Genomic DNA, 72,089 nt, shown 5'->3' on the forward strand with positions numbered 1-72,089 from the left:
TGTCTTTTCCAAGTTTTAATTTTCACTCTCAGCCCCCCTACTGTAGCCTACTAATAAAAATTAAACGTCCTCGTGTTTTTAAGCTTCCTTTATTGACGTTAAGACATATTGAGGAAGGATAATGCGCGTTCTTTCTCGAACAGGAGATGATCAGCTGGGCGAACAGTCTAGGGAATGAGTGCTGAAATAAAATGCCCCTTCGGAGGCCCCCTCGAACAAATAAAAAAGAATTCCTCGTTCCTTTGATGAACGCACAATTCCGGTCTGCCTTCCGGACAATATTCCTCCTTCGAGACAGTTGTCCTCGCCGCTCCTTGAGAATCGCTGACGTCCGGCCAACCTACAAAAGTAGAGAGATAATAATATTGTTAGATTAAATGATATACAGGCACAAGACTATTTACAAAACAAATTTATACAATATACGCTGCGCTAAGGATGATTTAGTCCCGCTTGTACAGGAGCGCTTCGTCGTATTTGCTTTCTGTAGCAGTCAAGTCAAGTCTGCAACTGTCGTGTATAGCCTTAACCCTGTGTTATTAAAGGTAAATTTCGAGAGGACTGTGGTATGGCTTGAGCCGCGGAACGCGGGCGACATTATTGCAATTAAGGCGGTAAAGAAAGTGTCATTTCAGCGAGCGGATGCACCACAAGGTCAGGACCGTTGTAAAGACGTATGATTCTAAGTATGATATTATAGTGTGATTGCTGTTCGCACTATACGAGTTTTCGTACGCTTATTTTGTAGAAAGACGGGCAGACATTCACCAAAATGTTTTTATGGTACCGTAAGCAACCATGAAGCATGCGTAATAGTGCAGTAATTATGGGAAATAAATCGTACTACATGAAATAAAATGTAATATAGAAAGCACGAACAGGGAAGTTGAACATTACAAAAATGAATACGAGAGAGAGGCAGGAACAAAAATCTATCAAAAATATGTGTGGAGAGGAATACGATAGTGACAACAGCGAAGTATTACGATTACTAGAAACAACACCAATTGATATACTTATAGACAATCGTTATCATGTATTACGAATCAAATAATAAGGAATGGTGGCAGAAAATTATACACGAGCAAAAGCGCATGGAGTTAGAGAATTCACACAATGAATTCGGAGGTCTTAGGTGCCAAAACAATGAATTTCGAAAAACGCCTTCCTATATATATTCGCAACTATATTGTTGAAAAGAAGGCATTGATACAGGGCGCTCAGGAAGGCGTTAGTTATTGCCGGACATTTGAATGGTTTCCTCTGGATTGCATTTACCACAAAAGGCATGCCTTTGAACATGACTCAAAGTAGTAATTATCACTCAAGTGTTATTGAAGTTAGACTACTTAACTTGTTACCCAAAACACAATTGAGATTTCGTCCAATGGCAGACTTGAAGCGTGACCCCCGTGGAGCTTGTAACTATTCTCAAGACTATTCCCCTTTCTCTCTTCTCTCATCAATACCATTACGCCGCTAACTTTTACAGCTTAAGTAACGTCACTCATGAGCGTCTGTTGTGGGAGTGATAGCTGCGCTCTTCGACTGTTCAGTTTTATTTTACTGCGTTAAATATGCCACAATTGAATAAAGTTGTAAAATCTAGCAATGTCAACTTTTTGGAATCCCGCAACCGCTAATGAACGCATTGAATAGCGTGCTTCAAGTCTTCAATTGAGTCAATTAATTGATTATTTTTGAGGTTTTACGTGCCAAAACCGCGACTTGGTTACGAGGCACGCCGTAGCGGGCACGGCGGATTATTGACCACCCGGTGTCTTTAACGGGCTCCCAGTGGATACGGGCATTTCTCCGTTTCCTGCACCTTCTCAATACAGCCGCCGCGGCCGGGATTTCATCCTTAGACGTCGTGCTTAGCTGCGCAACACCATAGCCGCTAAGCCACCGCGGCGGGTAGAATGCACGCAATACTGCTCGATACAATGTCTACAAAGAATAAATAAATAAACCCTAGAAATGTAATGAAACTTTAGCAGATATTATGCACCTCTATGAAGCAACTACATTTAGTACCAGTTGTTAAGCGCAATTCCATCTTTGACTCCCAAAATCTGCCGCCCCGGTACCTGTCACGAACGTAAGGCACAGCTGGGCCGCTCTGGCGCTGACTTCTTGCCTCGCAGCTTCTACGATGTCACTTGTTTTCGATAGCAGCCACCCCAGAAAATCATCCCACACAACATAGGTAGCTAGAAGAATTGTTTGACCACAGTAACGCACGATGATTTCTATAAACGCGTACAGAAGAATAGAAGGATGAGACGCGCATGGCTATGCGTGGTCCCCATCATTTCTGTCCACGATTATTAGGCTCAGCAGGCGCCTGATCATACCGCATAACGTATACGGCTATAGTTTTGGTAGAGCAAAATGAAGTTAAGAAGAAGCCAATACTATCCCAGATGCACTACGAAAAATTCGGCCGAAGTCACGTATCATGTCAGGCTTCGTCGTACTCTTTTATGAAGCAAATCAGAGCCGCTGCTACGAAAGCTGCTTGCTCTATGTGACTGACATCATCTTCAAAGCGACTTGTCCTTGAGGAAGTCGGTGCGGTGTGCCGGACATTTTTTTTTTATTTTATTTTTTATTTATCAATACTGCAACCTTGAAAGGCTCGTACAGGAGTGGACATACGAACAGCACAAGCGTAGCGCTTTGTCATCCGGGGGTTTGCAGCAAACTCAAACAAAACGGCTATGGTTACAATCGACGCGCCATGTAAGCAAGAAGTAAATACAAGGAAACAAAAACAAACTATATAGTGCGTACGCCATGTAAAGTGTGAGAAGCGGTTATTACTGAAACAAATGCACATTGGGTGTGCCGTGTAATGTACAAACAGTATCAAGTGTAATGTATATTAACATAGCAAGTGCAGAAGTGTACGAAAGAGCATACGGACACCAGCGCATGTGGCAGAAGTTGGGGCAGGGCAATACGTCATTGATAAATTTTTGAGGAACGCTCAGCCAAGACGACCACAATGCGTTCATCATTCCGATAATGACTGGAGGTGCAATTCGAGTGCCGACACGAATGAGTGCACAGATTGGGAACAGGTAACGGCCTTCGGGATGGAATTCCACAGATCTACTGTTGAAGGAAAAAAGAGTATTCTAGTGAGTTGCAATGTGAAAAGAATTGTCTAATACATTTGTCATGTTTAGCTCGACTGGACTGACGTCCGCGGGGTGCCACGCAGTCGGATTTTGTTAAGTTTATCAGGTAATGGTAAAGAAGATTTGGCCTAAATAGTTTTTTTATTTAATAGTAAATACTCTAGAAGCAACTTTTTGAGAAAATCCCTGAGGTGTTTTTGTGTTGTTTCTAATTATCAAAAGAAGTTTTGTACAGGGTGATTATTTTTAGTCTTCTGTAATTTTTTTAAATCACCTGCTGAAGATACCATAATTCTAATCCTTGAGCTTGACTGTTCAGAGAGGCGGACATTACTTACATGAAAAATAGAAATACCTACTCAACTAATTACCGGGATTTCACTAATGACATTCCTAATTAATGACTTTTGCGGCGTATATTTCAATTTGCGAAGTGTAGCCGCTGACGTTGTCAGGCGTATCGACTTGGCATGCATTTCCAGAATGGCACCAATTTGGAGATATGCGCCTTTAAGGTCTCCGTAGAAGTGCGCTGCTGGTCGACCTACACCCTTCGTAAAACGATATTTTATGCAGTGAAGCACAAATGTAACTAGAACGCCCATGTATTTCGTCGCACACTTCGGAAAATAATATCTCGAAACTACTCTAATCATGGAAACCCATTTAAGATGGATGCGTCTTGCCAACTCACAGGCTACAGCTCGTTAATTGCAATATGTGCCGTATTGTAATGAGGAAGATAATTAGTGAATTTTCGCTAATTATTTGAATGTGCGCTTAGATTTCGCATGCTAGTAATGTCCGCCTCTTCGAATAACCGAGCTCGGCGACAAGAGATATGCTATCTGCCGGACCTGATTTTTTAACATTCCGTAAAACTTAAAAATGATCACCCTGTTTAATATCCAAATAAACGACGTGACCACCTGCTGGTTAGTAGACTTATGGAAATCCCAGAACATGGCAACTGTGGTTTGCAGCGTGCCACCGGTGCCATCTGGTCTCGGAGGCTATATATGCCCGAGTACCCAGCTTGTAGTCAACGTATCGGGTATTTGCGTCAGGTCCAGCGAGCAGTAACGGCCGTGCTTTCTTGAATTACGGTGTCAACAACGGTAGTTTTGCGAGCTTTTTCTGACGCATCCGTTCGCATTTAAACATAAAAAATTTTGTCGGAGGCGCTGCTGCATTATTACAATGTATGAAATAACATTTTTACGCCGTTCAGATTAATGCGACGCACATTTCACCTATTTGCCTCATAGTTCAAAGAAATATGTTTTCAAGAAAGCGTATCGCCTGACCCATTTACTATCGTAAGCATACCTGTAGCTATAACGAGGTACGTGGCTAGTGACACGTGACCTCACTGAACTTGTCTGTTCAATGAACGTGTGCGATCTGCCTCGTTTAGGTTAGTGTGGGTTATGATAGGCTAGGCTTTGGTTAGGTTAGGTTTATTTGAGTCAGGTTTAGGTTAGGCTAGAATCTACCCAAGGAGGAACATTTACATGATCAGACATAATAAAATCTGAGCAGCTGAGGGGGTGAAACGGCTAGCACGATGCTACGGCTTTTGCAGTGGACACCTCCGTTACTGGGTTAATCCGGTCCGATTCAATGCAAATTTTTATTACACGCCGATGTGTTCTGTCGGCGCAATTACACAGACAATATTTTTCTTTCTTGCCGAATTGATGCCAGCACACAGCATACTTATTGATTTCACTAAATGATAAAGCATGCATTATTGAGTGCTACGAATCAGCGTAGTTCGCGCTGAAATGTTCTGTAAAGCTGCCTAAGTCATTCAAAATGCCTTACGTTTAAGAAAAATGTCAGTTTGCGTAATTACCACTTACCCTAGCGCTCTGGTCCCTCTGGTTCCGCGCTATCCTTACCACCGGGCAATTGGCTGCCTGCAAGTTGAAGATCGCTAGTCTAGCATAACATTGTTGTCAGGCTTGCCACCGTCACAACTGCGGAAGTATTTTGGGCCGCTACAAGAACACATGCAGCTGATACGCCGCTATGCATGTACCAACAAAGGAAGCAAGAAACAGCGTATACGTTCGTGTTTAGCTTACGAGGCAGAAAATTTCACGAAAGTAGTGTAAACAAAAGAACACAGAATATGAAAAGTTATTGAGTTTCTGAAAACTTCAACCGCATCCTGGCAGGTTGCTGCATTTGCGTATCGCCACTATAGCGTACTACAACGACCGCGAAATTATTATCCAGTGCGTACAATATGTGTCCATCCGCTTCCCTTAAATTGATAACACTTTTTCTTTCTAAATATTATTGGCTCAGAATGTTCACTTACTATTCTTGTTACGATTCCACCGGCGTCCCCTAAAAGTTTTCTTCGGGTTGAATGTACATATCGCTTTACATGAAGCTATCAATGTGGGGGGCTGCAGCTTCGTGAAGCTGTCGCTATGAACAGTTTCTGCCTCTAGACTCCAACATTATGTACTATACCGTGTTGTCAGCAATGTCTAATAACGTTTACAATTTTTTATTCTATTTGTTATTATTCGCGAGTTTGTTCATGCTGAATCCATATTCAATACACGTGGTGGTACGATGACAGAAAAGACGCAAGAACACAAGACTTCAGTGCCAACTATATTTGCCATCGTAAAAAAAAAAAAAAACGTTGAGGCGTAGTTTGCTGCATGAAAAAAGAAACAAAGTTTGGCAGAGCAGTGTCACCTAAGCTATCTAAACAATAGTTGACATTTTCTGCATAAGCACTCGGAGCTGCATTGTCCCCAAGAGCGCATGACGCGCCGCCGGATCGTACGCTTGCTGTTTTCGATACGATTTTAAATGGCTGGTGATTTTCTCAAATAAACTTAGTTGTCGGTCAGCGCTAGTTCTGCTGCGCATGTTTTATGCCGTCGCCCCCTCTAGGTGCTTCAAGATGCCTTCTTCCGTGGCGATAATTTGAACCTATAGGTCCAAATAAAAAGTAAGGGTAATAAATGTTATATGCTGTAGCGTTGGCGACAAGGTCCACCGGAAGAATAGCCGAATATCAAGGACATTGGTTTCACATAGGTTCTACTGAGTAAGTGAAACACGCTTGCAAATCCATTCGCCTTGGCGAAACATACGTGGAACGAGACTGAGAACGTACCCGTAGGGTGACGTTTATCGGCTACTGCATCCGCCGTCACACGGCTCGAACACTGCACATCGACGCTAGTCAATTAAAAGGAATAAGGTGTGTACCTTTGAGCATGATGAGGTAGATGACCAAGCCGATGATGGCACACATGCAGATGAGAAAGACGCAGAGAAAAACCAAGATGCCCTTGGGAGAGAGCCAGGGCCGCGAAGGTCCCCCTGCTGCTCCACCTTCCACGCCGCTCTGCATGCCGCTCTGCATGCCACTGGCCTCCACCCCGCTCATCATGCTCCTGCGAACGCAGACGAGAGAAGTGTGCAAGCTTGTGCCGGCATGAAAGCACACCTTTTCTCGTCCCACAGTTGCATTCGCCCAGCAACACTCTTTAAGATTGCCCACACAGGTTTGTATCGAACACCAACGTTGTCCTGATGCGCACATGCTGGCGCAGAAACTGACGCGTGACACGAGTTATGGTGCACACCGAATACTACTGTCTTACCGGTGCTGTGTTTTCTTATTTCTTTTTTTTTCTTTGCGTTCGCAGTCCTTCAATAGCACTTTGGGATGCTGAGGAATCCTTGAAAGTTTCGTGGATCATTATAACTGTGTTACGTATAAAACCGAGAAAATCGGTAACTATAGCTCAAACCAGCGCTGACATTTCTGCTTTCTAGCGCTTTACTGTGGAGTAGTCTTAGTTAAGCTCATGCTCGCAAAGTTTGCACAGATACGAGAGTTAACTTCTACGTAGTTACTGTCTAAAGCGCTGGCGTACAGAAACGCGGTGCTGGTACAAGCTAGATAACGATTTCACTTGCTACACATGACGCGAAATGTGAACCGTGTGAAACGTTTGTTGGCAGCCGAAACTCATAGACAAGTCGTGCGGCGCTCATCGCGTGGATTCACTATCGCGTAGCGAACTAATTTGCGCACCATCATACTTGATATAGCTCAAATGCATTACTATTCTGATATCAAGCTATATGTGCTGACTAGCGTGACCGCTACCAACAGATTATAGGTAGAGCTAATTTTACATGCAAATTTTAGAATATTACAGCTCGATAGGATTTTAGAAACGTTCACAGCAGCACCCACTTGCGCGGCGATTTGTGCACTGCATCATCAAGAGTGTCCTGGTGCTATACATGTGCCTCACTGCGACACGGCGATTATCCTTCCGACCCGCATATGCACTCTGTAAATACGAGAGGCGGCCAGAACCTCTCCTATCAAACCCCGTCAAGGCTTCCATGAGCCTTTTTTACAGCAGAAGCGCAATATGTAAAACCTGCCCCCCCCCCCCCCCCCCCCCCACATTCGCTGGCGTAGCTACGACTAATGCGGCGGTGGCATCTTTGCTGAAATCAGAAGGCGCCAAATTAGGACAAATCTCCAGCTGATGAGAGCATGCAAATTGGTACTGATGGGAGCCAAAATTAGTACTTTGTTCTGCTTCATACTGGATATTGTAGGCATTAAGGGCTGTCGCTGTCACATTCTTTCTTTGCCGAGGTAACGGCGCAGACACTGAATCATATGTTCTGCGGTGCAAACCAAAGTCTTCAACTATAGCCGCGAACCAAGCGAAATCTCCACATTATCGCATTGTCATCACTGTGTCGTATCTCCACTAGGTCTTCGCTTTCGAGAAGACTTCTTGCGCGTCCTCGTTTTGCATTGGCAGCTTAAACTACGGAAAATCCACCCGATTAGCAAGGTAGAAGGAAGACGTGGACTTACTCTTCCGCCATGGCTGTGGCTTGAGGAACGCCTTACTTCCTGCGACAGGACGTGAATATACAAAATTAGAGGGCCAGTCACCTCCGAGGTTTTATTGATCTTGCACAAAAAGCAGGGTGAAGAGCCTTGATTAGATATGACGCAAGTGCGTGCAACTGGCTCTACGTTTCTGCCGCACTTATAGATAAGAATGTGTTCTGCTAGATGTACGATCTTTAAGAAGCCGTCTCTGACAAGCATGTGAAATACCTTCGTTAAGGGTACTATTGGAAAAGGTTAGGTGCCTGTACATATAGCTGTTGAAAGCGCTATCAAAGACAGATTGTTCTTGGCACATGAAAAAGGACGGCCAAACGAAGGTCACATTCACTTGATCAACCGTCGGTTCTCACGCGAACATCACTACTGCTTCATTGCTTCATTCAAGAAATCATGCCTCTGGTTTATAATTCACGTGCAATATGCGTAGGCAGCAAAGAATCTTGCCGCCCTGAGTGCTCGTTCCCCATGTTCGCGTGAACACCTGACAGTGCAGCGTCAGATGGCCGTAAACTGCCGCGCCACACTAGAGTTCGTAGAAGGTAAGGTAAGTATTCCCATTTGATATAGAACGTGGGACCATAATCATTATCATCATCAGCCTGGCTACGCCCACTGCAGGGAAAAGGCCTCTCCTATACTTTGACTATCCCGGTCATGAGCTAATTGTGGACATTTTGTCCCCGGAAACTTCTTAATCTCATCCGGCCACCTAACTTTCTCCCGCCCCTGTTAAGCTTCCTTTATCTTGGAATCCAGCCCGTAACCCTTAGTGATCATCGGTTATCTTCCCTCCTCATCACATGCCCTGCCCATACCCATCTCGTTTTCTTGATTTCAACTAAGGTGTCATTAACTCGCGTTTGTTCCCTCACCCAATCTTCTCTCTTCTTATCCCTTAACTTTACACCCATCATTCTTTCCATAGCTCGTTGTGTCGTCCTCAGTTCAAGTAGAACCCTTTTCTTAAGCGTCCAGGTTTCTGCCCCGTTGGTGAGTACTGGTAAGCCACAGCTGTTGTACACTTTTCTCTTGAGGGCTAATGGCAACCTGCTGTTCATGATATGAGAACGCCTGCCAAACGCACCTCAGCCCAATCTTATTCTGCTGATTATTTCAGTCTCATGATCCTGATCCGCGGTCACTGTCTGACCTAAGTAAATGTATTCCCTTACCATCTACTTAGGGCAGATAGTGAGCAGAAAGTGGGGCAGTGCAACGTAAAGATTGCTTTCGCTTTTCTGATTCGTTCCTTATTTTCCAACGCTCACGACCATCCGATATTTGCAATTTAAGGCATGGACACTGCGCTACGCGCACCTCTGAATAACCCTGAAAGGAAAAAAGCAACAAATGGAATATAAAAAAAAGCGTTACGTTGTCAAGGCTGCACATGAAAGTGTTTCAGGCTTGAAACCACTTACATTATCATTCATCAAATGCGAATGTAAGAGAACACTCAAAATCACGTAACAGGTTGCTTGTGGCCAAATGAAAAATCACCGTACAAGCACTCAGTACAAGGTGGTTAACCAGCAGAGCCGTAACGTGCGTCGCCGGTGTTTATCATTGCGTTAATGCCAACAGTTCATTAAACGTGGGCTTGTCAGGCTGCCGGATCCTCGGTACGCAGTTGCTGCTTGCGCTCGGCTGCACGAGCATGTTCTTTTGCCCTGGCTGCAGCATCGGCACGGCGTAGACGAGCTCGTTTCCGTTTCTGCTCGCGGTGCTGCTGATAGAAAGCAGCCTGCTCCTCAGGAGTACGTATTACGCGTCGCCTGCCCATTTCGGAGCAGGAGAGAAACTGCCGCGCGCGCTCGGCTGCAACGGAGACCAACGACGTCAATACTGGCGCCGCCAATCGCGCGCCTCTCTTCTTTTTTTTCGCGCATGCACATGGGGTTGCGCCGGAGGAGTTTCCGGCGTACAGGCGACAGAGAGACGGACGGATGGACGAATTGGCTAGCAATTTAGAGCTTTGCTATAGAAAGAATCGCAAAAAGAAACATCGCAGGATCGCACAACGTCCTGACCTGCCAACAGTTTCGAAAGGCGACGAAATTTTGGCCTTGGACGTTGCATTATATAAACGTTATACTCGCGTTGTTGAAACATATTAGCCGGGCATAGTCCACACTGTAGCGGGGGCAGCAAGGGCAGTGACCTGTCTGACGCAGGCGGAAGGCAGCAAGTGGATGGGGCAACAAACCCGTTAGATGGAACTCTTCGGTATGTGCGCCGACTACGTAGGAAAGAGGAGGCGACAGCCACCTCGAAAGCTTTCGCGGCGATGCCGATGCCGGCCCCTCCTGCTCTCCCCGCCCTAATTTGTAATTGCCTGGTTTCTGTCGCCCACATATGAGTCTCTTTTTTTCAATGTTGTTGCTAACTTTTCGCTTAACATCCTTTTTATTGACTAAAAGCGTGTTAATTTATTTGTCGAACAGGCGTGCTCCTTTTTATGTCACATATTTTATCCAGATTTCTGCGAATGCTCGTAATCGAGGTAAAATCGCAGTAAAGAGGAACTTAGCGCCTTAATCTTAATTTATGATTGTATACGGGCAGCTTCTACCTGGATAATCACTATTTTGGCAAATGCTCACATTGTGTACAACATGGCTCTGGAATTTTTCAGAGTCATGGAAATTGTTAGACTAGAAGCTCTCGAAAACTTTATATGCTTGTTACAGTGACGCCTTGAAGAACTAGATATTTCACGGGTTTTGTGTTCGTCCTACAGTAGACATAAAGATAGGGTGCTGCTGATGATGATCGCAGCTAAAGAGGTTCTGATAAGCGAGTTGGTAATTAATCACTCAATTTTATAATAGCGCACTTGAAAACAACACGGACACAGAGAATGAGGACACCCAACAAGCGCTGAATTTTTTTCAGTGCTTTATATTTTTGTCTCTGTTTTTAAAACTATGCTGCCCATATAACTAAACTATATATAGATGGAATGCGGTAATACACAGAGAAATTTTCAAGTGTGTTGGCTAATTAATGACTAACTAAACCATCGCTTTTTTTTTTGCTGTATAGGGGTGTTGTTCAAGAAGCTCACAAAGGTTCCCCACCATCCTGAAAAAAGCAAAGGTGACGGTGATTTATATTTGCACAGAATGGGTGCCATGTTATCGGTGACGTGCGTTGAAAGCCTCAGAAGCGTATTTTACGAACCGCGCAAGGAGTTTGCCCGATGTCGCCAAAAAGCTCAACGTGCCACAATGTTGAAATTCTTAGGCAGTAGGGGGCATATTATGCGTGATGCACAGAAAATTTCCAACGAGCATAAAGTGGTTGCATCCTTCGCGAAAAATTCCTCAATCGAAAGCTTTATAAGGTAACTATCGGTTACTTCCCAGTGTCGCGCGCTAATTCTACATCACGCCGACTTTACATTTCCTGCAGAACAGAGGCTCATGTTATGGGCAATATGTAGCTAAACTTAGCGTTCCTGGCTTCATTACTAGTTTTGCACAAAGAAACCATTCCTTTTCTTTCTTTTTTTATGCGTTACACAAGTGTCGGTGTATTAATTCAGATACTTTATTTACATTCCGTGCAGATAAGGGGAATGTTAAGACAATGTGTAGGCGAAGTACAAAACTGAGAACAAGCTAAGCGCATCTGGAAGCTTTCGCGTCTCGAGCTTGTCATTCCTTCATCAAAATTCATTGAACAATACTCGAACGCATTACACGGCTGTAATACGTTGTTTCCCAATGTCCCGACAGGACTCCACGTCACAACATGTTCACATTTGTTGAAACTCGTGGGCGTGTCACGTGCAATGTCTAAAGAAGCGTTAGCGTTTTTAAATTTTTCAGCAGCTTTGTGACTAATTACGGAACCGTCGTTTTCTCCTTGTTTTCATGCGTTATGTAAGACGCCTGTGGTGTCCTAGATGAATGAACGAGTCTCCTCGTTTTTCTTCTGTGGATATAGAGGGGAACGTTATGGGTGATCTGGCGGCTAAGTTCAAAGTCTGTAGTTCAATTACAGCGTATAATTTACCCCCGCCGTCCTGGAAGAAGTAAATTTGGTGGATGGGGGAACATCGTGAGCTATAGTCATGCGAAGGTAAAAGCACGCGGGTGAAGTGCAGCCTTAGCTGAAAATTTTCTTAACAAAAGTACAGAGCTCTGGGCGAGATGCTACAATAACACGATGAAACAGCTCTAATAAGAACGCGAAAATAAATAAATATTATGTCAGCTTCAGAAAGCGTTACAGTCTACGGAAAACAGTGCCAACGCATGAGTCCTATGCAGACAATGTTTTACAATGTGTGATTTTTGACGAGAAAGTGAAATTTGTAATGCGAGTGCTCGAAAGAAACAGCATCACTGGCAATCAGCCCGTCATTCCGCAAGGCTGCAGAAGTCTGCTACATTTTTTACTTGTGGAAAGATTAACCTGGAGACGTTAGTGATTCCTAAGGCGAAGTCGTTTACAACGTTTAAATAGACGTGAAAAACATGTGGCTTAACATTGTTACTTCTTCTCCGAGTAGTCCTTGCTAACGGCTCACGAAGTAAGTGTTCAATTATTTACATTGATCAATAACGATAGCCTCGCCGCTTGCATACAGAAGCGAATGCGAGTTATGTGGCCTGTTTTATGCTTCCCGCCGGGGACATTACGTGCGCGAACAACTCCACTCACCAAGCACGTGATTACCTAAATTTTACTAATAAAGATCGCAATAGCCGTTTTTGCATCTGCAATGCAAAATAGAAGCTGTCTGTACGTAAATCTTACCAATTTGCTGGAAATTTCATGCTTTGCATCCCTTTCGAAACATGTGGCCTAAAATCTAAGGCGTATTGGATTGGTGTTCTGTTGAACATTTATTGTGAATGTATTTTGCTACAGCCTCGATAGCGCTGAATATTATTGCAGCTACAACATATCTAAAGTTTTCAGTGTGCAGAAAAGACGGTAGTTGCTGTGTAAACGCGACCTGTTCCGCAGCCTGCATATAATTTCACTGTCTTTTTCAAGCCATGCTTTACTTTTTTTTCATTAAAACATATGCGCAGCACAAGAAGTCCAGAGAAACAATTGATATTAATCGCTGTAATGTACCGAACAACAGGCTGACACAACAGATAAATATATATATATAAAGAAAGAGAGAGCCACAAAAAGGAAGGGCACTTCGCCGGCCCTCCGCCCTCTTTCCCGCCCTTCACCCCGGCAATATGAAAACTCTCCGCCCATGTTATCTACTTCGGTATTTGCGCAGTTCAACGAAAATATTCTGGCAAACGGTCCTGAACTGCGGATACAAATCAAACATGGAAAGCTTCAACAACTTCCCGCATTGTCCCTGTTAAGACGTACATGTGTGCGCTTATCCCCGTATCTTTCGTACGTTTCGCGCTGCTTCGAAAAAAGAAAGGTAGACCTTACGGAATGACTGATGCCTATAGAGTAGAAAGGCAGACCACCTAATTACAGCATATACGGGTTGCGAAGGTCACTTGCCTGGTGAAAGCTACGCCGCTGACTCCCTTAAGGCTGCGAAGCCGTCGTCAGAGCACGCGAAAGGTTCGCGTGCTTACAGAGCGGCTCACAGGTGCAGCGCGGTTGTCTCGACGGTGCCGTCGTTCCCCGGATGTACCTGAAGATTCAGCAGCCTTGGTCCTGCTAGCTCCTTGGCAGGATACAAGGCTCTCGCTTTGAAAAAGGGGGAGCGAAACGAAGACGAAGTAGACCGCGCTCGTCCTCTTCTTTGAATACGAATAATATTGGCAAAACGTTTTTGACTGAAACAGGGTACTAGCGGCAAGTGACCTCTGAAGACGAAGCAAGACAACTTTTCCACGTTACCGCCATCACAGCATCGCGCTCAGTTTTCGTCCATGATAGGCCTTTGTCGACACTTCATGTAGTTGTTGTTGTTGTTGTCCTGAGTGGCCGTGGCACATACCCACAGTGGGGGATTGGCCAAGAATCGGGCGGTTTAATTAGGTGCCTAAAATAATAATGATAACAAGGGAGTTAACAATGTGGGCGTGTGAGCTTAAAAGTAAACGTTTTGTGTCTGGAGAAAAAAAATAGATAATCAGATGAAAACCGGGTATAAGAAAATAATAATAATAATAACAATAATAATTATTAATAGATAAGAAATAAAAGAAAGCTATGGTAGGGAGGGAGAACGATCAATCTAACATGGAAATCGATTGGTTTCAATTAGGTAATTTTGCATCGCCAAGCAAACATTTCTGTGGCTGAACCCAACAATGGAGGCTCCAAAAGATAGGATCACAGGCACTGATAAAGTTAGACCAATAGAGCGAAGCGGGATTTCGAGTAGTCGTTTTCTTCTAATAGAAAAACGTCTGCAAGACAACAAGAAATGGTCGATTGTCTCCGCTTCGCCACAGAATGAGCATAATGGTGAGCGGACCAGACCAGACCTGTGGAGGTAGAAGTTCAATGCAGGTATACGGCAGCGGAGCTTCGTGATGGACACTTCAATTTTCCGTGTTCGGCAAAAATCTCTGTTCCAAGGGTGCAGGAGATGTCCGTAATCCTCAGAGTTAGTAATTGCGGAGCCTGATACTGACTGTATAATGATACTCCTGCGAAATCTAGCTGCAGTAACATAAGCAGTCAAAGGGCAGCAGGGAAGAATCGGGCCACTTATCGATGCCTTGGCTAGAGAGTCTGCAATTTCATTAATGATTAGTCCTTTATGGCCAGGCACCCAAATCAAACGCACGCTTCTCAAGTAACCAGGTACCAATGATTGAAATGTCCTCATCACGCGAGAATCACTAGAAGCAGTAAGGGATGAGCACAATGATAAAGAATCAGTGACTATCACGGCTGACGTAATTGATGGTCCTAATTTGCGTAATGCCAGCACCACGGCCATGAATTCGGCTAAAAAAATCGGCATGAAATCTGGCAGCCGAAGAGAAAATGTCCAATCGAGAATCTGGGAAAATATTCCTACACCTGACTTTTCTTCACATTGTGAAGCATCTGTAGCAATTACAACGTTTGTTTGAAGGTATTTCAGGTGATCTTGTAGTATACCGTCTAGAATACGGTGTGGAAGTAATTTTGCATTATTAGGAAAGATGTCATCAAATTGAATATCCGTGGCAACAGCTCTGTCGGTAATAGGAAGTACATCGGATATGCGCACGCCCAAAGAGTCAAGTAATTGTTGCACGAATATAATTTGCGGTTTATGCAGTCGCGGCCAGATGACAGCGAAAAACAACGCAGGTTGTGAAATAAAGATTATTTGGGGATGACGCAGTGGTGATTCGTAAATCCTTAAGAACGTCTGCACCGTCAAAAGCCGGAACCTGCACGAAAGTGGCGGAACACGGGATTCTAGATAAAGATTAGAATTTGCAACAAATTTAGGAAGACCTAAACACAGACGTAATGCTTCTCTTTCTAAGAGGATTAGAGGACGGGACATGTAGGCTGGAGCTCCAGAGAAGAGCACGCAACCAAATTCTAATACAGGGCGAACGTACATACGATATATCATTAGGAGTGTATCTCTTCTCAATCCTATTCGACGACTGCGCAGCCTACGCAATATGCCAATTGCACGGGTACCTTTCCCAGTCAACAGATCTATGTGTGAGCGCCAGTTGAGAGAGGCGTTATAAATAATTCCGAGGTATTTAACAGATTCCACCTGTGGTATGTCTTGAAGGTGGTAAGACAATGAAATCTGCACTATGTCACGTATCGGAAAAACGAGAACAGCACATTTGCTGGCATTGAGTGTGAAGTGACTAGCATCTAACCACCTCTCCAGATCATAAAGGTAAGTTTGCAGTCGTTGGTATAGCGTGTGGATGTCGTTTGCAGATGCAAAAAACGCAATATCGTCTGCATAAACATAAGTAGTTATTTCTTGATGACAAGGTAGTGTGCTCATGAGAATATTAAAAAGTTCCGGGGAAAGCACTGAGCCTTGCGGTACGCCTCTCGTTTGTTTGTGTTTAGAAGAAGAAACGCCGCTTTCGTAGCAATAGAATTCTCTTTCACCTAAGAATGACTGAATCCACGCTACTATATACCCAGGAACATCACAGGAAGTTAACCGATTGATCAATATAGTGTGCTCCACAGTGTCGTATGCTTTAGCGATATCGAGCGTCACTAAGGCAGCGTATTGCTTATGACGTCGAGCGAGTTGTATTCGGCTTTCTAAGTCGACGTGGGCATGCCAGATGGAGCAGCCGGCCCTGAAACCAATCTGACAGGGACTAAGAATGAAATTATCATTAATAAATTTCATGATGCGATGGTGAAGAAGCCTCTCAATGAACTTTACTACGTTTGATGTAAGCGCAATGGGCCTAATGTTCTCCAGTACATACCTTCCTTCTTGTTTCTTAAGCATCAATATTACTTTGGCGAGCTTCCATTGAAACGGAATCCAAGCATATTTAATTCAATAATTCACCAGGTCTAAAAGAACGTTAGGTGATTCCTGTAACAATATTTTTAACATTGCATTTGTGACGCCATCAGGGCCAGGGGCTGAATTCGGTAAACATAGTGCAGTCTCATTTAGTTCAGCTAAGGAAATTGGAGTAAAGCCATCCCAAGGACCTAATGTAGAATGAATAGCCGGAAGCCTGGCCGTAAATCGATTTTCTAAGCCTTCGGCAATCTCTTCTAGGGAGGCGCTCAGTTCCTGCGGGGTCAAAACAATTGAATCTAATGTTAAGGGTGTTGGTAGCACCTTCCTAGCACGAAGGAATGCAAATAAAGCACGCTTATTTTTTGAATTAGATAGATAATCGTAATGTCTAATATCGGATTCCTCTTTGGCTCTATTAACAGTACGCTTAAATACACCAGCATGAAACTGATAATTTTTCCAATTTGTCGGGCACTGATTATGCAGAAGCATTTTCCAAGCGGCCTTTCTTTTTCTATAGTCCCGCGTACACTCATTATTCCACCAACGACAAGCGGTGCCTTTAGTCGAAGGCATGACAAATTCAGCTTGCTTCCGGGAATCCTCTAGAATTGAGCAAATGGTTGAAGCGATTTCCTTATCATTGGCATTGGCAAGTTTCGAAACGGCAGAACGTAAGAAAGTCTTAAATTTCGTATGGTCCATAAATGTGCATGCCTGGTATTCTAAAGATGTTATTGGACAATTGATTTCAAATGACACAGGAAGATGATCACTGTTGGTTGCTGATTCAACCGCTACCCACGACAAAACCTTGATGCCAGCGCTACAAAATATCAAATCTAACACTGAACGGAAGGGTCCTCTAACAAACGTTACTTGTCCTGTGTTCTGACATGAAAGGTGACTATCAATCGTCCACTCCCATAGTCGCTTACCGCACGCATCTGTTTTTGCCCCCACGACACGTGATGCGAATTAAAATCCCCTACAAACAAAATTTCTTTTCTACAGGCAGCCACAGCCCTATCAAGTTGACCTGTACTTTGCACGCCGCTGGGGAAATAAGCATTTATAATTGAAAATGGATGGTATCCTGGGAGGCATAAATCTATGGCCAAAATTTCACAGTCGCAGTCCATGATTTGAAAAGAAATTTTTGCCTTGTGACAAATTTTACTGGAAACAAGTATCATTAATCCTCCACCTCGCGAGTCTCTATCTAATCGGAAGGACCAAAAACCTTTTAAATGAAAATTTTTCTCTGGTGAAAGCCACGTTTCTTAAAGAAGTAAGATACCTGGATTGAATTGAATAGATAGGCAAGATAAATCTGTTGAAGCTGAAAATATAGAACGACAGTTCCACTGCAGCACTTTCAACTGTCCAATGGTGTAGAACGCACAGCAGCGGCAACTGCCGCCTTTAGAATACTTTCTGTAAGCACAGGAGTTGGTTGACTCTTTTTTGATTTTGGTTTCATAGTTTTTGAAATTGGGGACCCCATACGTTTGGGAGCTCGAGTGTCAAGTTTCATGTCTGTGACAATAACAGTGTCTGAATAAGAGGGCTCATCCTCGCGTGTTTGGACTACTGAAGTAGTGTCTGTGGAATATTCTGCAACTGTGGAAGGCGTCTCTACCTCATTGCTAGGCGTTCGAGGTGTGGCGTTAGATACTGGGCACTGCATTGGTGTCTTATTGGGCTGCAATATTTGCATCATGTGGCTGGAAATTATTTGAGCTAAGCAATCAGAGAGACTGGATATCAATTTGTCCATAGCTTTAGCCATTGCTTTTTCCACAGCAGAGTCAATTGCTTCTGAGAGGTTAAGATCCATGCTTGGAGTGTTGCGTGCTGTAACACCAGAGTATGTGAAGGCCCTGTCTTTGATAACTGAAATTGCATCTCTTCGGGAGCAATGACGGCGGTCGATTATTTCAAGAGTTTGTATTTCTTGAGCGCGAGCTGAGCAGTTCGAATAGTCTGCTGAGTGCTCTCCCCCACAGAGGCAGCACTTTTGAGATTGAGTAGAGCATTCACTTGAAGAATGACCATCCCCACAGGTGCGGCAACGCAAGCTAGACTTACATCCTCCTGCGCTGTGCCCGAATCTCCAGCAATTCTTACACTGGATTGGACGTGACGCAAGCGGCTCTACACGGAACACAAGAGGCCACACCTTTATTTCAGATGGACATGATGTGCCCACAAACGTTGCAATAACAGATTCTGTCGGAACCCTCTCGTTATTGGCCAGTCGATTGCAACGGTAGATGGCAATGACGCCTGCTGCGGATAGCTTGTCCAGGGTTTCAGTAGGACTTAATCGGGAGTCTACGCCCCGTACAAGACCCTTGGCGCACGCAAGGTGAGGCGGAATAAAAGCACTGACCGGGGTGGAAGCGAATGAAGTGCATTTCAAGAGGTCTTCTACACAGGTCTGGTCGGGTGAACGACACACTATACCTCCCCGTCCGAACGCTCGCACATAAGTGATGGTCTGGGAGTGGTTGGACGTGGCCTTAAGTGCCTTCTGGACAACCTGTGGATTCGTGATCCTGATGGAACCTCCATTGGTAGGCAGAAGCGCCACAGGAATGGTGCTGACGCCACTGCGAAAAAATCTATGGGCAATTCATTAGGTGGCAGGGATGCTGACCAGGCGGATCGCGCCTGGCCAGGAGAACTGGTCGACATCAGTTCAAGACGGCTGACGCAAGGAATGCCAATCAACCAGGAACTAAAATCTGGTTATTGAGACACCTTAAACCACCGATACTCAGCCAAAACACCACTGCAGGTCAACGAAACGGTCGCTCTGTCGAGGCCAGCAGGGACCAGGGACCATTCACTTCATGTAGCCGAGCTCACAGTGGTGGAAGTATGGACATGGTAACGCTATGATCTGTTTTGATTCAACGTAGGACGTAGTTAGTCCTGGTTGATTTCTACCCATTGATTTCTTTTATATTGATGGAAAAATATTCCAAACTCGCGAAGGATCCCCTCAGAAGGATAATAGTCGCAATTCTACGGAAACACATCACAACCGTCAGCAGCGTTCCTTCTCTTTCTTTTTTCTGTCGGGGCACTGAATAAATTAGGCTTACCTTTATGTTGTTGACAAGAAGCGTGAATTCCTATCTTCTTCAGAATTCAAACAACTTGAGGGTTGCGCCACCTCTGCACTTAATTAAACGCGGGGCTCCAGGACGGCCTAAAAATTCCTGGGCAATTTTTTGCCTTATTTCACCGCTCTCTAGGAGAAAGGAATGGATGCGAGCGACGTATTTGGGTGGCTGCTTCTCAGAGCAGTAATCGCTGTGATGCGTTAGGGAAAGGCATTGTGTGACCACATGGTGGTTACCAGTACTGTCCGGCAGCCAGTCATGCAAACAACTAACTTGTTAACCGTTTAATGGGGGAACTTGTGCCCCTAAATTACTGCAGCTCAGTAGCAGTGAAGACTACAAGCGCGCCCATAGTCACCAAATCGGCTATATTATGATTTATCTACATCAAGACTACCCTGGAGTAACTGTAAATTATATTCAGGGGTTTTGCGTTCCGAAACCACGATCTGATTACGAGGCACGCTGTAGTGAGGGACTATAGGGACTAATTTTGACAACCTGCTGTTCTTTAGCCTGCACCCAAATCTAAGTACGTGAGCGGTTTTGAATTTCGACCCAATTGAAATGCGGCCGCGGAGGCGAGAATTGAAACCGCCATCTTCACTTTGGCACAACACTCGGGGTACACAATCACTATGATAGTCTGAACGCAGCTCGCACGTCACGCCGTAATGACAGCTCGGATTAATTTTCATCACAGATCTGGAGTTCTTTAACAGGCACCCAATGCACGATGCTTGATCATTTTTGCATTGCGCCGAACGTGGCCGGATTCGAACTAAGTTTGTCACTCTGGAATGAGCGAAGTCGGTAAGGGGCGAGGAGGGGCAGCGAGTTGGTGTCGACTCCCCTGTCAGTGCCAGGAGCCGCCACCTGGTACCTGCAACAAAGCGGAATAATATTTAGTGCGTCATAACTTTCTGAGTGTTTACGCACTTTTCGGATCTATCTATCTATCTATCTATCTATCTATCTATCTATCTATCTATCTATCTATCTATCTATCTATCTATCTATCTATCTATCTATCTATCTATCTATCTATCTATCTATCTATCTATCTATCCAGTTCAGTTTTATTTCCTAACATTTCGAATTGCGAATATAAAAACGAACAGCGAAGATTATTTAAGATTGAAGATGATCAGTTGCTCGTTCTTCGAAAGCAAATGATGAAGCGATGGACACGATGTCATAGGATGGGCGGTTCCAGTCTATAGCTGCTCTAAGATTTAACGAAGCGGAAAACGTAGTAGAGTGCCATGGCTGGTGTATAACTTGAAGTGGATGACTGGTACGGTAGGATATGCGTTCGGCGGCTGTAATGTGAGGTGTTTGATTGAAAGAAGAATAAAAAAAATTGGCAATGGCTTAGGTCGGCTATGCCAGGATATACGTAGCGAAAGCTAAGGCATAGCATGGTTAGCCTTGGTTAATCTTCATTGCAAGTGCAGGTTAGTCTGGTTGCCAAGCTATGTTGCGGCGTTTAGCCAGTCGTTCGGCGCGCTGTTCGTCTGTTTCCTGGGTGATTCGTTTCCTCTTCATCTCGTTCCGATGCCGATTCCAGGCCTCCTCCTGCTTAACAGAATTGTCTCCGTCCATACTGCCGCCTCAACTGTGGTTGCGGCGCACGCGAACTCTCCTTTTCAATCCTCTGACATGTTATCAGGCATGAGACGCAGCTGGCGAAGCGAGCAGAGGCGAACGCAACGACGAGGAACGCGTTGTGACGTCATGTGCCTCTTCGGAGCACCGCCACAGCAAAATCGCAAGTTCGCGGCCAGCAAAGCTTTCGCTTTAAAAACTGACCGCCCTTTCAATACTGTGAAGAGGGTCGCAAGCGAACCTCGCGATCCGCGGCTCTTTGTTGTCGTAATGCCTCTGCTCCGCGCTCCCTAGGCGAGGACGGCACTTTGACGACGAGCCCCTTCTCGAGCGAGTTCCCGGCGGCGTTAATGAAACGCCGCCTCTTCGAATGCACGACACGTGGCTCGCTGCCGCTGCCGTTCCTTCAATGCAGCGTGTTCTTCGGCAGCACGAACCAAACGCGGTTTCTCCATCTGACTGCTGGGCCTGAACTGGCGGGTAAAGATGGGCGCGAGGCGAGTGAACACGCATCACACCCTTTCCCTCCTCCAGAGGAAGGGGACGCCTCCTACTTGCGCCTGCTTCTACTTCTCCATGAGTATAAAACAACACCTTAAAGGTCGCATATGATGAACTGACAGGGCTGAATTGGTTAGCGTGGTGGCCTCGCAATGGAGAGGTCGGTGGCTCAAAACCACAGCCCAACAAGGAATTTTTATTTTCGCGCGGCTTAAGTTTTTTCGTACGCCAACACCGACGCCGACACGAGTGAGGCAACACAAGTTTCGCTTGAAAAACTCGTGAAAATGGGCGAAGCTAGCCATGGGGCCACGACAGGAAAAGGGTAGTAGTTCGGATCGTGCTTTTAAAGAAATACTGACGCCGTATGAATATGAGGAATGGATGAATCGGTCGGCACGATTTTTTCGCTGCTAAAATGATGTTACTATTGGTACACCATGATAAATTGAAAGATATGGTGACTCCTAGATATTTATATTGCTACAGAACAGAGTTTACAATGACGAAGAGGCGAGCAGTGAGAAGACGACGACGGCGATTGGAGGCTAGCGCGGGCGGTTGCTTCTTGGCCAAGTGCGGCGTATTCCCTTGTAAATATACTTATTTTTGTAAGTATACTTATTTTGCAAATTTATTATTTTTATTTATTTAAAGGATGCTCCAGGCCTAGTGTGGGCTCTAGCAGAATGGGCAACAGTGAACCCAAAGCTATATAATAATACACAGAGCGTAAAAAATATTTACATACAGTGGATAAAGAAAGGATTAGACATTATTTCTGAATTCACATTAGCAATACAACCTGGTATATGATTGTACTAGCTCAGTCGATGTGTTAGAAATTGAATAAAGAAAACAACAGGGATTGTGACGACGAAAGACATGAATTTACATTTGGTAGAATGGAGGGACATTAGGCAATCATAACGTCAATTTACTACCCTGTTAAGATTTGTCTGAGGGCTATGTTGATCATGAGAATTAGTAAATGTGCGGTAAATGACAACATCATCAGCGGACATTAAAATCCTGCAGTAAACATGCAGAGGCACGTCGTTAATATATGTTAAGATTAGGAGCCCACCGAAGACGTTTCGTGGAACGCCTGAGACTAAGTGGGGGGGCGTTGACAGGTGGCCTTCAAGATAGACAGACTGAGAATAATTAGTTCGGAAATATTCAGTCCGTTTAGGAATATCAGGATGTAGGTTCAGCTTCAAAACATTCAATAACCGACTGGCGATGAAGAACCATGTCAAAAACTTTTGCAAAATCAAGAAAGATGGACTCAGTTTGCATATTACAGTCAAGATTACTGTGCAAGTCATGAAGGAATAGCGCTACTTCGGTTTCGAAAGAGAGGCCCTCACGAAAGCCGTGTTGTGAAGGATCAAAAAATTTGTTGGAGTCCAAGAAGGTGATAATTTGTGAGTAGATGACGTGTTACATAATTTTACAAGTCATACTAGTTCATGGAATGGGGCAGTAATTCAAGGGTGAGTCACTGTTACCTGATTTGTAGACTGGAACGACCTTGCCCGTTTTCCAGTCAACTCGCATAATTCCTCTGCAGAGTGACTATAAAAACTCAGACGCAAATATGCTGCGCAAATCGATTCGACGTTTTTCGGGAGTTTCGGATTAATAACGTCCATACCAGCTGCCTATATGAACGCTCCATATCGTGAATTGTGAATGAAATGCCTTCTTCGAAGAAGGTGACAGCCGGCATGAACGTTTCTAAGTTAAATGCTGAAGTAACTTGCGTGTCCACTCTTGCGCTAGTAACTTCAGCATGGAATACCAATTAGCCCGGTGTCACACCCTGTCTAAGTCAAAGGATTCTCACTGTGAAGACGCACCAAGCTCAGCAGTGAGGACAGATGCGAATGCGTTACCAAACATTTCTGCACAATGGAAGTCCGTAACTGCCTCGTGCGAATCGTTTGCCAGTGTAATATCGGGAAAATGCGTAGGATTTAAAACTTGCCAGGATTGCTTGCGATTCGTGGTTAGTAGGTTTAGTAAGTCGCTGTGATGAGACGAGTATGTACATTACGAACAGAAAGTAAGTATGATTTTTTGGCTTCGAAGTATTTTTCCCATGCAGGAGGTCTGTCGCATTTGGCGGCACGAAGCAATCGTTTGTTTAGTTTGCGGGTTGCTTTAAGCGCAGGGTAAATCACGGTTTATTGCACTTAGTATGAAAGGTAGCCTTCGGGATCGCTAGCCATGTTAGTGAGATGATTTCATTTGTTCGTGAAGATTAACCAGTTTTGATGAATTGAAGAAGTGTGAAGCGCGGATTCGTACTTGGAAATGAAAGGTGTTTAGATCTTCAGGCATTGCGTTATAGTTGCACTTACCATGGAGACGTATTGTATTGGCGGATGTTTGTTTGTGGGTCGATATAAATGAATATAGAGCATGTGTGACTTTGTGATCACTGATTTCAGGAAGGTAACTAGTGGATGATAGATTCTTGGGACTATTAGTTAATATGTTTGCTGATCCTCGTGAAACATGGGTTGGTTGGACGACAAATTGTTTGAGGTTAAAATTTAAATAGATATCGATGAAGTTTTTCGCTTTTGCATGATGTGCTAATGTAAAACTAGTTATGTTTTGCCAAACAATGTCCAGGTAGTTAAAATTGCCGAAAGGAAGAATGCGTACATTTGGGTAAGTGGAAACAAATTTATGAATTGTACTATTCAGATGACGTGGGAAGTCAGCATTATTTTGCGGAGGCCTATATCAAACGCAAAGCAGAGCTGTTACGGGGGATCATGCCAGATGAGCCGTAACCATTCGATACTGGATGCGCTGTTAACAACATGAATCGCAACAAGAACTAAAATGTAGTCATCCTTTTTCAATTTATGGTCATTTGATAAAAGTGCGTCTTTGGATTGTAAGAAAAGAATTTCACGGTTATGGGACGTGTTCGATCAAATGAATGATTACCGAGACGATGTGCTCTTTCCTGTCGTTAGGCTGCATGATTGCGGCAAATATCAATGACTTTTTTCTCAGACTCAGTACACATTGCATTGCTAGCGGGGTCAGGGATGCCACAGAAAATGAGGTTATTCCGTCGCGACCTGTTCTCAGAGTCATGTAGGTGAGCTTATAGCTCCGTAGTCTTTTTAGCCAGGTCGATTGTGTTAGTCCGCACTATTTCGATACCTTTCTGATGGGAAGAAGTGTTTGGTAGTGAGTGTCAAGATCGTCTACTCGCTTGTTTAGATCTGTTATGATTTTATACGTTGTGTTTAACTGGGTTTTCAAGCCCGGTATATCGGTAATCAACTGATTCTGTACAGAACTTAGCTTCTGTAGCTCAACCAGTACAGCAGTGTTCCCGTTAGAACCAGGGTTAGTTTCAACGACAACCTGCAATATCAGTAAGAAAGGAATTACACGAGCACACTCAATAGCAATAGCAAGGCAGCAGTGCGGGTTCGGAAACTGCACCAGGAAATAATTGATTTTTAGCAAAGCGGACATGCTATTTATTGATCAGCATCGAGTGCGTTAACGGGTCATTTTGAGCTGGCAGGCGCAGAGCATACAATCGCGCTAACGATTGTGTTTGCAAATAATTACATCGCTACGCGCAGCGGAAAGGTCTGAAATTTCAATCCGACGCCGTTTTTCCTTTCCCTCGCGGCGACCGCGCTCCAAGCTGGACGGTGACGTACTCGTGTCCCTGCGCTTATGTACTCGTGTCCACAGTGTGACGTAGCTCGTGGTGACAGGTGACATCGAGAATTATTCAAGGCAACATCTGTTATTTGTGTGATGTGTTGCTTGAATTGACGAATTGAAGTTTACAGAAATAGTAACGTATACAACAGGAATGTATGCGTGTTTTTTTTTTTTTTTTGTACTCCTCACCAAAGCAAGCGAGATGAACTTCCGCTTCATCTGCTTGTCCCCACGGTTCTGCAGTCACTTGCGAAGATACGGTAACTATGCCATTTTCTAACGTGTTCCAGCGCGTGATCTTGCTCCGCGATCCGCTTAAGTCTGCCTCAGTATTCATGTAGCAGTGAATTATGCAGCTAGTCATGTGTCCTTGTGCACAGCGCGCAAAATCGTGCGCTGCGCGAAACGAGACGATCACGGCCACTCACACGCAAGGCCGTCAGCAAAAGGGCGCAGCGCCGAAAAAAAAAAAAACGATGTAAAATATAACGATGTAAAAAAAAAAAAACGATGTGAAAAAAAATAAACGCGGTGCCCGCGACGTATGCGTCACGCGATCCTCGAGGTCCGGTAAGTGAGCACACGGGGAAGCAATTTCGCTTGCGGACGATAGACGGGGCGAATGGAGAGAGTGTCTCGCTTTACAGTGGAGCCCGCCTCCTGAAATAGTGGGTTCGCGGCACTGAAATATTTCTATCTTGGCCATTATTGAGCCCGATGTGAAAAATTTTTGCAGCAGATCGCTCCCTAGAGGACGCGTAACAACTGCCAGCGTGTAACCAAAATTTGCCATGGGGCCTGGTAAAGGGCCTTTTAAGTGGCTGTGTTGTGGTGTAGTCACTGAGCCACAACTTAACCCACTGAGGTGTCAGCGGCTGAAACTCTTTTATACATGACGTTTCTGTGGCCAATGGGACGTGCCAAAATCTATCTATCTATCTATCTATCTATCTATCTATCTATCTATCTATCTATCTATCTATCTATCTATCTATCTATCTATCTAGCCATTTTCCGGCCTGCCTGATTCACTGAATAGTTCGTTGTTGGATAGGTAGCACTTACGGCTGCTGTGCTGAGCTAACAGGGTTTCAATCTAACCATCGGACCAACTTGGGTCACACGGGTATGTGGCAACGGGTCATTCTTCAACGAACCTAATACAGGCCGACATGTGTCTTTGTTGACGAGGCAGTTGGGAGGCAACGTTGTTTGAAGAATCTCTTTGATGCGGACTTGTAACACTAGGTATGCGCCACCCGGTCTGTGTTGGTCTCCAACGAACCTCTATGATGCCAACTTGGATCACTGGGTATGTACCAGTAGGTGCATGCCGCACGTTAGATAATGTCTTTGAAGCCAACTTGGGTAACACTGGGAATGGGGTACCCTACACTGAAGAAAAAAAAACACTTAAATTTCTTGAATGCTGAGCGGAGTCGCACTCTCATCACAAGGGTTCCCCAAGTTCAGCAACCCGATGCATTTCCAAGCTGTGCCACAAATGCACTGTGTATCTGCCGCTTTTCAATGAATGCAGTGTACACCAACGCTTTACTGAGATGCGCCATGAATGCGCTGTGTATGTGCCGCTCTTCAATGAATGCTTCGCCATCTTCGGCCACTGAGTACGTGCCACTGAGCATGCGATAAGAGTGGGAATAAGTCTCAGCGATCTCATGTACCGGCGTACCGCGCTTCTAGTCTGGAAGGCCGCGCGCGGACCGATCGGCATCCCACCTAGATGGCGAAGCGTGTAGAGAAAGAAGCTTGAGAGACGACCCCGGTTGTCACATGACGCGTTTCTCAGCGTTCACACGCACCGGCGCGCTATGCATTTCGGACGCCATGCGCAGGCTTTAAGGCGGCACCGCTGGATGGCGCCAAGTGTTCTTAAGTAAACGTGAAAATGGAGTCCCTCTGCAGTGCACGCCTCATACATGAGTCGATTCGACTGCGGCAATACATTGTGCTGCTATACGCCCTTTCCGCGGCGATCCCGTGGGCGCTGCAATGTTTGAACGTGTGGTGAAGCGTCCTTTCCTTGCCTAGGCTGCCTCCGTTCCTTTCGTACTTAAAATAGATGTGCATGACCCGCGGTGCGGCTCAGCAAACCTCGGTTTCAAGGGATATCATAGACGGTGGCTAGGTGGGCGACGCTTTAGCCACAGCTTCAGAGGACATGCAAAAGCGCTTTCAGAGCTTTGTCCAAACGGGGGGAGCAGCGTATATGATGCTTGTTCTAAAAGCGGGGCTATAAATGTCTTCGAAGCTATCTTGACATTCCGTTTATGAATTGAATCAAGATCAGTCCTTGCCTCTTCGTCCTTTATTTAGCAAATACTCTGAAGCAGGGGCTTGTCCCGTTTTTGACTCGGCAAACTTCCTCGGTGCTCTCACGATGTCATTATTTTTTGCCCAATCATTCGCGGGTGTGCTCACTTGGTATAAGTTTGTCGCTCTTGCGCACAAGGTTTGGAACGTAACAGCTTTCTACTTTATAATAGCTTTAAAAAAGATGTGTTAGGGCTAGTAACTCGCTTACTGCCGCGTACCGCTGCAAAACATTCACCTTCGGCCATTGGTGTGCTGTCGGTGTATTCGCCGTCACAATGATTCGGCGCATAGATTCAAGTGTGCCCCCGTCCACTTATTGATACATTGGCAATAGAGAGTGCGAGTTGAGGCAGATGTGTGTAGATAACGTCCATGAAATTGGATCTGCTAGGAAGCGGACCTACTCCCTTTGTCATTGCATAACGAGCGGCACTCACCCTTGGCGACGATTCGGAGTCGAAGTACTTTCCGTCAACGTTAGCGATACAACACTGGCGGATGAGTGAAGTTTTTTCTATCGTTAAGGAATGTCGTGCATAGCGAATAACGGGCAACACAGGCAGCGGTCCGGGAACTTGTCACCCAGATTATTCCATTCCTTAACCTATTAAGGATCGATTTTTTGTGTGTGTTTCGTCGCAACAAATGTCATTTTGTATCGCATCTGCATCTTAATTAGTCACATAAAAGCTTTTCATTGTGAACGTGCTTTTAGTTTACAAAATATGGCCCGCGACTATATGGTCACGCTGGGTCCCTAGGCTACAGCAAAAAGCACAAGGCGGCAAATTTTATTTCCGGCTTTGCTACATCGTAACAAATATAATTAGAAATTTGTGGGACATTTATTTAGTATGGTATAGTTAAAAAGAATTATGGGGTTTGACGTGCCAAAACCACTTTGATTATGAGGCACGCCGTAGTGGAGGACTCTGGAAATTTCGACCACCTGGGGTTCTTTAACGTGCACCTAAATCAAAGTACACGGGTGTTTTCGCATTTCGCCCGCCATCGAAATATGGCCGCCGTAGCTGGGATTCAATCTCACGACCTCGTGCTCAGCAGCCCAATACCATAGCCACTGAGCAGGGGTATAGTTCGAAGAACGGAATGCACATGCCGATGTCATATGTAGAGCACTGTGTTCGCACTGTGCTGTTGCAATTGTCTCCAACCCACCTGCACCTTTTGCCAGGTACGGCTCCAGCAAAGTGGGTCACTTTGTCACATATTTCGCTACGATAAGCGACGTCACCAGGCTTACATCTTTTTCAACGACCAGGTCCTTTCGGCTTGTTGTCCTACCTTGTGAGATAGGTTGGGGCTATTTGCCACCGGAATTCCAGTTGAGTGATGTTGGACCCTGTGCTGCGAATAAGCGTCTCACTGCTGCTTATGACCACTTCACAAAGCCAAGTGAATATTGACAACCACCGTTTCTTACCCCGAATTGCCATCTGGTAGACGGCTATGTTTGCATCCTTCTGGCCGTGTGTATCCCATAAAGCAGTTATATTGGGCAACAGCATCTCGACCAGGCCCTGTCACCCTCCTCTTCTGCGCACACGAATATCTCTCTGCAGATGATGTAGGCTATACGCCGTGTACCGTGCTTGCAATTTTTTCAACAGAGTTGTCCATCCAGCGCTCTAGGATTATCCCGTCGTCGAAAAGCACGTGCTCTTCGTACCCACGGGGTCACTGTCGGACAATACAGGGAGCCCAAAGGGCCAGCGTGACCATATGGCAACACATAGAATAACACCCTCGTACACAAAATAGACGAACGTCATTCTCTTACAAAAATCACTGCAAGTCACGTATTGCATGATGTATATAGACAAATGGCGATGATGTGATTGCTGAAATGAATACCGCAAAAAAGCACTTAACGCCGGGAGTGCTGTATCTCGACGTGCCGAACTTAAAACCACTATTTCGCGCCTTTCTGGGGTGCTCCAAAATAAACATCGGCAACTTCTGCGATCCGGTGTCTGTAAGATGTATCCTAAGCTCTCGAAAGGCACGTCGGGGCTTTAGTACCTTTATGAGTTTTTCTTAAAAAAAGCTAAGTACCGAAAACGTTTGCGGCGGCGCCGACGCAATTTATTGCACAGCGCCCACTTCCGGCTGAGAGCTGCTTCTGTCCGCCATGTTCTTCCTGGGCCAGTCCAGCTGTTGAGCTCGACGGCGCTAGCACGCATGTTTTCTTGCTTGTGCAGTTGTGTCGGCTGCAGATTTTCAGCGAAGGTGACGTCTGCATATCTGTCACTGTTTGCTGGAAGTCAGCGTACCTTCCCGGACGCTCCTTGCTGCCTGCTGCTGCAGCAGTCGCAGCAGCCGCCGCCGCGGCCGAATGCGCGGAAGAAAAAGCACGTTAGGAAGAACATGGCGACCGACGCGAGCCGCAAGGGAAAGCGTGGTAGGAGAGGAGGAACTTGTCGCTAGATGGCAAAAGCCGACCCAGGGAAATTAGCTGGGGCAAGATGGGCGCGGTTTATGGAACCTGTATAAATTTAAAGGCTTCGTGCACATCTGCGTGGCAATATGGTCCCACTGGTACCCAATGGGTTAACCCATTGTCTATTTTCTCTATTTTCAGTCTCCAGTTTTACAGCCAACTACGCTTCACGAGTTCAATCCACGCTACACATTTTGTAGCTTGAATGGAGCACAGTGCATTAGCGCAAACAAAGTTGCATTTCCGACGACAGCTGGTCACCCAGAGTGAAGCGGTAATGGTTTCGTATTCATGCGCCTTTGCTGATGCAATCTGCGGCATGCCGCTGAAAGCGTCATCTCTTGTCTCTAGAACAAACTGCTCCGTGAAAACGTTCAGTATTTATTCAATGCTAAACGCATCACCGTCGACAGTCGTCGTGAGATGAGTTCTGTCGCAGTTTTTTTTTGATTTCCACCGTGCCGTGACATACAACAAAGGTGTAGTATAGTTGGCTGACTGACACGTACAGCTAACGAACAGAGACGCTGCGAACGGTTATTGCCTACAACACAACTAGTACCACTACAAAAGTCAAACCATTTTCATGTTTACGAGAATGTAACAAAACACAGACAAAAGAGCACGTTCAAACCAGCTGTGAGGTATTACAAAAAGATAATTTGGTCTATGTATTGCTATCCTGTAGGGAAAAAAATGCAGAACTTTGGGCACTTTGACATCTCGACTGGATCGTCACGACACAGGACATCTGCACAAACCGTCCCGAATTTGGCCGTCCCGCCAAATTCGGGACGGTTTGGCCACTCCTGTTCGACCCGTGACCTCAAACTCAAGCGCAATGCTATAGTCACTGGGCTACCGCGGTCGGCCAGCTTTCCATATCTCCTCTTGTTATCCGCATTGCTGACCAATGTTCTGGTGTCAGCCACGCGCTAAGCATTGATGGTGCGGTCAGCAGGCTTTCCTTTTCTCTGTCGACTAATATATCTCCCTCTCTCTTTCTCACGCAGACTAAGCGCAGAGATAAAGACGTAACAGTGCGTGGTGGGTTGGCTTGCTGATGCTCCCTTGTAACTTTCACGTGATCTCGTGGTATTCGAAACGCAGTTCACGGGTGCGCTTCGTCGTTTGTGGCAGCAGCAAAACGCTTCCAGGTCAAATTACTGTTGATTTTCTGCAAAGCTGACGGCCAAAGAGTAAGAACACCAGTGTTCGTAGTTCGACATGGCGTTGGATTTTGCATGCGGAATGAATATTTTGTGTACAGTCATCCTCGAGTGAACATTTAAAAAGAATTTTGAATACCCGTTGTGCAATATTAACCAAACAGGTTTTCAGGAGGTTGATGTGAGAAAACATGTGTGGCAGTATTCATTGAGGTAATTTTCTTGTATGCGAAGAACAACCATCGGCAGCTATATATGTTTTTTGGACTGAAGATGTAATCAGGCTACCATCTTTGACAAAAAGAAACAGAAGCGTTAATAAGAAAAATAAATGTACAGATATTTTTATATCATTACCTATAGGAAATCATTAATGTTTGAAGAGAAGAACCAGAAGAAAGTAATTGAAGGCGGAATGTATTCTGAGGACGAGGTGATGAAAGGTGAGACGTGGCTGGCGAGAGGATTATAGTACTACTAAGCATCACATTATGTGGTGATATAAGGCATTTATTGTAATTTCGAAAAACGACTGAAGCAAAATGTTTGCTCTTCGTCAGTGTTGTATGAAATTGGTGGGACGCGTATGATAATCATTCGACGAACGTCACGATTACAATGCGCCTGCTCATAGAAACAGTTCATCTAGCGTAATAATTTTCTCTTTTTTTGATAACGCTCCCTGAGCACGTAAAGAAGAATGTAGACAACGTCAGGTTCTTCTCTTCTGCTTCCTTTTTAGTTTGTTTGCTTATTCATTTTAAGCTCATTTAGAGCACAGAAAAAAATAAGAGAAAGGAAAAGGAAACCAAGTAAAACAGGGATAAATCGCTCTCTTCTGCCCCTGCCTAGTTGCCTGTCTCCAATATTTTGTACACTGGAGCAAGAACAGTAAGATAATGTCATCGCGGCACAAATTTGAGAAATACGATAGTGAATATTAATTTTACCTACTGAAACAAAATCAACTCAAATATCTCGACATGAAGTACACACTCCACAAACACAAAATGCCTTTAACAAAAGGTAAAAAGAGTAGTTCCAGAGACATCGCCTAAATAAACAAGATTTTATGAGCAATTAGGCAAACAACACCCACTGTATGTTTTTACGTAAGCTTAACACAGGAGTAAATGACAGCCTGGCATCAAAATAGAAGTGTAAGAGGTCGCTGCGACCAGTTTTGCATCGCCACGCCGTGGGAAAAAAATTTATAAGGTGATGATTGGCCCATGAAGACATTTGAATAAAGTAGCTTTGATGAAGTGGCACAGGACTTTGCTTGACGAATTTCATTTTCAGTACTTTTGTTATCATTTAAAAAAGTAGCGATGAAGTAATTTGGGCAGTGTCTGCCTTAATTAGCCCTTAGTTTTGGCAATCGACCTCATAAACTTCTCAGCTGAGAAATTACCCTTATCATGAAGCAAGTTTTTTTAGACTTTGGAGTACATTGTTTAATTTCCATAAACATATATGTCGCGAGGGTGCACGTGTGTAGTTTGCTTATTATTAAAAAGTAGAACAGATAATGAAAATCACACCTATGTGCCCGCTGTTTGCGCAGGATTGAACTTGAATGTTACAGTACTTATGTACCGATATCAAATAGTTACTAGTAGAAGGATAGCTGCCTGAAACTGTTATTGAAAGCGTTTCGATAAGAACACTGAGATAATAGTTAGGGAATCGACGAGAATCCTTTTAAAGCGACACAATAAGCGCAAGGAGATAGGGTTGATTCGATCTGCTTTGGAGAAGATGGTTTCGGTACAGCAGCTAACAATTAAATTAACAAGATAAAGACTGCATCACTAAGCCGTGAAAACAAAGCCTCACAAAGCGGCTCAACAAAGAACATAACAGATTCCTAAATACATCGAGCCTTCACAATGCAGCAACATGACGACGCAACGAGCAAGTAAGAGTATCCTCAAAACACGTATTGGCTTTGAAACGTCGGTTCGCATTTCCTGCTGCCACAACTATTACCGAACACGACTTCTGGTGCGCATAGGTTGAGCGCCTATGCCCTTCGCATTATTGAGGGTGCTGGATTAATGAGCCTCTAGTGCTGTAGAACTCGCATTCGCATCTGCTGATCGCTGCTTTTCTATCTTCCAGGTGTTTCGTTTGGCCTTACGGCCGTTGTACCTCAGTACCGCATTGCATTTCGGGCCCGAAACCTCCGGCCCCACGTAAAAGTCACGAATCGACTTCGTCTGCTTGCTCTTCGTCGCCTGCGTCGGCTCCGCCACATTCCCTCCCAGTGAAGCCGTCGTCTTGACCCTGGAAACAACCAAAAGGGATAGCCGAAAGCAGACATGGCTGTAGCTTATTACGACAAATTCACGCATCACTAATGCTTGAAATTTAATTAAATGACCGGTATGCACGTAATGAGCGCCACAACTTGTTCGTTTAACAAGTGCTGCCCCTTGCCTAGTTGAACTACAGGGACAGAATATTTCCAAATGACAACTAAAAACGTCCATAGCAGGGTCCAACTTTCCAAAGCGTTTCACTTTAGTGTCCAACCGAAAAATAAAGTTACGCAAAATTTATTTTACCCCTTCTGTGGTAATAACATGACTTGCTTAACAATAATGCTTCGGTAGGAGCTCTGGCCGCTTTACTTTTCTAGCCCCACATTGCCAAACGGCGCTACCTTTGAAGAGCACTAATTTAGCACGGTGGAATCGATGTCGTTGTCACAGACGAAATGCTAGACGCCAAGAACATATACCTCTGAAGTTCGCGGATGCAAACCGGATGAAAACAACAACAATAATTTGTCCAATTTTCTTAGTACGCTCTCACGGGACCGTGGTCAAGCGTCGGTCCACGCCCAGAAAGTTTATAACATCTGAACTCTTTCTCTCTCAGTACCTAACCAAACTGCTAAACACTGCATCAGTCCGATGGCATTCTTCGCATTCTATATTGCCGATGACATTCGAAAGAAATATATTTTCCCAAAGCATAACCTTCTAAAAAAAAAAGAATGCATCAGATCTTTTCCTACCATTCTATGTGAAAGTGCGCTCATACTTAATACTCAACGACTAACGGGATATGCGTTCTGTGTTTTTCCTGGTTACCGTGCCTTCTAGAAATACTTATGAACTCTACCTAAGATCCCGCGGGTTTCTACAGACGTAAGAGGAGTCGAAGGCTTGTACTTGCTGTTTGCAACAATTTATTCGATAGAAGCTGATTAACTGCAGAATCGGATTCTTCCATTCCTTCCACAGCCAGAGATCAGCCACAAATTCAAGTTTTCTTGTCAAAAAATATTCAGTTATTCAGTACACATTACAAATATGAGGTTGCGAAGAATTGTTAACAATAAAACGTCACCCGCTTGCATGTGCGCAGGCTGTTGTTCTCAATTACGTTATAGAGTGAAACCGCGCTTATAATTTTCTTTTTATTGTTTTTTCTCGCTTTCTTTTTTGTCATTGTAAAATGGGTGTTCCAAGCTGGTAGTTACGAGGGCCGGCCACACCGTCGAACTGCTTACTTAGACGTCCTTATGTGGCTGGTTGTTTTTAAATTCCGCCTTATGCGCACATCTTATTTAACGTCCTAAAATGAGAAGCAGTTGAGACGCCTGCGTATTTTTGGTGCTGTCTCCGCAAAAATGGCATTCAACGTCAGACAGTTTCCGACAAAAGGTATCGTTGTTGGCTATGGTTGACAAATAGTATCGTTGCCATTTCTCAAACAGTCCACGCACTGCTGTTGTAGAACGTTAGCGCCGCAAGTAACGGGAGAGAGAGCACGCGCAGATGCAGCGTCACGAGGAACGGGGCAGCACATGCAGCGCGAGCACCACAAGCTACGAGGGGAAGCACGCACAACGCGATTGTGCCCCGCAGGCAACGAGAGAGAGAGCGAGAGAGAGAGAGCGCACACTGCGCGATCACGCGTTGCAGAATCGAGCGTCCTTCCTTTCTTTAGATCACTATCATCGAGCGGAGCAGGCGCGCTGCAGTACAGACACCGCACAGCGGGGCGGCGACGCGACCGCGAAAATGTATTCTTAAAGGGCCTCTCACCAAGTCTGGTCATGTTGAGCTGACACGCGCAGAGCATACATTGCGCGATAACGATCGTGTCTGTAAAGTATTACATCGCTGCGCGCCACGGCAAGACCTGAAATTTGAAACCGAACGCCGTTTCTCCTTCTCCCCGCGGCCGCCGCGCTCCAAGCAGGACGACGACGTAAGCAGGAGGATGACGCCTGCGCCTACGTACTGGTGTCCGCAGTGTGACGTCGCTCGTGGTGACATGTGACCTCGAGAATTCAAGACAACATCTGCTATCTGTGCGATCTGTTGCTTGAATTCATGAATAGAAGTTTAGAAAAATAATAAAACACACAAACGGAATGTCTGCTGCGTGTTTTTGTTTTACTTCGCACCGAAGCAAGAGAGATGTACTTCCGCTTCGTCTGCTCGTTCCCATGTTCGTGCGGTCACGTGCGCAGGTACCGAAACTATGCCATTCTCTACCGTATTCTAGCGCGTGATCATGCTCTGCAATCCGCTTGTTCTGCCTCAGTATTCGTGTAGCACTGAATCATACCGGTAGTCATTTTCCTTGTTCACAGCGTGAAAAATCTTGGACTGCGCGAACGAGACAACAGCTCGCGCGCGACGCCGTCGGCGGAAGTGCGTAGCACTGAAAAAAAAACAGCGAGGAGAAAAAAAAATGAAGGCAAGCGGTATGAAGAAAAAAAAATGAAAGCGGGGCCGGTGACGTATGCGTCACACCATCCTCTAGGTCTGGTATGGAAGAACGCAGGGAAGGAATTTCGCTTGCGGAGGCTAGACGGGCCGAGTGGAGAGAGCGTCTTGCTTGGCATTGGAGCCCGGCTGCTGAAATCATGGGTTCGTGGCAAAGAAATATTTCCATCTCGGCTATTAATGACCCGATGTCAAAAATTCCTGCGGCAGAACACTGCCTAGAGTACACGTAACAACTTACAGCGTATACCCGAAATTCGCTACGGGCCCTACTGAGGGGCCGTTTAAACAATCATGCCATTTCTCAACATACGTAGCAGTACCGCTTGACCAAGGTTGCGAGATGTATCGCGAACGCAAACATATCGCGAACTCCAGTCGGATTTTCTCCGTCGTCGCAATATTCCTCATATATTCAGGAATATGTTTGCGACGTTTATATATTTTATGCTAAGTTCAATCACCAAATTTGCTCAAAGCAGATCCTTGGCCAATAATTCTTAGAATTTTCGACGATTTCTGGGAATGAGGGAAACGCATGGAACATTCTATTCACAGCGCATGTCTTTTAGCTTAAATATTCTCCGAGTACTAAACAGGGCGAAACAGTTGCAGTGCCCGAAATCTGAAAGTGATGTAATTTCACTGGCACCTCTCTTTAGGGGCAGCAAAGTGGACCCTTAGCCATGTCATTCCTTGCTTTCCTTGGCGTCATAAACATTTTAAGGGCATCAGAAATCCCAGCGAACACACGTATGTGACATTCGCGTGTTGTCGCACCCACGTATGCTTAGAACAACGTCCGAAGAGTTCAAGAGCAACGGGATATGTTGTTATTGCTATTAGCGCTCCACCGCGAGCGCATAATTGCGAATTTCAGTGCGATAGCGATTAAGTGAACATTCTTTGGGCGTTCTTGCCGTCGGCGTCGCAATCCTCGTGATGATCCGTATAAAATTCAAGGGCGATAACACCGTCACCCCGTGCCGTATGCGGTATGTGCGGGTGAAAGCACGCGCGCAGAGCTCACGATCGCGGCTCGACATGGGAGGAAAGCTGAGAGGAAGCGCGCTCTCTTCCGTCGCGTGAAAGACCGAGGGGGATGGGAGGGAGGTAAGGGGTGGCAGGGGGCGGCGTTGTTCTACGGGAGCAACTGCGTATTTCGGGACCGTGCGCAAGGGGAACCGATGTTCGCGGCTCAATCTCGTGCGCGCAAGGGAGGTAAGCGGAGAGGCTGCGCAGCAAGAAGTGGAGCAGGGCGCGTTTTACTCAGGCCGCAAGTGCGTGCTGTGCGCAGGCACGCGCGGTCGCGCGCACTCTAATATAACAGCGATCTGCAGACGGCTCGTGCCTTTGCTGTGTTCTTTCTGCTCAGTTTGTGTTCATCCGATAGAGGACGCGAAGGTCACTTCGCGCTTTACTGCGGCCGCGCTTCCTTACGCCAGCGTTCTGACAGCGTGTTCGCGGTCATAGGGTGTAATGTGTTCATGTTTGCATCTGCACACTGAAGCAGTGTTTCTTAAGCTTATACGGCCGATAAATCTGCTATCCTTACTTCGTATAACTGTCTACGAATTCGCTATCGGTGGTTCATCTTTCGGGCTAAACTGGAACATATATTGCGATAGCAATTATATAGACACTCCAGGAGCATTTCTGCCGTCGGCGTTACCGTCGCCGTCGCCGTGAGGTTCCGTATAAAGTTCAAGGATGATAAAGTCGCCGCGCGCCGTATGCTGTGTGTGCGAGTGAACGCGTGCAAGGGTGAGTTGGCGAAAACGGCTGAATTTCGCGTCTGCGAGCGACGAAGGTGGGCCAGAAGCGCGCCTTCTCTTGTCGCGTGCGAGGCAAGGGGGTGAGGCGAAGAAGGGGGGCGTTCTTCTCCGGCGGCTGCTGCTTACCGCGCGGCCGAGCAGGCACCGTGTCCTGAAAGCAATCTGCGACGTGGCCAAAATGCGCGCCCGCACTGGCCTCATCTTCAAAGCGTTTTTCGATGTTTGCAGAGTGCGCGTAGTGCCGGTAGCTTCGTATGTGCTGTGCTTTCGACGATTAGTTCGTGTTGAAGCGAGAGCTGCACGATGGTCAAGTCGATCGCTGCTGCTGCCGCGATTGCTCCCTCCAACATTCTGGCAACGAGTTTCTGCGCTCATTGAGAGAGATGTGTTCATGTTTACCTTTGTGCGCGTGACACCGTGCTTGTTAGTTTAGTTAAAACAGGTTGGCAGGCTAGTCGGTTTGAATTCATGATATAATGTTTAAGTGCTACTGATAGAGAACGTATAAAAACACGGACACGCAGACACAGCGCTGTGTGACAGTTTCTCTCTACGCCCTCGTTCAGTCGCTCTTACACATTATATCAATCTTAATTTAGTTCGTAAGTGGAGGTTTACAAGTTTATACGGCATATAAAACTACTATCTACTATCTACTAATTTGCTATCGCAATGGACGCTTCGCCTTGCGGACGGAACTGCGATTTTTTTCATTAATGTACTGCTCAGTTCTTCTGCAATCTACCGATCTGGATGTGTATCACATTACAGATCATCATCGTCATGAACATGCGGTGGGTCATCTCAACGAGCTAATTGGAGTTGGCCGAGGAGCAGCATGCGCGAGATTGTGGCCTAATAGAGAACAGAGCTCCTGTTATTTGGGCATGTGTTTCAGTAAGTGCATCGTGCACGCAATTTAGTTTTATTAGATACCCTGTGACTCAAGTCGGTTCGACAGTTGGTTTCGAACCCGATTCTCTCAGCACAACAGGCAATGCTCTGTGTATTGAACCATGGACTACATGGTTACCAAAGTTGGGAGTTACTCTGCAAGACTGCAGCACCCAGCCAGCAGCTTCGATCGGTCAGGAAAGCACCGGAAGTTTTCGCGTTAATACAGTAGACGGGCAAGATGCTCAAGTTGTGGGGACACACCCGATTTGTAGCGTGAGATCAGACGCAACAAACGCAGTATATACCGAATCCTATGCCACTCTTTCTGTATACAACTTGCTGTCGCACGGCGGCCCCATTGTCACCGTGCTCTAGAGTAGCGTGCCTGAGGATGGCTGCACGATGAAAGACATGAAGTCGCTTACTGGAAGGCGTACACGAGAGCAGCAACGTCGAGATGACTTTATATGACAGTTTCACCTACCGTAAAGCCCTGGAAATCTAGTGGTCCACGTATTTTAATCACAAAATTAAATATGCAAAAGGTTTTGACGTGTACTATGTCGATGACAAAGCGCTTACAACTTTGTATTGTTTGTTCGTGGTGTTTTTCTCAAAGAGACGAGTGGAATAGAGCCTTTAACTCTCGCTCTGGCGGCAGCATGTTTCCGACCCCGGAAAACTTCTGCTCCTGTATTTATGGCCGCCAATTTACCCAAGGAAATAATGCCTATTTTGTCCCGCGGTTTACTATGGGAACATGGTTTTCATGTGTTCAGATATAAAGAATGTGCCTTCCGCGTGGACAATATGTAAGTAGCGTTCTTATTGTATATTGCATTAAAATTCATCCGTCAAGCGTTTTAATTGTACGACAACCCTGGTGCCAGCAGGAGAGTTGTATATGTTTGTAGTCATATGTAACTTCTGCTGTGTTGTTTCAGAAGTCGTAACGGTAATGTTGGTAATGGTGAAGCTCTGTGTATAATCTTACAAATACATTCATCGCAACATGAGTTCTGTGTATTTGGTTTGACTTTAGTAGACAGACTGAAGCTTATGTATTGGCGATAACTTCGTTTTTTCGGTCTTTCTCTATACGCCTAAGGAAGTGCGTTTCCGATATGCTGAAATGCCACTGGGTTATCTTGGGGCTCGCGGAATAGTTGCGGATGTATTACTCTTCGTTAGTCGTTTCACCAATACAGCATGGCGTCATCCGCACGTCGCTTTCTCCTACAGAGTACAGGCTTAGTAGGGAACGACTTTAGAGCATTTAATGCACTCATGAAAAGAAGTGTGCTCCGGGGCTGGTTCAGGAAACGTCCGGTCTTTTCTACACGAGCAGGAAACAGCACTGAGCTGGCGTCGACTATCGCTCATGAAATGCAAGCTGGTTTGCATAAAGCCTAATCGCATTAACCTTTCTTACCTCGCAAAGGTAATCGCTGACGCCCTCCTACAAGACGACTGCTGCTTGCGACAAGCGACGTACGAGCTCGGAGTTGTCGTTGCTGCCGCATCTCTGCGCTCAACGAGCGCCACAGCCAGGCATAAAGGCGCGCCTGGTAGTAGGGACGCAGTCGGCGCCAGATGCGCAATAGCCGCCTGCGACGCCACTTGCGGACGCGAAGTCGATGGCGGCGTAGCCGCATCCACAGCAGCCGGGCCGGCTCTTCTTCCTCGGGCGCTCCGATCTGCCGCAGGATGGACTCGGTCGACGTGGTGGTTGTGGTGAGTTTCTTCTTCTTGAGCGTCGCCACGTCGGCCACCTTGCAGTCGGGACATTCCAGCTTGGCTGCACGATTGCGACAGTTTGTCACCGTTATCAGCCTGCATTTAGGTACACTGCAGGATGAAGGCCACTCCCAGCGAACTTCGATTAACGCTATCTTGCACCATCTGACGCTAGCTTACGCCAAATTTACTCATTTCATCACACCAACTATTTATCTGCCGTCGTCGACTGCGCTTCCCTTCTCTTGACACCCATTCTGTAACTCTGATAGTATTCCTGTTATTTGTCCTACGCGTTACATGGCCTGCCAACTCCATTTCATTCTGGTAACGTTAATTAGAGAACCGGCTAGCCAGCTTTGCTTTCTCATGCAGGCTGCCGTTTCTTATCGTGACGCCTAACATTTTTCGTTCAATCGCTCATAGCATATTCCTTAACGTGTTCGCAAGCTTCTTTGTTAACTACCATGTTAACTCCCGTACCATGCGTTGATACTGTATAAATCAATGATTATACTCTTATCCCTTCAAGAAAAGCGGTAAGTTTCGCTCATAACATGGTAATGCTTGCCGTGTTGCGAAAATTACAGCGGGTAGAATACTCGCACTGTACAACGAAAGTCCCGGAAGGTGCAACCGCCACCATGGCCGTGACTTGTGACACTGACTAAGAGCTTCCCAGGATTAGTTCCAGTATATATACATATACAGCCACGAAAGTGGGCGGTGATGCGGCACCGCGGCAGCTCAATTTGTAAGAGCATCACGCGTGTAAATCGAACACGTGGGCTCGTATCCAACCTACGGCAACTTGTTCTTTCACCCAGTTTCATTTTTGATTTATTTATTACTTATAAACTTCAATTAAACATGAAAAATAATTTTCCCTGCGATTTCCTTGGTGTAATTGTATGTTGGCTTCTTATGATTGTGACTAACAAACATTGGGCCCCTCGGTTTCCATTCCTCACGTTCAATGTATGAAATCACTCCCGTGAGGAAACAGCCAAACGCGAGATTCATAATGGGAAAGAAATAAAAAATACAACACAATCAGGGGCGCTATAGCGTAAAGTTATTCCAAACTGTTTCTATTCTATTTCTGCAACTTGCCATCCACGATTAGTAAAACAATTTTGGGCCACCCCGACTTCCCTTTTTCGGCACGCGACGACACCAAAACCACGAAGTCTCCCCATCTGATATGACATGTACACATTAAACATGTGCGATTACACAGAGCAAAAGAAGAATAATAATTTCTGATTGTACACCGTTTTTTTTTTTCTTTTTTCTTTCTATTAGGCCTCCAATGTTGGTAAAAGCTTTCGGGCTGCGCCCATTTCGCCCGTCTGTCACGCACCGCCACGAAATTGCGAAAGCTTGTCACGCGAAAACCATGTGTATATATATGGTTTTGACGTGCACCTTCATTGCATCTTTAATGCCTATAGGCATTACAGGTGCATTAATGTACATTTAATGTGTATGTTCTTTAATGTTCAGTGTATTAATGCACCTTTGGTGCCTACAGGCATTAAAGGTGCATTAACACACCGAGCGAAATTGAACTTTTTTGGGGAACACCCGGAGACTGCCCCGCCCCAAAACAAATAGATGTCTGCGTACCGATCATTCGGACACTGGCTACTCGGAGCTGCAGGAGAGCATGAATTTATTTACGTTTCAGTAGGTTTACGGCCTTATGGCACGTTTACAACATTGATATGCTAGGTCTTCTTCGCTGAGGAGCGCTTTTAGCGTCATTTTTAACCTTCTGTTGCACGTCGCCACAATTTTAAACCAGCCACCACAAGCCATGGAAGGGGAAGCGGGCTACTCGCATACGCCGGCAACACCTTCCTCTGCGACTATCTAATTTGACTACTGTACCTCAGGCCTATCGAAATCTTCACCTCTGCTACGTTCTCCTCGCATCTTGCCAGCCACTTAGATAAGACGAAAAAAACTGTCAAGATAAGCAATGATATTCGTTTTGAAAGCAAATAATAGTGACCTTGATGAGAGTGTTCGATTTGTTGGCTCAAGCAACGCTGCCGGGCATCGTCTGATGCTTGCGTTATAGATACACAGAGGAAGACAGAAAACGTCTCACACACACACAGACACACACACACACACACACGCACACACACACACACACACACACACGCACGCACGCACACACACACACACACACACACGCACACGCACGCACGCCACACACGCACGCACGCACACGCACGCACGCACGCACGCACGCACGCACGCACGCACGCACGCACGCACGCACACACACACACACACACACACACACACACACACACACACGCGCGCGCGCACGCACACACTCTTTCTATCTCTCTCTCTTTGGTACCGAAAACCCCAAAATATATATCACTCAGTAAATAGCGAATCTAGCTTCGGAATGCGGCAGGCGCTAGTGGGCGTGAGCGCGCGTTAAATAGTTCGAAAAGATAAATATATGTATCGTGGGTTCCCTGCTGCAGGAGAAATGGGCTCATTTAAGAGAAACAATTTCTTAACAGTCTTTGCACTCACAAACGAAAGGACAATCCTGTTCGTCGGTGTCTCTCGGTGCATGGCGTTGCAGATAATAATCCACTTCCAGATCGACTGATGTCGAGAACATACGGAAACTTTTGTCCATAGCAAAAGAGCGTATGTGCACACACACACACACACACACACACACACACACACACACGGAGAAAGAGAGAGGGAGACATCATGAATGCCGCGCCCTCTGCGTGTACCTTGGAGGAAGTACAGGTACAGCGAGAAGAGGATGATGCCCACGAGCGTGATTAGGAACACAGACAGGAGCGCGAGTATGCCCGTAGTGGAGAGCCAAGGCCTGGACGCTCCGGCCATGATGGGCATCTCGTCGTCGTCCATTCCCTCCATGCCCATGCCCATTCCACTGTGAATGGGAGTAAGGCCGACGTCACAAGCCGGATATTCACGTCCAGCATCGCGTTAAACCTCAAGGAGCTAGCCCGTGATTGGAACGGCTTCACGACCTATAGTCGAAACATGAAGGAAATTATACGGCAACTAGTAAGTATAACAATAAAGCCCCCATGATAATCTGAGATAGTCACTCTAGTTCTGTCTCCCAACCAGCATTACTGATCCCGAAAGTACCGCTGCCTTAAATTTCGCTGCTGCCGCTGCGCACGAACTTTCGGGGTTCATATTCACTGTTCCTACGAATAAGTTAGCAAATAGCGAGTGCCAGTGACTGCTTTTACACTGCTATTTGCTATGAATTTTTATGCCCAACTTATTAACATCAATTTACAGATATTTTTCTCTTCTAGACATAGCAAAAGAAAAGAATGCCAAATAGGTAGGTACAGTATATATCTCAGCAATGACGGTGTTGTGATATAAGCGTAGTGGGGAGAAGCAGTAGGGCTCATTTGAGGAATGGCAGTCGATGTCGTCCATGAGGGCCAAGTTTCACACAGAGGGTCACACCCGGCGCCTATCGGGCCGTTGGGTATAGCCATTTGTTGGACATGATTAACGCATGTGGACGATGTCGAACGTCTCAACTCCCACGCGGACTCACAAAAGTGTTTGGCAATGTTTGTTTAGCCTCCTGACTGTGTTGAGCTCGCGTTGCGACATTTATGCGATGACGGTGACGTGGCAGCCCAGCTGTCCGCATGGTGTAGCGGCGTACATGGCGCCGCGGCTACTCATGCAAGTCTACGGTGTACAGCACCCGCTACCAATTGGTGCACCATGATTTGGGCGCCAAGGAGAAGACTGGAGGAAGTGCCATCCGTTACTTCGTATCGTCGCTTTTCCGTTCCGATTGAAACTCTCCTTTGATGCTTACTGTCATCTTTTCAGTCAATTTAATCGAGGGACAGTGCGAACGAGAAATCATTTGTGTGCCTTCCACGTGCAGTGAACTGAGTGCTCCCGTTAGTCATCCTGTGAAAGGTCAAAAGGTAGCGAGCGTGCTGTTGTCACGATTTGGACGGGTCATTTCCGGCAAGGCAGTAGCTGTGAGATCAGTGGAAATCGTGAACACGTGGCGTTCGTATAGACACATAACCTGTAGCTATACTGCTAGCAGCTCAAGGCCTTTGTCAGCTGCTCTAGGAACACATCCGTCACTCCAGTGTGCTGGAAGGCAAATTTGTTGTACGCGACAAATGGAGTCACGCAGGCAAACGCGGCCGTACGGGCACATTTCATCCCAAGATTTGTCTACATACACATGAAAGAAGATGTCCTATCACTACACTTGTGCTCTATCGTACATTACACGTGGATTGGCATGGTTGCTGAATTTTATGGGGATGATAGTAAGCAAAGGTTGTTTTCTTTTTGTTTCGTTTCTTTGTCGCAGTGGTCCAATCGAATCCCTTACTTAGTGGACAGTTTTAGTTTAATGTTAGCGTAAAAGCGGTGGGGGGGGGGGGGGTGGAAGTAGCGTTACCGTTCAGCAAAAGAACTGTGCAGAAAGTGAGTATTTGTATAGCGTGATAGTGTAGTTTACGTGCGGGACGCAATTCAATTACGCTAAGAATTTCGCGTACATAGTCCACCTAAGTGATGTTGTGCGTGCGCGCGTCCGGAAAGTGCGGGATACTGCGCAATGGAAGCTAGCAGCACGTTCTATTTGTACTTTACATATCCGCCCATCTTCGGCGAAAGATGTACTAGAGCCTCTGAAATCTTTTGATCTCAGAGGCCACATGCCTTCGTTGCGCCTGTCTCCTAACTTCAACGATAGGTGCCACTGGCATCTCAGAGTTTTCTCTTTCAGGGCTTGGACGCGTTCGGAACGAGAAACGATGTCGAAAACTCCTCAAGGATATACAGAATACTCTGTAGTAGAAGCGCCCTGAGACTAAGCGAAAGCCCTTTACACAGTCATTGGCTACGAACGAAGTGAATTCTATAAAAGCAACGCCCAATTCATTTCGAAGTGGTCCGCTGGCACTGCCTCCATGTTTTACGTAAACTATGTAAACAGCGCTAAGACGGTAACGTTAAATCTGAGCAATAGAGTGCGTACGCTAAGCGGTATGCGTCGCTTAGTGTTCTGAGCATGCACATTTCAATCTTGCTATTCCACTAAGCCACCATTAGGCTAAACACGCTAAACTAAAATTCTAGTGCCATCCTTGTTTTCCGACAGCAAAAGAAATAACCTCGAAATTAAGAGAAAGAAATATTTACGCCAGCAATTGATAATCGATGACATTTTGTCAAACAAGTAATTTCTTTCCTTGAGCAAGGTACACCTGTACCTGTCCAATGCAAAAAGGGAAAGGGGCAGCGTCGAGACAATGTCACATGATATTTATTGACGCCGAAAATTAGGCAAAGTTTGGAAGGATTGCAGCGTTGCACTGCACAGTGCAAACAGGGCTTCATGGCATAGTTCATTGTTGTAGAATGGTGGATGAATTAACTTGTTTGGGTCAACGTCCGTGGGGTTTCAGTTCATATCCGTGAAAAAAGAACCCGCACAGAGTTAACTATCTTGGTGCTGTACGTTTTTGCAAAAAGGTTCGCTTTAGACACCCGTATTATGTTATGATAATTATCATGTGTCTCAAAATCGACAATCCCACCGCTAGTGAAGCATTATTTTCGTGAAATGACGCAGTGTAGCATATTATTAAGCAATAAGCGAAGCAGCGTAGCAATATAAATTTATTAGACATAAGATTTGGGGGGGGGGGGGGGGGAGAGGTACTGTTAAGCAAAAATCGTTGATTGGTTTGCTGCGTTAAGAAAAAATAGACGATCGTTTCGAAGAATCCGACGAATGTCGCATTTGCATTAACCCTTTCCCTTTTAAATCAGCCACCTGCTATATTACCAATTACTACCATGAATACAAAGGGTGTGGTTATTAGTCGTTACACATCGCAGGCGGCACTAAAAACCTTATTGCTCCTATATTTAGCATGAACAACCAAAACAGTAAATAGCTCCGAAATCGTGTTAGGTATTAACAAAGGCGCTGTCCACTGCAGCAGTAAAGACACTCAATTTCACTATGAACATTTAGCTTCCAAGGAAGTCACTATCTTAACAAACTGGAATTAGAGAATCAAAATCGAGAAATGCCATCTGGAGTTCACAGAACACGAACAGCCTTAGCTGAGATCTCTTTGTGAAATTGACGTTGCTCACATTACAACAGCCGCTGCGCATCCTCAGTGTTTCTTTTATTTATTTATTTATTTATTTATTTATTTATTTATTTATTTATTTATTTATTGATACTGCAATCCCACTTTGGGGATTTTGGCAGGAGGGTACAAATGTTGAAAAGATCACAAGAAAGGCAACCAACAAATACATAGATACGTAAGAGTAAATAAACTAATATCAACTAAAATAGAAGGCATACGGTAAGTACTAAGTTATACACGATGTAAACAAGGTAAGTGAAGGCTGTTGAACTTGGGTGTTAGTAGGCTGGTTCCATTCCGTTATTGTCCGCGGAAAGAAAGAGTATTTAAAGGAGTTGTTACGTGTGCGAAACGGGGCAATTGTTAATAGGCGTCTTTGTCTAGTGGCATACCCGGATGAAGACGTTATTACATCTGAAGTGTCTAATTTATAGTGGCTCTTTACAATTTGATACATAAATTTTAGCCTAGATGACCGGTTTCTTTGGTTGATTTGTGGCGAGTTGGCTCTGGTTAAAAGGGCAGAAATAGAAGTGCGTCCAAAGCTGTTATAATCGCACAACCATTTTCTGCACGCTTTCAATATTGTTAATATTGGTACGGGTGAAGGGGTACCAGATTATCGCTGCGTAATCTAATGATGGGAGAATAAGCTCTTTATATGTGGTCATGCGGATATCAGGAGTAGTGAATTTTAATGCTCTTCGTAAAAAAAAAAAAAACTTACAGTTTGCATTTCTTACGACATAATCAATGTGTTTAGTCCAGTCTAAGTTACTTGTTATCCATATTATCATGGGTCAAAGCAATCATTAAGAGGAAGCGTTCGCTCGGGCCCAACTCCGACGCGGACTATTCAAATACATGTAAAACTCAAAAACGTTTTTCTGAGATAACCCCTGGACCGATTTTAATAAAATTTGTTGCATTTGAGAGAGAATGTTAAATTCTACTGAGTGTTTAAAGTGGAATAGCGATTTAGGGCCTGAATTTTGTGGAAGGGTTTTTCAAAAATTCGGAAGTTTGAAAAAAATAAACGGGCGAAGTTTATAAATAATAGCTCTGCATCAAGAACAGGTATCACGGTTCTGTAAACGGCATCCACTGGATCATTGAAAGCGGACAAATTCGATATGTCAATTTATATCTTACGTGAATTTTTTACGTTGTGTAGAGAGATTCTGCAATAGCTGTATTTCCATATTACTGAATTTTCTTAGAAGGATGTGTAACAAATCAGTTTTGTACGCTTAGATGTACGATCAGATGCATTTCACAGAATTGTGATATCCTTTTTCCTTGCTGAGTCAAACTTCGTAGTTTAGATTTCTAAAAATTTCCACTTTTTGCCAATCTTTAATAAACAATTGACGATCTAAATCGAAAACTGGCAACCAGCACTCACTATGTTTTGTTTTTTCTTTTAAATGCAACAAACCTCGTCAAATTTGGTGCAGTGGTTGCGGAAAAAGAACGAATTCTCCTTTACATGTATTTATATAGCAGCACCCGAGCTAAAGCTTCCTCTTAAGTCGTTACACCCTGTGTGGAAAGGCGCAGCAGGTACTATCGGCCAAAAAAGTAAACGGACCACGGCTTAGGTGGCCGGAGCGGCTGCGGGGCCACACCGGGGCGCTGCTATCGCCCTGCGCGCGCTGACGGTGAGAGTGCCCCGAGTGACGCCAGACTTCGCCCTCACTCTCACGCGGTGCCTTGTCACGCTTGAGAAATTTCTAGTACACCGTTCGGTTGCTCTGGTGCTGGCAGTCGCGACGAAGGAAACCGTGCATCGCCGGTATTCCAGCACATGGCGCTGTCGCACAGGGGCGGACGGCAGCCGGACAACAAACTGCGGCACTGAGAAGGAACGCAGACCCGTCCTCATTGTTGTTTTGTTTATATTCACCGTATCTTTTATATTAGTGCATGTCGCCGGCGTCCACCGCTGCTCGATGTTAGGCAGCGTCGCGCAAGTAGGGGCAACAGCGGCTACGGTGACGCGCGCTCTTTCACGCCGGCGCGATAGTCGCAGGCGGCAAGGTTTACTGCGGGCACGGCTTATATGTCGAGATCACTTTTCCGTCATTGTCTCCAGTAGTACGTTTAATATTAACATCAGCGACGCCTCTGAAAACTGCTTTAATTAAATACTACAATGCGTAGGCCGTAATGAAACCTCACAAAAGCACGGCCAGGAAAAGATAATTGGGAAGAGGAATAGGAATAACTATAGTCAGTCAGGAACGTTTATTCATGGAAACATTCCGTGGCTTGAAGGGGTCCTCAGTGCGATGAAAAGTTGCCGTCGACCGCGATGACTTGGCTTACTCGCCTTGGCATCGAGAGCGCCGCCGCTATAGCTTCGGGCGTCCACGCAGCGCTTCCAACTCTCTAACAAGGTTGCCAGATTTGGCTACTTTTCGAGGCTGTTGGCGGGGAAAAAATGCCTTGGCTACTTGGCTACTTTCTTGGCTACTTTTGAAATAGCGTGACTATTGTAAAAATTGAATACAAACTTGTGTGGCTCATATTATGCAGCAACATTAGCAAATATTTAGGCCAATGCACGACGACGACACTTCAAATCTTTTCAAGCTGGTCCATCATCATCGTCAATCTGAGTCGGGCGCTTTCATTTCATGCAAAGGATTTCGCACTGGTGACGTCACAGCGTGTTCCATCTTCGCATTGACGTTCCCCGTGAGGCCTTCCGCACGCTTGGCTTCTTCGATTTTCGAAGCTCTGGCAGCCCGCTGGCAGCCAGACGGCAGCCAGCTAGTGCCGGTCCTGATGGGAAGTCAACGTGAGGTGGGATCCTAAGAAAACCCGAAGCCGCCCGAAGTTTGCAAAATCGAACACTTGGACAGCTGACCGCGGGATAAACGTAAACATGCTATACCAGCATGTCAGCGGCCGGTCTGGCCGGCGCGCTCTCGGCGTAGTCGGTCCATTTATGTGTTCCCAGCTTGAAAATATACAGCTGTATTCAAGAATACGATCACTTTGCGAGATTTCGCGCGACTGGGCATCTCACTTTGCAGAGCATAACAAAAGGCCTGCGACGCGTCCGATGCAAAGACGCAAAATCGCACCTAAATAATCGCGAAAGCGATCGCTCGAGGATGCCTCGAGCGATCGCTTTCGTCTCTTTGTTCAAAATTTTGCTGACATTGCTTGGCGCACATTCTTCGAGAAATGTGGGCCAATATTAACTCAGATATTTACAGCTGTACTGGAGCTGTGATTCTGATTTGTGATAATATACTAGTCATATTACATGCTGATCAAAGCGCTCTTAGCTGTAGTCATTTATACACGTTTCATAATATTTTTTGTATGTTCCTACATTTACTAAAAGCAGCTTTAAGTGTTGGCTGTGATTATGTCTGATGATGTCTGTGATAATAAATGAAAATGCAACGTTTTTCCATAACATGGCTACTTTTTTGGCTACACTTCTGTATGTGGCCAAAGTTGTCTACTTTTCTGGCTACTTTCCCAGATTTTTTGGCTACTTTTCACATTTTGGACCTGGCAACCCTGCTCTCTAAGTTATCGCGATGACGTGAAAGAGCGCGCGTCACGGTAGCCGCCGTTGCGGCGACTTGCGCAATGCTGCCTAAAATCGAGCAACGGTGGATGCCGGCGACATGCACTAATATAAAAGATACGGTGAATATAAACAAAACAACAATGAGGACGGGTCTGCGTTCCTTCTTAGTGCCGCGGTTTGTTGTCCGGCTGCCGTCCGCCCCTGTGCGACAGCGCCATGTGCTGGAATACCGGCGATGCACGGTTTCCTTCGTCGCGACTGCCAGCACCAGAGCAACCGAACGGTGTACTAGAAATTTCTCAAGCGTGACAAGGCACCGCGTGAGAGTGAGGGCGAAGTCTGGCATCACCCGGGGCACTCTCGCCGTCAGCGCGCGGAGCGAGACAGCAGCGCCCCGGTGTGGCCCCGCAGCCGCTCCGGCCACCTAAGCCGTGGTCCGTTTACTTTTTTGGCCGATAGTACGTTGTTCAATGCGAATTGAAAGTCGGGGAACCATTCACCAGCAGCAAATAGTTGTCAACGCGACATGCCAGTTTAAGCACGGTTGTACACTTTTGTAAGTTCTCTGCGCATCTGCGGTAGATCTCGCCAGCAGACTAAAGTGCACGCGTAGGATGTTAACCTTGAGTGTTTTTTACAATTGCCTGTTGCGCATTATATGTCAGTTATGGCAGAAGGCTCAAAGCAAACGGCTCAGAAATAATGGCGGTTCCTCAGAAGGAGCTACGCTACGGTTGAGGACCTGTATATTTGTGAGAAGCCGTATTTACTGCCCTGTGATGCATTTTCGGGACCCGCCGTGGTTACTCAGTGGCTATGGTGTTAGACTGCTGAGCACGAGGTCGCGGGATTGGACCCCCGCCACGGCGGCCGCATTTCGATGGGGGCGAAATGCGAAAACACCCGTGTACTTAGATTGAGGTGCACGTTAAAGAACCCCAGGTGGTCGAAATTTCCGGAGTCCTCCACTACGGCGTGCCTCATAATCAGAAAGTGGTTTTGTCACGTAAAATCCCATAATTTAATTTTTAATTTCACTCCTGCGGGGACGGTAGAGTATCCGCCTCCCGTGCAAGAGGACCGTGATTCAAATCCCGGGCTGCACAATTCTCCACCGGAAAATACCAGAAAAAAAAAACCGTGTGTTGAGAAAATTGCACAAACAGGCCTGGAGTGCGGCCTGATCCCGGTGACCAGAACCGGTAACGCACTCTCTCACCAGAGCAGGATTGGCCACCCTGATGCAGTACTTGGCCACAACCTCCTATATGAACACAACAATCAAACCCCGGCCCTCAGTCCCCAGCAGCTGCGAAGCAACTGACCACGGCGGCGGTCAGACCTGCGACGCTGCAGAGGGTGCTAAGAATCCCTGGCTCCGGACAGGCCGCCATTGGAATATGAACCTGGCAACGTTTAACGCTAGAACGTTATCTAGTGAGGCGAGTCCAGCAGTGCTATTGGAGGAATTAGAGGGCAGTAAATGGGATATAATAGGGCTCAGTGAAGTTAGGAGGCCAAAAGAAGCACATACAGTGCTAAAAAGCGGGCACGTCCTGTGCTACAGGGGCTTAGCAGAGAGACGAGAACTAAGAGTCGGATTCCTGATTAATAAGAACATAGCTGGTAACATACAGGAATTCTATAGCATTAACGGGAGGGTGGCATGTCTTGTTGTGAAACTTAATAAGAGGTACAAAATGAAGGTTGTACAGGTCTACGCCCCTACATCTAGTCATGATGACCAAGAAGTCGAAAGCTTCTATGAAGACGTGGAATCGGCGATGGGTAAAGTCAAAACAAAATACAGTATACTGATGGGCGATTTCAATGCCAGGGTAGGCAAGAAGCAGGCCGGAGACAAGTCAGTGGGGGAATATGGCATAGGCTCTAGGAATAGCAGAGGAGAGCTATTAATAGAGTTTGCAGAACAGAATAATATGCGGATAATGAATACCTTTTTCCGCAAGCGTGTCAGCCGAAAGTGGACGTGGAGGAGCCCGAATGGTGAGACTAGAAATGAAATCGACTTCATACTGTGCGCGAACCCTGGCATCATACAAGATGTAGACGTGCTCGGCAAGGTGCGCTGCAGTGACCATAGGATGGTAAGAACTCGACTTAGCCTTGACTTAAGGAGGGAACGGAAGAAACTGGTACATAAGAAGTCAATCAATGAGTTAGCGGTAAGAGGGAAACTATACGAATTCCGGATCAAGCTACAGAACAGGTATTCGACTTTAACCCAGGAAGAGGACCATAGTGTTGAAGCAATGAACGACAATCTTATGGGCATCATTAAGGAGGGCGCAATAGAAGTCGGTGGTATCGCCGTTAAACAGGAAACCAGTAAGCTATCGCAGGAGACGAAAGATCTGATCAAGAAGCGCCAATGTATGAAAGCCTCTAACCCTACAGCTAGAATAGAACTGGCAGACCTTTCCAAGTTAATCAACAAGCGTAAGACAGCTGACATAAGGAAGTATAATATAGATAGAATTGAACATGCTCTCAGGAACGGAGGAAGCCTAAAAGCAGTAAAGAAGAAACTAGGAATAGGCAAGAATCAGATGTGTGCGTTAAGAGACAAAGCCGGCAATATCGTTACTAATATGGATGAGATAGTTCAAGTGGCTGAAGAGTTCTATAGAGATTTATACAGTACCAGTAACATCCACGACGATAAGGTGAGAGAGAATAGTCTAGAGGAACTTGAAATCCCACAAGTAACACCGGAAGAGGTAAAGAACGCCTTGGGAGCTATGCAAAGGGGGAAGGCAGATGGGGAGGATCAGGTAACAGCAGATTTGTTGAAGGATGGTGGGAACACTGTCCTAGAAAGATTGGCCGCCCTATATACACAATGCCTCATGACCTCGAACGTACCGGAATCTTGGAAGAACGCTAACATAATCCTAATCCATAAGAAAGGGGACGCCAAAGAGTTGAAAAATTATAGACCGATCAGCTTACTGTCCGTTGCCTACAAAGCATTTACTAAGGTAATCGCAAATAGAATCAGGAATACCTTAGACTTCTGTCAACCAAAGGACCAGGCAGGATTCCGTAAAGGCTACTCAACAATAGACCATATTCACACTATCAATCAGGTGATAGAGAAATGTGCGGAATATAACCAACCCTTATATATAGCCTTCATTGATTACGAAAAAGCATTTGATTCAGTCGAAACCTCAACAGTCATGAAGGCACTACGGAATCAGGGTGTCGATGAGCCATATGTAAAGATACTGGAAGATATCTATAGCGGTTCCACAGCCACCGTAATCCTCCACAAAGAAAGCAACAAAATCCCAATAAAGAAAGGCGTCAGACAGGGAGATACGATATCTCCAATGCTATTCACAGCATGTTTACAGGAGGTATTCAGAGACCTGGAGTGGGTAGAATTGGGGATAAGAGTTGATGGAGAATACCTTAGCAACTTGCGATTCGCTGATGATATTGCCTTGCTTAATAACTCAGGAGACCAATTGCAATGCATGCTCACTGACCTGGAGAGGCAAAGCAGAAGGGTGGGTCTGAAAATTAATCTACAGAAAACTAAAGTAATGTTTAACAGTCTCGGAAGAGAACAGCAGTTTACGATAGGTAGCGAGACACTGGAAGTGGTAAGGGAATACAACTACTTAGGGCAGGTAGTGACCACGGATCCGGATCATGAGGCTGAAATAACCAGAAGAATAAGAATGGGCTGGGGTGCGTTTGACAGGCATTCTCAAGTCATGAACAACAGGTTGCCACTATCCCTCAAGAGGAAAGTGTATAACAGCTGTGTCTTACCAGTACTCACCTATGGGGCAGAAACCTGGAGGCTTACGAAAAGGGTTCTGCTGAAATTGAGGACGACGGAGCGAGCTATGGAAAGAAGAGTGATAGGTGTAACGTTAAGGGATAAGAAAAGAGCAGATTGGGTGAGGGAACAAACGCGGGTAAATCACATCTTAGTTGAAATCAAGAAAAAGAAATGGGCATGGGCCGGACATGTAATGAGGAGGGAAGATAACCGATGGTCATTAAGGGTTACGGACTGGATTCCAAGGGAAGGGAAGCGTAGTAGGGGGCGGCAGAAAGTTAGGTGGGCGGATGACATTAAGACGTTTGCAGGGCCAACATGGCCACAATTAGTACATGACCGGGGTGGTTGGAGAAGAATGGGAGAGGCCTTTGCCCTGCAGTGGGCGTAACTAGGCTGATGATGATGATGATGATGATGATGATGATGATGATGATGATGATGATGATGATGATGATGATGCATTTTCAGGGCTAGTTGCGCCTTTATTTCGAGAAAATGTGCATAACTCGAACCACAGACGAGTTTGCAAACATCTATCATTTAAGAGCCTATGAAAGCTATCGCTCTAGAAAAACTAAAAAAGAAAAAAGAGAAAAGGAAGGCCGTCGATCACCATATGTACACTCGCGGACTGGCCTATGAATATACACACTGAGGTTCACGGCCAAACATCAGTGAGCTCCGGTGATTTCGAGTGGGTGTGTGCTTTAGCATGCGCGAGTCGAAGCGAATTAGAATCTGATGCTACGTACCGTCGAACGGAGTTGAGCTCAATGTCGCGAGACATGATTGCTTAATTTTGCATAGGTATTTTAGTGAGCTTGAGTCAGCTTTAGTGAGCCTGCCTTATTACTGAACCTGCTCCAACGTCTGGTGTACCTTTCAGCCCGAGTCAGTCAGCGTGGGTTCGATCGTGATTAGGTCGAGTCTGAATAACTAAGGTTGTGTGATTCTGGTCGAGATTGAGTCTGGGTGAGCCTCAAGAAAACGTGCATCTCGTGAGTGAGTCTGAGTACTGATCTTTTTTCTGACCTATCTTGATCACCACACAATTTACGGCACTTAAAGTGTGAGTGCTAGCTTACACGGCGCGACTTTGTTGCACGTTCCGCTTAGTTCTTCTTTTAATTGTTCAGCACGTTCGCATGTATTCTGATACGTTCTGTGGAAAGAACATGAACGGAAACTTACACATTGCCGTCCATGGCTGGCCACTAAAGGTGCTTGCGCCCTGAAAAAGAGAAAAAGAAAGTATTGGTTTTAACGTACCAAACTCCAAGAAATATCGAGATTTGCAGGCCCATACCATATGCTCCGTTTAGGCGGCCCAATTTTCAGTTTCAGAAAAAGTAAGGAAGAATGCACGGAGAAAACCAAGTAATGCTACCGCACGCCCATGAAATAGCCGTTCCTCGACACTTGTTCAACAATTTGGGTGCGATGAAAATCCGCTAAATGGTTTCGGGCATGAGTGATATAGCTCAAATTATTGAGTTACGATTAAGTAGGAGTATCATACTATGCAAACGCAATAGTATATTCTCTCCCATTACAAAAATGAAATACATTACTGCAGATACTATTATGGGTTAAGAAACAAAAGGAGTGCAAAATATTTATGTACTTGTTTGTATGAAGCGTAGAATATGTAATTAAATATATTGTGACGCAACAGTAATCACGGCTTTTATTCCGCGTCACAAGATTAGGCGAACCGACCACGCCCACAGCACGGAGCACACTCGAGAGCCAGCCCCACAAGCGATGATGAAGAAGAACCCCATATAAACCCCATGTGATGATGATCGTGTACAGATGACCAAGAATAGCTTATAAATTCCCACACTAATGTCCCCTCGCGCGAGAGCGGCCATCCTGGCCGCAATTCAAAGGGGCGGTGAACGTCTCGTGAAAGGCTTCATACGGGAAACATGAACAATCTCAGCGGTGCGGCAGCGGCGGTCATTTGGAACAATAACTGGTTCCACGCGATAGTTCACTGGAGAAGTCTGCTCCAAGACTTTGTAGGGGCCCATGAACCGAAGCTGAAACTTGTCACACAAGCCAGGAGTACGAACTGGTGTCCGGAGTAGCACTTCCTCGCCAGGGCGGAAGCACACGACGCGATGAGAGGCGTCGTAATGCTGCTTGCGGTCCTGTTGCCGTGCTTCGGTGTTGATGCGGGCGAGCTGGCGACAACGCAGAATGCGGGACACATATTCTTCGCAGGAGGAAGGACATTGATGGACAGTTGGCGCGAAGAAAGAGACGTCAAGACAGGAAGAGGGCGAACGACCATAGACAAGGTAGAATGGCGAGTAACCGGTCGTGCGTTGAACGGCGGTATTATATGCAAAGGTCACGAATGGTAAAATTGCGTCCCAGTTTCTGTGATCCGGGTCAATGTACATGGCTAACATGTCTGACAGCGTGCGATGAAATCGCTCTGTGAGGCCGTTGCTTTTGCGGATGGTAACTGGAGGTAGTCTTGTGGGTGGTTCCGGAGGCTCTGAGTACTTCGTCTAGTAGTTGCGAGAGGAATGCTTTTCCACGGTCGCTCAGGAGGACGCGAGGAGCACCGTGACGCAGTATTAAGGATTGAAGTATGAATGCAGCAACTTCAGAGGCTGAGGCAGAACTCACACAAGTTGTTTCGGCGTAGCGTGTCAAGTGATCAACGGCTGTCACAATCCATCGTTTACCGGTGAGAGTCACAGGAAGTGGGCCATATAGGTCAACTCCAACGACCTCAAATGGTTGCGACGGACAAGGAACCGGTTGCAGTTGTCCGCTTGGAGCTGATGTAGGGAGCTTTCGACGCTGACATAGAGCGCAGGAAGCGACATACCTCGCTACACTGGCGGACAATCCAGGCCAGTAGAAGCGCCCTTTGATGCGGTCATAGGTTTTCTGGAAACCAAGGTGACCAGCAGTCATGTCGTCGTGAGAAGCCCGCAGGACATAAGCACGTAGAGAGCGAGGCAGAACAGGAACCCAGCGTTGACCGTCAGGGTGATAGACATGACGGTATAGGACGCGGTTGTCAATCTTAAATTGCGTCAGCTGCCGACGAAGGCGGGCGTTAGGCGGGCGCGAAGCTCCTTGAAGGTGGTCGATGATGCGCCGACAGTAAGAGTCGGCAAGTTGATGAAATTGGAAGGATTTGTTGTCGTGTGGAGGCATCTCGTCGACAGCGGCCAACAAGAAAGCATCTGAGGAGGGATCGAGCGAAAGCTTGTCACGGATGGTAGTTGGAGCTCCATTGCATGGTGTCGTAGGAAGCGGACAGCGAGAAAGTGCGTCTGCATCTTGGTGTTTTTTTCCGCACTTGTAGGTAATGGTAAAGTCGTATTCTTGCAAACGAAGAATCCACCGACCAAGTCGTCCAGACAAGTTCTTCAGCGTCGAAAGCCAGCATAATGCATGATGGTCTGCAACGATCGTAAAGTGGTGGCCGTGAAGATAAGGTCGAAACTTCTGCACAGACCAAATGATAGCTAGACATTCCTGCTCCGTGATGGTGTAATTCTTTTCGGCGTTTGTCAGAACGCGACTTGCGTATGCGACGACCCTCTCACCTAAAGTGTCGTCTCGCTGTAGGAGAATGCCACCAATTCCGTGACCACTAGCATCCGTATGCAGGAGGGTAGGAGCAGCTTCATCAAAATGGCGTAGTACTGGTTCAGATGTGAGAGCGCGCTTCAGATGGGTGAACGCAGATTCACATTCGGGAGACCACACAAAGGGAACATTAGAACCCAGTAATTTGTGCAGAGGTGACGCTATTGAGGCGAAGCCCCGTATGAATCGCCGAAAATAGGAAGCGAGGCCTAAGAAACTACGCAAATCTTTGGTCTTTTCGGGACGAGGGAAGTGCTGAACTGCGGAAACCTTGTCAGGATCAGGACGCATGCCATCTTTGCTCACAATGTGACCTAGAACTTTGATTGTCTTGCTCGCAAAATGGCATTTCTTAGTGTTTAGCTGAAGTCCAGCGTTGGCAAGGCACGTGAGAACTTCATCCAGACGTTGCAGGTGCTGAGAGAAGGTTGACGAGAAAACAACAATATCGTCGAGATAGCACAGGCAAGTCTTCCACTTTAGGCCACGAAGAACGGTGTCAATCATGCGCTCGAACGTTGCGGGCGCATTGCAATGGCCGAATGGCATGACATTAAACTCGTAGAGCCCATCGGGTGTTGAAAACGCTGTTTTCTCCTTATCGTCCTCATGCATAGGTATCTGCCAGTAGCCGGAACGCAGATCGATGCTGGAGAAGTACTCGGCACCCTGCAGGGAATCCAAGGCATCGTCTATTCGCGGCATAGGGTATACATCCTTGCGTGTGATCTTGTTAAGTGCTCGGTAGTCGACACAAAATCGAACAGAGCCGTCTTTTTTGCGAACCAAAACAACTGGGGAAGACCAAGGGCTAGCAGAGGGGCGTATTATGTTTCGTTGGAGCATGTCGGTGACGTTCTCGTCAATGACTTTCCTCTCGGCTAGCGATACGCGATATGGTCTACGGCGCACGATGGATGTACCATCTGTCTCTATCCGATGCGTCGTAATCGAAGTCTTTCCCAACGAAGATGAATGCGCGTCAAAGGAAGCTTCATGTTTTCGGAGCAAAGCAAGCAATTGTTGTGACTGCGAAGCTGTCAGGTCGGAACTGATGGCAGCTGCAAGAGCTGAAGGAGATGCGGCCCGTCCGGTACAAGGACCTTCAGAGGAAGCTGGTTTAAAGGACATAACAGATATAGACTCTGATGCAGTGGCGCAAGCCAATGTAGTGCCTTTAGGGATGAGAATCTTTTCGGATGTCCGGTTTGTAGCGTAGAGAAGTGCAGAGCCATGATCAAACCGAACGAGCCCTGATGCAAAGGCTATCCCTCTTGCAAGACAGCGTGCAGATGGTAAGACGAGCACGTCGCCGCAGTCAATCACATCAGACGTGATAGTAACAATGCTTTGATGGCGAGGAGGTAAAGCGGTATCTTCTGCAGCAACGAAGTGAAGGGGTGTGTCATCTGCATGAAGTGAATAGGTCGTGTCGGTCATGTGGAGAACGCGTTGTCCACAGCAGATGGAGGCGGAGGCCGTAGAAAGAAAATCCCATCCCAATATGAGCTGCTGGGCACACGAACTTAGCACTGCAAATTGTACGTGATGTAGAAGTCCATCGATGGAAATACGAGCTGTGCACATAGCGATAGGTCGAATGGAGGCCCCTTGAGCAGCGAGTAGCGTAGGTCCATCATAGGGGGTCGTAACTTTCCTAAGTCGCGAACACAAATCACGGTGAATGACGGAAACACTAGCACCAGTGTCTATTAAAGCTTCTACTTGTACACCTTCTACTACAACCAATATCACATTGTACGGACGCGATGGAGGAATTTCTGTCCTGTCGTTCGATGCAGCTTTTCCTCCAAAAGCTGCATAATTCAGTTTTCCGGACGACGCTCGGCGAATTGAGAAGCAGGTCTCAGTGGGGACGTAGAGCGGCGAAGGGGTGACGGCGAGCGGCGTCTCGCAGGACGGTAAGCTGTCTCGGATGCTACAGTAGGCGATGGAGAGCGTCCGCGCGGTGGACCATAAGGACGGCGTTGGTCATGGAAGCTCCCTAGACGTTGGAAAGTAGCTCCGGGCGAAAAGTCATCCCGTTCGTATATGTCATAACCGCGACGCTCGTCTTGCTGGCGCTTGCGGCAAAAACGCGCTATGTGGCCACGATAGCCGCAGTAGTAGCAGATGGGACGAGGACGACGCCACTGCGGATAGCTGGTTTGGGTAGGTGCGCTGGTAGTCATGGAAGCGATGTGAGCCGGTGTTGGTTTTGGAGGCATCGGTGGGACGATGACTGGAGTAGCTGCGGCTACTTGTGCGTACGTCGATGGGGCCCTAGGTGTTAGAGGGTCCGTGTACGCTGCACCAGCCATGGATGCCAATTCCTCCTTGATGACATCTCGCAGATTGGTATCGGAGGCATGAGAAGGCATAGGTCCTGCTGTTAAGCCAAGATACTGGAGCTCTTCTCGAATTATTGCGCGTATCATTGCTCGTAACGTAGGGTCGTCGGCGCTAGTGTTTGCAGTGGTGCCCGGCTGCAACCGTACTGATTCGAGTTCGTCAAGGCGCTGGCAAGTAGCGACGATATCAGCGACGGTAGCGGGGTTCTGGATGGCTAAAGCATTGAAAGCACTAGCTCCGATGCCTTTGAGGATGTGGCGAACCCTGTCTGATTCGGTCATGGCCGTGTTCACGCGTCGACAAAGAGCAAGCACATCCTCGATGTACGACGTATAAGATTCACCGGGTTGTTGCTTGCGAGTGTCGAGCGTCTTTTTTGCGAGGGCAGAACGAACAGCCGGTGTACCGAAGATTTGGCGGAGCTGCTGTTTGAAAGCGCCCCAGTTCGTGAAATCAACCTCATGGTTGAAAAACCAAGTCTTCGCTACGCCTGTCAGATAAAAGGCGACGTGACGTAGCTTGGACGCATCGTCCCAACGGTTAGCCGAACTCACTCGGTCATAGTCGTCCAGCCAATCCTCGACGTCTTCACCGCGAAGTCCAGCAAACAGATGGGGATCACGCTGGTGCCCACTGACAACCCAATACGGAGAGGCTGGGGTAGTCGAGGCCGAGATGGTGGAAGTAGAAGTGCCTGTTGGCTCGTCCTGCGACATGTTGGCGGACAGCTGGCACAATCGGCGACCCGATCGAAGCTCCAGGAGGTTGAGCGGGGAGTCAGAGGACGGGGGACCGAAGAGCACACTCCACCACTTGTGACGCAACAGTAATCACGGCTTTTATTCCGCGTCACAAGATTAGGCGAACCGACCACGCCCACAGCACGGAGCACACTCGAGAGCCAGCCCCACAAGCGATGATGAAGAAGAACCCCATATAAACCCCATATGATGATGATCGTGTACAGATGACCAAGAATAGCTTATAAATTCCCACAATATATACAACTTCTGTCAACCGTGTAAAGTGCCACTAAACGCAATGGCCAAAGCGCATTGGATTTATTCACACTGAACATTCTAATGCTGTTACTCTAACAAACGGTGGTCACTCACTGCTGCCTTATCCACTTTGCCCTGGAAAACGCCAGCCCAGCCGCCGGCGCCCGCACACCGAGGCAGGTTGAGTTGACCTTGATCGTAGGACAGCCTGCAACCTCAAGCTCGGTCAGCGTGTCGTTGTTGTTGTTGTTGTTGCCATACACAAATGGCACATACCCACTGTGGGGAATCGGGCACGAATCGGGTGGTTTGCACAAATTACGTACAAAACGCTTATAGGAAAAAAAATTTTTTTTCTTACCGTGGAAGGACTTATTACTTACCAGGGACGACGTTTAATGTAGAAAGGCGATGCTGCAAAAGTGAATAGGAAATTGGATAAATAATTATAATAGATTAACTTTTTTACAAAGGTAGCCGATGGGTGTCAAGAATTAAGGCTTTGGTCGCAATGCAAACATTTCGGGGCTCTATCCCGACGTAGATACAAATGTTGATGTATATCCTTTGAAATACTGGCACGTGGAAGCTCCAAGGGAAAGTTGATTGAATAATTATATCTTCTCTCTGCCTGTGCATGTCGCCAATGACTACTCATGCGAGTGGGATGGAGCGGATCAAGATTACATACGACAAGAATAAATAGTAAAAGAAGCAAGAAGGGAGCCTAATGCGTAACATAAAGACAACAGAATTTTATACGGCATGCATTTGATATCTAATCGATTAAAGTACAAAACAGTTGGCACCACTAGCAGCATAACCTTCTGGACGCTTCGACGACCGTACGCACAGTGGCTATCATGAGGCTGTGGCTAGTATACTCAATTAGTACACGCAATGAACGGTAATAGCAGCGTCCTTTAATACTTACGGGTAGGATGCCGACAAATTTAAGCCTAGATTACTAGCCCGAAGTACAAGGAACATTCTGCGGAAGGAGAAGCGGCGGCAAGAAAGGAACTGCATCAAAAAATTTGGCGGCGCATCCACGCTTTAGGGATGATTGGCGGCGGTAATGCAATTAGCAGTCCTCACTATGCTGGTTGTGTAATTGGCGATTATATGGTTTTTAATATATTTCGATAATTATTGTTATGGTTATCCTGATGATATCGATGATGATTGTAACAAGGCATAAACAGGGTTTATATGCACAAGAGTGTTTATTAAAAAGCTTGACAAGGCAAGTGGAGTGGCCGGGCTCTTCACTCGCGCTTGCCTTTATTTATTTTTTCTTCGTAGAAGAGAGACTCATACCTACGGACCCATGTTGGCGTGAGAGGGCGGCACATACCGCCGCTGACCTCCGCTAACGCCCTCAGTGGAGATCAGAACATACCCCGTGGCACATGCTGTGTTGCACGTAGCCAATCACACAAATTGTCTATTCAGGCACATACACAGTGCCAGATATATAGCGGCACATACCAGTGGCCAAAGTTAGTGTGATAGAAGTCAGAAACTACCCTCATACCGAAAAGTGTTTGAAGTTCCTAACGAATGTACCTGATCGCATTCAAAAACGAAATTTTAAGAAATTGTGCTTCCTTTTAATGTGGTCAACATTATTTAGCTACTTCAATCACCTCTCGGTATGTTTGAAGGTATCCAACGTCGTTCACACGACCTTGCATGGGTGACCGCCCAAGTGCCACCCTGTGCATGCCGAACAAACAACTTGGGAATAGACAACTTGGGCAATTGGGTATGTGCTACTGCGTATGAGTCGCTAGGCATGTGGCCGAGTAGTCAACTGGGCCTTTATATATATATATATATATATATATATATATATATATATATATATATATATATATATATATATATATATATATATATATATATATATGTGTGTGTGTGTGTGTGAGTGTGTGTGTGTGTGTGTGTGTGAAGCTGGGGATGTGTCACTTGGTAAGTGCCCGGACAGGCAGCTTGTGCCATTGGGTACGGGCCTGGGACACTAGGTATGTAGGCATTTTGCACAGTGGACAATTCTCCAAAATAGGTATGTGCCACTAGGTAGGTGCCCACATAGACCGGCGACAGGACAAGAGGCGCGAAACAAACGCTCGGTAACAGAAATCGTGAGATATCTGCTATAGAGAAGTGAGACAGTCGGCATCAAATGTAGCTGAGAGTGGAGGGAGAAAAAAGTGGACAGATTGGGACTAGAGTGTGAATTGGGCGATGACCTCTGAGTCATAGAGAAGTAGACACGTCGGCCAGTAAATTGAGCAAGTCGGCTACACAGAAGCGAAGAATTTGGCAATAGGGAGCATCGCAACATTGCTAATCGCATTAACATCGCCATTCTTAGTGAGATGGCTTCTGGGGCTCTATTTCCCGACACGCAAAGCGGCCGCACGGCTGCCAATGTCCGCCATGTTGACTCCCCGATTTTTTTTCGAGAGTTCGCGTGTTTTGACAATTGCGCCGGGAAGCGGAAGTTTTCTAAAATGCAATTTTGCGTTTTGAAAAATTGCTAACGTGACGTAGAGCTGCAAACTTTATGGACTAATGTTTTTTTTTGGTCCTTTGCAGCTACATTGTGACGTTAGCGCTTCAAAATGAAAGTGAGCGGTAGCGTGCAGAAGCCTGTGCAATGCATCTGCAATTTATTGAATATGTAGTGGTGGTCCAGGAGAGGTGCCATGTCAGCTTGGTGATTGACTGAAGGATTGTCTCGTGAGGAGCGTAACCACAAAGGTCGCTTCGTAAACATCAATTTGACATTGCATGACGTAGCGCTGGGCTGCCATTATTTGTCGTGCGACGAGCCATGCGAATTACGCTAATGAGTGGCCATACATAATGGCAGCCTAGATGCGTGCGTATCGACGCATTTTCTCTATGGTTTGGGGCCATGAAAAGCTTGTGCTCATAGCATTTGCATCGCTCTCTGGTGGTGTTGCCATTTTTGTTTCTGTCCACAATTTCTTTTTTAAAACACGCTCATTTTATGTAATACTGGTTGAACATTACAACCCTTCCCTGAGTTCTTGCACTTTTCACTGATGCGTTTGTATTGTAATCAAGATTAGTTACTTCGCGCATCACCAGAGATTATTACAGCGGTGGCTTTATAATTTAATAAAAGAAAAGTACGCAAGGTGCTGCCTTGAAATTTCTTCACGTGGTGCGAGTAAGTAGCGAAGTGAACAAGAGATGGCAGCGCCGGCGCTTGCGTCGCCCATGCGGATACCTGTGGCGCGCAACGCTATCGGTGATGATCGGCCGCTTCTCAGTCAGACTACTCGGGCTGAGTCACGCGTTTAGCGAGATAGCGATAACGCGGCCTTGAACGCACGCTCATCACTATTGGTCGGTCGCGTATGCTGTCTCAAGGTAGAAAACAAGCGCGTTGACCTCAGTATACGACGAATCATTCAGTTTAGCGGGAACGCCATCCTAGCTAATGAAGCAGAGCACTAGAGCGAGAAACGTTTTTGACGGTATAACCGCGCGCTTTGAGCTAGCTGCTTTACTTTTACTGTGAAAGAAAACTGTTTGGCTGTATCAAGAACGTTAGGCTCAGTGCCTTCACTTCAGTTTCTTACCACCATATTCACAAACGCACCTCGAGTCCACCCTCCACTCGATATGCTCCTTGGAGGAGGTTTTTCTTTCACAAATCGCCCTCCACTCGAAACGCACCTTGAATGAAGCAATGTTCGAGCGTTTTACTCAAGAATCTAAAAGTAGCCCCGCAGCTACATTGAATCGCTCCTCGAGTGTAGTGCGTAAACATGGCCACCTTGTGATCTGTCACTCGCCTCGTCAGCTTTTTCCGATGGGTGCCAGTTGCCTCCGTAGCTGTACTTTAGTTAACGATGCTGCGCATTTTCAATGGCTTCGTTTTAGGGACCGGTGCAATCCTCTGGAGCGCTTCGGCAACGGAATTATTCCACTGCGGCGCCGAGACAGATCAGCCATCCTGTCAAGAAGACTGCGAGCTAGTGCAGTGACTGTCATCTTACTCCGTACATAAGCCAGTTGTTGACCTGCATGCGGGTATTCATCGTGCCAATGCTCCAAAACTACTATTGGCGCCAGTGCATGCACGTGTTTCTCGCGGCTGATCCTACAAAGCCGCATCAGTTCAAGCACGGCGCGATACATAACTGCGGACTTCGAACGTACGAAAAGAAAACAACTGCGTAGACTCTTGCCATTAGAGCGTGTAGTGTCTGTGTGTCTGATTGCTAGATGCGAAACTAGCAGCGCGAGCGCCGACAGCCTCCCCCCCCCCCCCTCCTTCCCCGCGGTTTGTACTCGTATAAATTGTCGCTGACTACGCTAATGCAAAGACGGCGAAGCACACCGCAGCAAAGCGAGCTTGTCTATAAAAGAGCAGGTGCCTTCACTTTATATTTCTTCAATTTTCTTTAATTTCATGCAGTTAGTTGCGCTAGGGAAAACAAAAAAATGTACTGCAATATTGCGTGACTATGCGCAGATTGTGGAATTTAAAGTCATAAACAATAAGTACCTGAGCCATACTTTATAATATTCAGTTTAATTAGCTTACCATGCCTATGAACATCCGAGCCCAACGAGAAAGTGACCAACCATGAAACGGCATTTAGAATTATACCTGCATGTGTACACCGGTGAATGGAATGTTCTATTTGAATAAAAAACAGAATAACAATACAACAGAGTAGAGGTTTTGTGCATTACATTATTTTTTATTGTGATAAAAAAGCTGCAGCAGTGCCGTGACAGCTCCTAATACAGACAATGCTAGCAAGTGGTAGCAGATATATATCCCATATCTGTGTTGGAATATTCCAGCTCTCTAGACGGTTCATTATGTTAGTGTTAGATCGCTGTATGTCGGTATGACGGCGCAAGCGCCAGTCGAGCTAAAAGATGTGTCTTTGCAAACATAAACAGATTTAGTATGAGCTCAATATTGTAAAAAATAGATGGCGTTCTAGAACACAAAAATCTTAAACGAATGTAATTAGTACGAAAAGTAAACTAAGGAAAACAAATACAGTACAGAAGCTTCTTTTCATGAGCCTTAGCATCATTGTATGCTTATCACCCACCCCTTGTCTAAGGCAGGAACAAGACTGCCAACATAAGCACGCAGAACAACTGCCTTTCCAAGTGTGCTCTGTGTGATGCGCTTGCATTCGTGTGCTAACGAAGAACTCCCGTTAATTTGTTTTGTTGCACTACAATAGTTCTCGCACTATTCTGGCTAAGACATCTAGCCTACCACATCTGACATCATATCAGCTCAAACATCACCACTAAAAGCAGTTTGACTGCATGCATTTTCCTTTTTCTTTCAAGACACGTTTTAGCTGAAGTCGTTGTATTTTTCATCTTTCTTTTCTTCAGCCATATTTATTGAAACAGTATGCACCCCTTAATATTTTCTGGTCAATTCAAGTGCCATTTTTTTGTAAAACAACAAATTAACATTGTGCTCGTCTTTTTGTACTTTGATACTATGCAAATACAGCGTGAACTCTGATCTTATAAACAAACGCAGTAGTACGGCTTAGAAATATATCTAGAATAAAACTCCACCTGTATTCTAGACAGTAGCCTGTCGAGTGTAGGCACCCGACGGCGTGTAATGGTAAATGCTTGCACAATATATGCGGTTTCTGCTCTGGTTGTAGCTTCAGCTTAAGATGAATCATGAGGGACGGAACAATGAATGTCTCCTATTGGATACGGATGGCAGATAGCTTCCGAGGGGCTTGCAGAACTTCAGCAATTGACCGAGGAACAAAACTCAGGGTAGCAGCGTGTCTTGTGAGATCCTAAAATAGGCTTAATGGTGACGCAGACTGTCACATTGATGATCTGAAAAATACAGTATAGAGGGCATCACTCCCTTCACTTTAGACAAGCTGAGATGAAAGATCAAAATTATGGCACATTTCTTAATGTACACTTGCTCATACTAAAGTAGCTTCAGTGTACCACTAAATACTAAAGTTCTAGCTGCAAATGCTACGAAACTGCTGCATTACAAATTGTGGGCAGTAAAAAGCTCACGCCGCAATCGCAACCCATCATGGGCAACTGATGACTTCACACATCATAACCCTTTAACCGTCAGCTCTACAATATTGTTGGCCTTACAAAATTTCTGAAGATACTATACAAAACCAAATATTAGTCTGTGCCTTTCAATTTGCCCTAATTTATGTACCTGTTGAACAGTGGTAGTCACAAAAATGTCGACCGTGAGCAGCAGCAGATGTTTTGGCGACGAAACTCGAAGACTTCGCCGGTAACGTCTTAGCGGACATGGTGCTCATAATATCGCTAAAGCGATTTTTGTTCACTTTATTTAAGAAACCTTTTATTTTATTTTTCATTGAGGTCCATCTCAAGAACACGTACATTTACGTTGTCAAAGCAAGTACCAAACAAATGTTTTCGATCATACATTTGCCTCTAACCAGCTGGTCAACAATATTTTCGACCCGCTGTGGCCACTTAGTTTTCAGAGAAATCCATTCATATTTCATTTGGTAGGTATTTTAACAATATCAAGAAGAAACAAAGCAATAAAAACATTCTCCGTCAGGTCTTCCTTGAGAGTTAAAGAGATAATCATTGAAATATGCTCTCCAAAACAAGTTTATATTACAGTTGAAGAGGAATAACATATGAATTTGACTTCAATCTGGTATAGCAGTTTCATGTTTGTGGCTCGAAAGTACACGGTGTCTATTTAGCCATTTCGTTACTGTCGGGAGAGGAAGCATTATTATTAATACAATGTTTAGGAAAATAAGCACAGTATAATCATCGGGTAGGTTAGTCAAGTACTTCTTCAGCAGCTAGTTTCTGTCAGGGGAGCAAGTTGGTGCAATTCCAACAGGCAGGCACCGACTCTATCGATGCTTTCACGTTTGCCACAAGGCTTACTACGCAGCAAAGACGTTTTTTTCATTAAATGGTCTTTCCAAGGCCCACATCGTGCACCAGAATGGCCAAATTTTTATGTACACCAGGCGTTCGCGCGCTACGTAAATTAAGTGTACCTAAGCAACGGAAATGAAAAGACATACACTGTAAACGGAAATGAGCCGAAAAAGGCATTTTAAGGGATGTGACCTCCCTTGAGACTACGTGCCTGAAAACTGTGCTCCCTTAGAGTGGTGTAGAAATGCTCAGCGTCCTCCATTTCTCTCCCTCGCAAAATGCGGATGAAAGAAGGAGACAGAACCTCAATTCTACATCCTTTTTAAGAGGGAGTTTAGAAGATACAGGCCTCCCTTTAGCGTAAACGGAGTTCTGTTTCTTATTTTATGCGTTATTTTCTTTTCTTTTACACATCTGTGAGAAGGAAACGAGAAAGGAGAGATATATTGTCCAAGTGGTTCTTCTTCTTTTTTTTTTTCTTTCTGCAAATTTATACATTTCCGGAGTGCAAGCCAACTTATTTAGGGCGATATAATAGACGCTTTGTTCGTCTCGTCGACCACAATGTCCTGTCGCGCTGCCAGAACCCCCGGTCGGCATCTGACGAGCTGTCTTCGGAAGCGAGACCATGCAAAACTTCGACGGCTTAGGCCGCAGAATGTCCTCGCTTCTGTTCGTCTTCCCATCAACTAAAAGTGAAACTGAAGGCAAAGCCCGCAAAGCGCCACTGTCGTCGGCGCCGGTGACGGCACCTGTTTTGCTCATCGTAGTTCTGCGTGTGTGTGTATATGCGTGCTTACGAGGTAATTTCGGCGGCCTTCGGAGAGTGTTTCGTGTAGTGTGGAACCTCACAAGAAAGCTACCTGCCCCACTGCGCAGCACGGCGGTGATCGGCCACCGCATAGTCATCGCTTTGACGTGATCTGTGTACTACAATACACTTTTGTGGTTCGCGCGGCCGTGCTCGGGTATTCCCTCCTGCGCCACGATATGACAGCGGCTAGTGAAACCTCACCCACAGTCCTCACAAAATCGGACCGCGTACGGTGTCGACTGCTTTGGAAACGGCGCGTTTCGGATTACCGCTTGCCCAGTTGCCTCATGTTTGACGCGGCCTTTTCAAGCTGCAGTGGTGAGTACGGCGCGGAAGCATTGCGCTATGCGCCTAATGCTCACACCTTTTATGTCGAGGTGTTGAGACTTACCGGTCCTCTCAATAAAACTCAAGAAGCCAGTGCCGCACAAAGAAGAGACGTTTCAACTTTTTTCTTTCTCTTTTTCAATTTAATTGTCGTGTTTTACGTGTCAGAACCATGATCTGTTCCTGTGACCTCGTGCTTAATACTAAGCACAACTCCAAGGACGCTTATAGCAACCACGGCGGGTCAGAGTATTGGAGTTTCGTCATCAGGTGTGTTTGATAACCACTTCGCCTTAAGTGTCGATATAGGTTGTGACAGCCCACTTGAAAAACACAACAGGAAATTTTAGTCTGTACTTCTGTTGTCCGTAGTGTGACGTCCTGTAGTTCTTGATCAATATTCAATTAAAAATTGACAGAGACCTCTTTAAGGCTATGTAAATTTGTTTGTAGAAAAAAGAAAAAATAAGGAAAAAAAAGTTCTCCGCGCAGGAGATTCGAACTCCGGACCGAGGCATCCCGAGCCCAGCATCTTACCACTACGCCACGCCGTTTTTTTTTTTTTCTTTCTTTCATGGTATTTATTATAGTTGCATTCAACCAGACGTTCATCAGTTCTGCATAGTCAGAGAATGGAGGGCACAATAAAAGTCACACACAGAAAAGGCAGCGTTCATACTGTGAGTAGAAACGTTCTTGTCACTTTAGAAGGGTGGCAAGGATAAGCACCTCTCCAAAATAGGGTACCAGTCCGGTTGTACACCGAGTCCATCATAAACCTGCTTTAGGTGTAGTGTCATTTGGATGAAATTTGCCCTTGTAGGTACAACCCTTTCGGCGTTTCTGTCCATCATTCGCGTTTTCCACAAACTGTGCATTCCCATGACAAAAAACATATCGAAAGGTGCACTATTATCAGAGGTTGGCAGCAGGTATCGCACAGTATGAGCGTTAATTTCAAAGTCTTTCTTTAAAGTCCGTTGGAGGACATCCCAAAATAGAATGGCGTCAGTGCAGCTAATAAAACAATGTTCAATTGTCTCTGGTACATCACAAAGGCGACAGTTAACAGTAGAGACAAAGATACCCTTTTTTTGTAGCCATGTTTTAACCGGTATGGTTTCACTATGAACTTTATAAAAGAATGTTTTGCAGCAAGGGGATAAATACATTTTGCGAACTCGCTTTAGCACATCGTGGCCTGGCAATTTAATGTATATTGATCGGTAAAGTGGAGGCGGAAATAGCATGGATAGTAAGTCTTTGTACAACGTTTTGCGCGACACAGAATACAGGTATTCAGTGGAAAACCGAACTGTCAGGAAACGAACCGCCAAGTAAACTTCTTGCATGAACCCCCACAAGCATAAGCGCGAAGAAAAACTTGAAGAAACAACTAAATCAGGTAACGCATTAACAAGTGTGACTTGCATGTATGAACGAATTACAGGATGGGAAGTATCGCGAAAAAAGAAGAAACGAGACACTATCTGCCGCACATAAAGATGTACTAAGCCCAGCCCACCTTCACTAACAGGCCTAAAAATATTGTCTCGCCTCATGGGCTCAAAAGTTGAAGACCATACGAAGGTTGCAAAGATACGGTGAAAGCGTTGGATGTATAGCCTAGCACAATGGATAACTTGCAATACATAGAAAATTTTTGTTGCCAAGAACTTATTGCAAGCTTCGGCTTTCCCAAAAATAGAAAGTCGTTGTGGAACGAATGTCTGGGCGTAACTTTGTAGTACCGAAACCCGTTCTTTCCAATAGTGTGCGCTTAATTTAAATGCGTCTAGCGGCACGCCAAGATACTTTGGCGGGACATCAGTCCACTTAACGCCTGCAAACTGTTCTGGTGTATAGCACCATGAGCCAAACCATAAGCCTAAACTTTTTGAGGAGTTCATTCGCGCTCCTGATACGCTGCCAAATTCTTCTATTTTCGATACTACGTTTTCAACACTGGACTTATCCGTGCAGAAGAACGCTAGATTGTCTGCATAAGCTAAGACTTTAACTTCATTACCCAGTATATTGAAGCCATGGATGTGACTCGACTGAATTACGCTTAAGCATAGCGGTTCCAGGTAAAGAGCGAATAGTAGTGGGGACATCGGGCATCCTTGTTTTACTGATGAGCAAATAGAAATGGGTTCGGAGAGTTGGCCATTAATAACTAAACGAGTAGTACAACAGGTGTAGCAAAGCCTAACGCCTTTAAGCACAATGGAGCCAACATTGACCTGCTCCAGAAGGGAAAATAAATAGGAGTGACTGACACGATCAAAAGCTTTAGCAAGGTCTACCTGGAGCATTGCAAGCTGCTCAGTGGAACCATAACAGAATTGAAGAAGGGTACGGGCGATATGTATGTTAGTTTGAATTGATCGGCCCCTGATTCCACACGTCTGATGTGAACCAATTAGAATTGACATCGCAAATTGCAATCTATTGGATAGAACTTTCGCAAAAATTTTGTAATCCACGTTTGACAATGTGATTGGTCGATAGCCTTCTACGGAACGCAGTTTCTCTTTATCTGAACTTTTGGGAATTAAAACTGTGTGGGTTTTGCAAAAAGGCTGCGGAAGGGCGTCAACCTCTAAACTTGTAATAAGAATATCCAATAATATGGGGCTGATAATTGATTTGAAAGCTTTGTAAAATTCACTTGATAGTTCATCGGGGCCGGGTGTTTTCGACAAAGGCAACTGATCAATAGCTAGCTCAATTTCTTGAATCGTAAGGCTACCACTGATGACTGCACAGTCATCATCCTGTAATGGTTTGACAAGAGATACAAAACTCTCTAAAACTTTTGCATCGTGATCGTCCGGAGGTGCACTAAACAACATAGTGTAG

General features: G+C 45.7%; 1 protein-coding gene across 1 annotated transcript; it reads right to left on the reverse strand.

Moving 5' to 3' along the window:
- Nucleotides 1-33,150: 33,150 nt before the first annotated feature.
- LOC129382985 (uncharacterized) lies at nucleotides 33,151-55,377 on the reverse strand. The gene is made up of 4 exons (XM_055067184.2): nucleotides 55,338-55,377; nucleotides 43,357-43,523; nucleotides 40,275-40,640; nucleotides 33,151-33,708 (listed from the first exon to the last, which is right to left on the reverse strand). The coding sequence occupies exons 1-4, from the start codon at nucleotides 55,349-55,351 to the stop codon at nucleotides 33,575-33,577; spliced, it is 681 nt and encodes a 226-aa protein (XP_054923159.1). The 5' UTR covers nucleotides 55,352-55,377; the 3' UTR covers nucleotides 33,151-33,574.
- Between the last annotated feature and the right edge of the window lie 16,712 nt (nucleotides 55,378-72,089).

This window comes from Dermacentor andersoni, chromosome 3 (genome assembly GCF_023375885.2).
Source record: "Dermacentor andersoni chromosome 3, qqDerAnde1_hic_scaffold, whole genome shotgun sequence".
NCBI classification, from domain to species: Eukaryota; Metazoa; Arthropoda; class Arachnida; order Ixodida; family Ixodidae; genus Dermacentor; species Dermacentor andersoni.

What these genes read in the sequence shown, in the direction of transcription:
- LOC129382985 (XM_055067184.2), bottom strand. An exon ending in GTACCTGTACTTCCTCCAAG is followed by an intron (nt 40,641 to 43,356) that starts GTACACGCAGAG and finishes GCAATCGTGCAG; the next exon opens with CCAAGCTGGAATGTCCCGAC. An exon ending in TCAGCGATTACCTTTGCGAG is followed by an intron (nt 33,709 to 40,274) that starts GTAAGAAAGGTT and finishes GGTTGTTTCCAG; the next exon opens with GGTCAAGACGACGGCTTCAC.